We start from the raw sequence: 72089 nt of genomic DNA, 5'->3' as shown, positions 1-72089 counted from the left end.
ATGCATTGCAAATCAAGCTAAATCTTACTTTTTTGCAGGTGCCAAGCATATCCAGACCCACCTTCTCCAGCTTCAAGCCAAGCTCTTCAGTAATAAGCTATTAGGATACAGAAAAGGCATTGTTAACAAGTTGACAAGATATGAAGCAGCAGTAACCTCAAAGAACAGTGAACTTACTGCTCCTCCTGTGAGAACTGCAAGATCTTGAAGACCAGATTTCCTATTTTCACCAAAACCAGGGGCTATAATAGCACATACCTACAGCAAAGCATCAGATATAACAATCAACCCAGAACAATCAAAGATCCAAATTTTTAGGAACTTAAAAACTAAAATCCTAACCTACAGAAAGGCAAAACACACCTTAATTCCAGCACGAAGCTTATTTAGAATAAGAGTTGCAAGTGCATCACTTTCCACATCCTCGGCAACAATCAATAATGGTCTTTGTCTCTGGAGACGGGTAGGTGTCAGATAATGCCAATAGTTTAAAAGTCAAAAGATAAAAGAAAGTGAATGACACCGCTCACCTTCAAAGCCAACTCTAGAACTTTTAACTACAGCATTAATACTTGATATTTTTTTCTCATGGATTAGAATGAGAGGATCCTCAAGTTCCTGTTGGCACAAGACATGCCTTTGTTAAAAGGGTATAAAAACAATTTTCATGAACAAGGCACTTAATAAAATCCTTGAATAAATACTCTGATGTTGTGAATGTGAAGTAGAGGTAAAGAAAGAGCGTACACATTTCTGGTTTGTAATGAAATAAGGAGATATGTAGCTCCTATCAAGCTTCATTCCCTCATAATGAAAAGAAATGACTCCATAATGGATGGCCAAGATGCAATCTAGAACCATGTGGCGGAGAAAAGAATGGGTACAAAAGAAAACTTCAGAAGAAACCTCTTGGGGCATTGAATTATCAAGACTATTAAACAACCCCATCCCTTTTTCCCAGAAAAGAAAAATAAATAACTGTCTTTCCATGTGTAAGGTAAAAGGCATAAAATAAATATCAATAAGATGATCAGATAAAAACTTACTGCAATTGTGATTACTCCCTCTTTGCCAACTGTCTCCATAGCTTTTGCAATCAACTCACCAATTTCCCTCTCCCCATTAGCAGATATTGTCCCAACCTATCAAAACAAATTCAAAATTAGAAATCCAACAACAACTATATAACAAAGCCTTATCGGTGAGGTCAACTACATGGATCACTTGATGCCACTAGACTCAACTGAAAACCCAAAGAGTCCTTATTAGCATTTCCTGCAATATTGGAGAGGAGGCACTAAAAAAGTTTGATTCGCAAACCTGTGCTATTTCTTCAGATTTGCTAATCATCAGTGCTCTGCTCTTCAGGTTGGTCACCACAGCATCAACAGCCATAGTTATACCACGCCTCAGCTCCATTCCAGCAGCAACTGATTTGCATCCTTCAGTAAATATTGCTCGAGTAAGGACTGTTGCACATGTGGTTCCTGTAGAACATTTGAAATGCTCCCTCATTATTCTGTCATCATGACATCATCAACCTAACTGCATAATACCAGCACGCTGAATGCTAGTATATGGTTTTCTAACATCATTGGCACAACTTAAGATGGAAGCCAAACTAATTCAATAATCACAGAACCATGCAACCTAGCATTGTGTAAATAACACAGTAACCAATGGTGAAAATTTAACTATACAGAAATATATTCTTCCGATATATCAGCTTACCATCACCAGCCACATCACTGGTAGCATTTGCAACCTGCTTTACAAGACTGGCACCAACATTCTTAATTTTATCCTTGAATTCAATGCTCTTGGCAACAGTTACTCCATCTTTGGTCACTTTAGGGGCACCAAAACTTTGCTCAATCACCACATTACGGCCCTAAAACATAATAAACTATACATCAACACAAAAATATCGAATGATGGCATTACACACTCAAAACAAACACATTAGTATGGTTCATTCTTCTGTTAAATAGTGATTCTTGTTCCTCAAAAGAGCAAGAATACACTTCATAAGGATCAGGGATCAGCAATGTTACCCTTCCAACTTTACCAACAATAACTTTCCCCATCCATCAGTATCAACAACGAGTGCAAAAGCAACAAACAATCAAGTGAATTACCTTAGGACCCATGGTTACTTTGACAGCATCAGCAAGCTCTTCAATGCCCCTAAGCATCAGAGCTCGAGCCTCCACACCAAATTTGATGTCTTTGGCCGCATAGTTTCTGCTCCAACTGACCTACACAATGCAGAAAAGGAAGCCATCCATGAAACACAATCTCCAAAACATTTTCAAATGTCAACAAACATTATAAAAACAACAGGGTCTGTTGGTTGTCACTAACTTCCATTTAAATCTTTTTAATTTTATTTTTTTCTGTTGTAACCATATTAATAGTAAGGGTATTTTAAATACTGCAACCATATTAATAATAGAGATATTTTAGATTAAAAAAATCTTAAATAAAAGTGATAACAGTAAAGAAAAATGGATTGGTGTTCCACCTGATGGCTGCTATTCCTAGCAATCCTGCAACCAAAAAAACAAGAATTAACATTTAGAAGAACAATGTCATTGTAAGGATCAAAGAGACAATTAATTCCAATTGAAAACAAAAAAAAAGAAAAAAAACATAAAAAAAAGAGTGGGATTGAAGAGTGACCTAGCTTTGGAGGCGAGACTAGAAGCCAAGCGATACATGATGTGAATTGCGGAGAGAGAAGTAACCAATGCAGAGAGAGAAACCCACAAACCAGAGGGTGCGTTTGTGTGAAGGGTTTAAGAAATGAAGAAAGCGCTCTACAACAAGCGCCTTCTTAAGGTTTTAGTGTTTGGCAGCTTGTAATATGGACCAGGTTTCCATTGGAACATGATGATTTAACAGTGTACAATATATTACTAAGCAATTTAGGAATAATATTGTAACATGATGTTATAATACAGCTTTTCCATTTAAGGGCATCTTAGGAATAATATACGGAAAATTTATGAAATTTACGACATCTTTGGAATAACTCAAACAATTTATGAATAACAGGTTATCATTTATGAAAGTTATTTTTAGTTTATTTTAAAATAAAATATTTCAATTTGTTTTAATAAAATTTATCATTAAAAAATGTATAAGAATAACTTGTTAAATACTAATTTAACAAATTAAATATCCAATTCCTTTTTTAGGATGATATGAACTTATTTTTTAACATGATTTTTAATTATTTTTAGTATGTTCAAAATTATGTAGTATAAAGTAAAAAATAAAATTTTATTAGATATAAAAATGATCAATGTCTTAAAATCATAAAAAATATTTAATATGATATATAATATCTTAACATATTTAAAATTATTTTTTAACTCAAAAATATGTTTGTACATTGCACAATTTATTTATTTTTTATTAAATTAATTTATTTTAAAATATAAAATATATAATTTAAATATACAAAATAATAAATATAATAAAAAATTTATTTTTCTAAATAAATTATTATTTAAAATATGTATAATTTAGTATTTCTTAGCATAAAACATAATAGCATACAAATATATTATTTTTAAAATACAAAAATAAAATTTATATTATTTTACAATATCATAAATCATCTATTATTATAAAATTTTAAACAAATAATTATAATAATAAATTATTAAATATAATAAACTTTTTAATATAAATTATAAAATTTAAATAAAAAGCCTTATAATTTTTTATTTATATATTTATTTATATTTGTTGAATTAAACTTATATGATACACTGTTTATTTATAATTATAATTTAAAATTATTAATAAAATTTTATTATATAATTATTCAAACATTATATCATATTTTTTTAAAATAACTTATCAAACTGATATATACAAAAATAAAGTATTTATTCAACTAATGTATGTAATTTTAAAAATTTACTTTGAATATTAATATATACAAAAATATATGTTAATATTTAAAAACCAAAATATATTAAACTTTTTATATATAAATAAAATTACTATACAAAATTATTATAAATAAAAATTAATAATATATATATATATATATATATTGAATTAAAAAGTTTACTTATTGATAAAAAATTAAGAATTTATTTTTTTTAAATGATTAAATTATTTTATATTCTTTGATAACTTAATAGAATTAATACTGATTGAATTACAAATAAATTAATTTTATTTAATAGCTAATTAAATATAATAAAATTATGTTATTTGGATTATAAAATTAAAATAATAAATTTATTAATTGTTTTTATATTTTTTTTTTAATTTCTAAAAATAATTAATACAATTTATTTATTATTTATTATTTTAATCAAAAATTAATAAAAAATGTATCTCTAAACTAATTTAATGATCAAACAATATTTAAAATATTTTATTAAAAGAACAAATATTATTTTAAATAAAATTTAAATATAAATTTAAAATACTATATAAAAAGAAATATATAAATTAAACTAAAAATAAGTAAAAATATATATATTATTATTAGGTTTCTAATTATTTTAGAGATATATAAATATAAATTTAATATAAATACATAAAAATATTATATTATCATTAAAAAAATAGATATGTTCTAACTATAATTTAATAAATTTATTATGGTAATAATTATAATAAATTTTAAAAGATAAATAAATAAATATCAACCTACTTACAAATTTTCTAAATTTCTTTAAATTAATTTAAAAAATTTAATATAACATTAATAAATATTTATTTTATAAATAATTTTTTTATTACTGTTATAATTTTACTAAAAATGATGACAATAAAATTTTTAATATAAATACATAAAAAAATATATGGTAATGTATGCAAATTAAAATATATTATTTTTTATAATGTTACATAAACAAATTTATTTACAAAAAATATCATACATATTAGATTAGTACTGTAAAATTAAAATATATATAATTTTATATTTTCTAAATTAGTTATATCAAATTAGAATGTTTGATAGACTAGAAAATAATTTATAATATAATTAAGAAATTAATTTTAAATAGCATACAATATCTTATTTTAAAATGTAAAACTAAAATTGATATTGTGTCATAATATCATAAACTATTCATCATTATAAAATTTCAAAAATAAATAGTTATAAAAATAAATTATTAAATATAATAATTTTTTTAATATAAATTATAAATTTTAAATAAAAGACTTTATAGTTTTTTACATATGCATATATTTATATTTGTTGAACTAAATATATACATAAGTTGTTTATTTATTTTTCTAATTTTAAATTATTAATAAAATTTTACTATATAATTTTTTTAAAGGATGATATCATATTTTTTTTAAAAATAACTCATCAGACTAATATGTACAAAAATAAAATTGTATTTATTCAACTAATATATGAAGTTTTAAAAATTTTATTTCATATATAAAACTATATGTTAATATCTAAAAATAAAAATATATTAATTTTTTATATATAAATAAAATTATCATACAAAATTATTGTAAATAAAACTTAATAATAATGCAATATATATTCTAAATTTTGAAGTTTACTTGTTGATAAAATAAAACTAAAAATTATATAGAATTGATTTTTTTAAATGATTAAATTATTTTATATTACTTTACAACTTAAGAGAATTAATATTGATTAATATTATCAATAAATTAATTTTATTTAGTAACTAATTAAGTATAATAAAATTTTATTGTTTGAGTCATAAAATTAAAATAATAAATTTATTAATTTTTTTATACATTTGTTTTCAATTTTAAAAATAATTAATATGGTTTATTTATTATTTATTATTTATCTTTGTAAATAAAAATTAATAAAAAAATGTAACTATAGAGTTATTTAATAATATAATAATATTTTAAAAAATTATTAAAAAATAAATATTAATTCAAATAGAATTTAAAATGTTAGATGAAAGAAAATATGTAGATTGAATTAAAGATAAGTAAAAAAAGTATATATATTATTAGGTTTGTAATTATTTTATAATATATAAATATGACTTTAATATAAACACATTAAAATATTGTATTGTCATTAAAAAAAATTGGATGTGTTATAACCATTTTGATGCAGTGTATTTGAGATTTTATAGTTGCTTTCAGATATAATTTTTGTGTAATGTCTTTATATCTATCTCTGTAGTCTAATATTTGATATATCAACTAGTTTTATATAAAAAAATGTATAATTTTAAGAATATAACATAATAAATAATTATATTTATAAAAAATATTTATATTGAATTAATATTTTTATGAATAATACCTATATTTTGATTTATATCCTATAAATTAATTCTAAGTATACAAAATGACTCAATTTTTCTATTACGAAACATGATTTTCTGTGTTTGTAACACAATACTCTTAGAAATTTTTTTAAAAATATTAGAACCTGTATTTCAATCTAAAAATTTTGAATAATCATATAGTGAAAATATAGAATTTTAATAATTAAATACAAAATCATTCCTATTAACTGCACTTACTTATTACTCTATACATTAAAATTTGAAATATATAACTTATAAATTAAAATTATATTTTATTTATACTTATTATCTTTGAATTATATTTAAATAATGTTTATTAGAATTGATAGTTATATTATGTAATAAATAGTAACATAAATATTCATACTATAATTTGTCTTAAATTACCGTTTATTAAAATTAATTATAATATTTTTCATAATTTATGAATTAAAATTATATCTGATTTATACTTATTATGAATTGTATTTAAAGAATATTTATTATAAATAATAGTTATATTATGTTAAAAATGTGAATAACAATATTATTGTGAATGACATAACGCTTAATAAAAAATTATTAAATTTTTAAATGTAAAAAAATTTAAAAATTTTATTATCAAATAAAATTGTACCTAATGAACAAAAATAATTAAATATTAAAATTATATATTTATTTTATAGAATATTAGTTTAATTTGAGTGATATTAATTTAAATTATTTTATTAAATACTACATATACAATCTATATTTTAATCTGTACTTCAAATACTAAAATATGCTTTGAATTAAAAAAATTACATTTACAAAAATATTAGTTTATATTATTGATTGCTAGTGTCCCTCTCAGACAAATTAATAAAAACCGAATTGCATAAAAATTATGTAGTAAGAGGTGTAATCTGAGTCGTCTCCCAACAATGATAATGTTATACGATTATAAAAGTTTTAGAGGGGGTTTGATTTATAGAATAACTAATTAGAATCAAAAGTTAAAAATAATTAAAAACTCTAATCCAAGAATTTAGAATAACTATGACCACTCTATCACCGGATTTCAAGAAGATGCATTAAACAATAAATTAGTGATTAACATTAAATTCGAATGAAACCTCAATTCAAATTAAGCATTCACACGAGAACCTTCATGCATTTGATTAACATACAATTGGATCAAAGTTCAGAAACCTCTAGAACCTAATCGATTTATGTAATTTAATTCACCAATGCCATTAATCTTAGATCTCAAACCTGAAAATCTAATTAACGTTCCTTAAAACTGAATTACATACATCAATCGAATAATACGTAATCAACCAGATGCATAATCATCAATCCAAACAAATAACTTTAATTCAAAAATATAATTAGCAAAAGGAAAAAATAAGGAAGAGATGAAACCAAATTTGTTATTGAATTTATGCCAATGTGAGACCAATCCTCAAGAGTGTCACGTCTCTTTTAATCCTTGAATTAGATGAAAATCTAAGCCTCCATTAATGGAGGAAAACAACAAGTCGTAAAGGTGAGAGGAGCTGAGAGAGAGAGAAGAGAAGAGAAGAGCCAAAAAATTAAATTCAAAATTTAAAATTTCGTTTGTCACTTTGTTCCATTTTTTGGGCTATGAAAACGGCCTCTTTTTGGTTCGTGGCCTAAGTACAATTGTAACCTTGGATGTCAGCTTCAAAACGCCACTAGAATGGGCTTAATTGGATGTCTGTGGACTAAGATATGGCCCAAATACTGCACCTTACTCAAGATCTGCGACTGTAGCGTTCCAACTTTTTTCAGGTTCAGTTTCAGCTTCTTATCATCAGAATTGGTTTCTGACCTCTCATAGGAATTGTGCGCTTTTCTCTTAGCTTTCCTACAAATCAAGAATCATAATGAAAGAAGTTCTACAACTCAAGATATGGTCCAGAAACCAAAACAGTATCAGAATTTGTCAAATACTGAAAAAATTAAATAAAGTCCAAATAAAATTCAAACATCATAAAATGATATAATTCAACCAATTAAGCACAAAAGAGGATTAATGAGCTAGGAATTAGAGAAAATAATGTTATAAAAATCCAATTGATCAATTATATATTGTTAAGTTAAATTTTCAATAAACAGATAAATTTATATATTTAAATTATTTTATTAATTGTATTAAAATAATTTATAGTTTGATATGTATTTTAAATTCTAAAATTTATTTTGAACCAAAAATTTTACACTTATAATATTATTAGTTTATATTATATATTGTTAAGTTAAATTTTTAATAAAAAGATAATTTTATAGGTGAAAATACTATATATAAAATAAAATTAAAATTACATTAAATCAAAAATTGTTAATTTTTTTATCCTTAAATCAACAATTTCAAACATTTGAATTAATAATACAGGACCAACTAATTTAAAAGCTTAAAAATTTGAGTAAAAAATTACAAATAATTTTATATTATAGCAAAGTTCGAAAGAATTTAATAATAGATAATATGAATGAGCAAACATGGTATCTTACTACCAATTCAAATCATCAACACATTCAATGCTTGTGAGCGAAAAAGGCACAATGATAATAGAGAGGGGACTCTGAACATAACATGATTAGATCATGAATGCAAGAGGGTCGCATAATGGACAAAACAAATGGCATAGGTGCTCGTGACCATGAGGTATGTAGCTAAAATTAGATTCCCTATATATCATGATAGAAATTGAGCTACAACATTATCAAGAAATAACTAACATAGATTATTTACTTATATATCCTGTTCAAAAGAAACTCCTATACAAGACAAGAGTGGCTTCAGTCTGCAGTGCACAGCCTTGTCTTTGTCATCGAAATCCATGTAAAAACACGCACTTACCGCAGAAACGTCATCTATGAGCATAGGAACTTTGTTCATGCCCATCCAACATAACAACTTATATATGTCCTCAAACTTCTCCCTGTCATTATATAATGCACAGCTCATTTGGTCGATATTTATGATCCGTAAATGAATCGAATTTGAGCATGGGAAAAGAAAAGTTTTTCTATGTATTGTTTTAATGATCCGTCAAAGTCATTAAAAGGAGAAATGAAAAGGGAGGTGTTCAGTGACAAATGATATTTCGCTGGACGCAAGTGAGAAAGGTACAAAAGCTACATAAAATCAGACATTACATGTGAGTTTGCTTGTGACAATTAGAGAAAGAAACCAACTCTAAATCCAGGTGGTTGAGCTTGATTGAGTTCTTTACATCTTTGACCAAAGCTCCAAGAAGAGTTGTGAAGTTGCTATGGATCGTTACTTGATTTTTATTGGCACACATTGGAAGCAAGGGCCCAATAGAAAGAAAAATTACATAGCATAAGTCCAAACCATTCACAATTCGTAGCCATTAGCCGAATAAAGATGGAGATATCTCATCCATTCCTCAAGCCCAGTTTTATGGGTTAAATTCAAGTGCGGTAATTTAAAAGAAAAAGAAAAGACATGGTAATTTTTTTTCTACCAATATTTTTTAATTTAATATTTTAAAAATAAGAAATTAATATATATTTAATAGCCCAATCTTTGATTTATTTTCGTAATTGACTACGTGAGAAATGAAAACGAAAAAAAGGTAATCTTACTGTTAACTAGGATTACTTATTTTGGTGTCCTGTTCAGTTTGTAGCAGGACGAAGAAACTGAATGGGACGAGGAATCCAAATTACAAACAACAACACTGCAAGATGTTTATTTAACTGGTGAAGTGCATCGTTTCACCATGAGGGTATCACATTCACTGTTGATGTGAAGATTAATAAGGGTTGAAGAAACGATGCACAGATCGCAAACCATGCTGGTGAACACTAATAATTTATAAGTTGTCTATATAGTGGTAAACAAAATATATATCCTTAGGAACACTAACCAAATTTTTAAGACATAAATAATCTATTATTTCGACATATAAATTATTTAGTTGTTACAATTTGGTCATCCCTGTGTTGTGTGAAGGATGTTATTCCTATCTAGTCTGCTAATAGGATAAGAAATGGGTTATTTTATATGTTACTCAGATTTTCAACAACAAATAAATAAGGACTCTTGAGAGCACAATAAAATGACAATTGTCATGAGTGAGTCAAGAGGAAAACCATGATGCACGTGAAATTTTTCTTGTGGTAGCCAGTTTCAAAGCTTCAAAGGTTATTTAGGCTACATAAAAACATCCTTTTCCACTCATCACGACTTCACAAAGTTATTTCAGGAAAAAGCATCTGACTTCTTTTTCTCCGAGAAAGAAAAAGAAAAACATGACGGGAAAGAAAGAAAGCATCAATTCCTTTGGTAAACAATGATGAATAAAGTGATCAAAAGAAGCTTCGTTGGAAGTGAGCCTTCCTTCTGTTCTTCCACTTATTTCTGAATGACCTGCATTGTCCATAAATATTTAGTCCTTCAAATTTTATACACCAAATGTTGATTCCTAACACCAATGAAAAAAGTTTATATTTTTAATAAAAGATATTTTATATCTTTAACAAAATATATAAAATTTGATATAACAAGTGGTTTTTAGTTTTATGTATTTTTCAGAGTTCTGAATCCGTATGTACTCATTAGCATATCTTTTTTTACTAATATTTACAGTTCCCATGTTGTGTTTGGTCGCTGAATCGCTGCCTCGCACTCAGCGTCTGAGACATTGATGGCGCATGCGCCTTACGCATATGCACTATGCAGTGGGGAAAATCAAAGTGAGAAAGCTGAGCAATGAGCATTCTGTTCCCTCCTTCTTCTGCAACTGCTCTTCAAAAGTCGTTATCCAAGTCATCTCTGTTCCCTATGAATTCTTTATCATATCTCGAGATTTGTATTTTTTTTATTATTTCACGTATAAAGCTAAATGTTTAAATATATATAGTATTTAAAAATATGAAAAAAATAATGTTTACAATTAACAAATTTTATAGATATAAAAATAAAAAATATGATTTTGATTAATTATATCCTGAAAATTTTAATTAAAATCACTGTTTAAGTTTTGTGTTCTTCATTCTCTTCTTATAATCCCTAGACGGCTAGACGGAAGCCCTTCTGACTCGACTCTTCTTTCGTACGGAAGGATAAATTTGCACATTACAACGTTTTTACCCCCTTAAGCAGCTATCCTCACTAATATTTTTTTTAAAATTCTTTTCAATCAAAATAATTATTTAAGAGTTTTATTAATCTCAACCTTTAATAATAATAAAATTTTATTAAATAATATATTTATTATATTTTATAATTTCAATATAATAATTATATTTTTTTTTTATAATTTCTATTATTTATAAATACTTAAACTTAACTTTAAAAACTAAAATTAACAAATTTTATTATTTAATATGCATTTAAAGTTATATAATTGATTTTTTAATGCAAAAATGATAAAATATTATAAATGTATTATATTAATAATATTAAATAATATATTAATTTTTTATTAAATATTTTTATACACATTAAAATTAATTTTTATATAATGCACATATTAAAATATGTAAAATGTCAAAATTATTAATGAATGTGTATATATAAATGTTAGAGTTCGCTAACTATTAAATTTAAACACTTATATTTTTAAATAATTTTTATAGAACAAAAGATTAATTAATTTAATTATTTGTCTAAAACTTAATTATAAAATTTTAATGAATATATATTTTAAAATTATAAAAATATTAAAATTTAAATAATATACATATAAATGTGTAAATTATATTAATTTTGATATATAATTATAAAAATAATATAAAATAATTCAAACAGTTATATATATATAAAAGAGATCTTAACGTTAATATCTGAATACAATGTAAGCAATCAGGGCATAACCATCAATAAGTAAGTGGAGATCATGGAAACTCGTGCTCTTAACACTGTTTCATGTTAATATAAAATTATCATTTCTTCGTGAATAACTAGACGGATTTATAAAAAAATTGTGTTCAGAAATTGTTTAATGGTTTAATCTAAAAAAAGTTTGTAATGTTATTACGAGATAATTAGACGATAATATTAAAATAAATATACTAAAAATGATTAGCTTTGATATTTAATTATTTCTTAAAAAAAAAAACTATAGTTCCCACTAACAGTGAATACTAATCATACTAAATATTTTACTTGTTGAATAATTAGGAGCAAAAGACTTATGTTAATAACTTATTTCATTTAAACTACGAATATTATTTTTTTAAAAGTTTTATTTAAGTTGACAACATTCGCAATATAATATAATGAACCCTTCAAATAATGTTTTTATTTATAAATCTGAGCTTAAGAGCTTACTTAAAGGAATTGACTGGAAATGCATTATTTGATTGAAAGTTTTTAGTGATTTAATTTAGAGCATTTTGTTTATAAAAGTAGGATAATAATTTTGAAGAATTTAAAAGGAAACGAGACAAGAGGGAGGGAGGAAGAGGAGGAGGATGATAATAACAATAATAATAATAAATAAAAGTGAGAGGTGGGTGAGGCAAAGAGCTTTGGGCCGCCGATAGATGTCAGGGCTGCACCCACAGCCATACAACATTCTTCTTCATCCCCAAAGGGACCACACAACTAACTCTTAACATTCAATACTTTCACGGATTATTCTCTCTTTCCCAATCTACCCTTTTATTCCCTCTTAAGCTTAACTTACACAACCATACCATACCATACCATACCATAGTAGCTTTTTCCACATCCCACAATGCTGTGTAAACTCATGTCCGGGCCACGGAAGAAGAAGCCTGGCACTGTTCCCGTTTACATTAACGTATATGACCTCACCCCCATTAATGGCTATGCATATTGGCTTGGCCTTGGAGTTTACCATTCAGGGGTTCAAGGTAATCGAAATCTTTCTTTTTCCACATCTTTTTCTTGTTTCATTCATCTAAAACAAACCCACCCAAAAAATGAAACTTTGGGTCGTTGGGTAGGTATTACTGTTAGTTTTAGACACCACCCGATTCTTAAGGGAAACAAAATCATGGTACTTTTAATTCAAATCCCATGTTGTGCCTTGTTTATGACATGTTTTCCCCGGATGAATTAAAAAAACTCTTCTTTATATCAATGGAAGGTTAAAGTTCATCGCTTTACTTGAATAGGAAGGTCAATTTTTTGTAGACCCAGATATTTATTTCTTCATGCTTGATTGAGTTGGATATTCAATAGGTGGAAAACATTGAAATTAACCGCATGATATCGTAGGTAGGTGGAGTAATCAATTTTGCATACTAAAAATAACGAGTCTTCTCCGATGTTTTTCAACAGCGGGATAAAAGGGTGCTCTTAGTTGGGTTGTTTGGTTAATTAAAACGTTAGCGGTGTGTCAATTGTCGTTACTGATTAATATTATATTCACAATTCAGGCATATTCTCATAGTTAGGTGCGCAATGTGTTTCTTCTATTAGGAATTTATTTAACTTAAATTTTGCTTTGCTTGTTGACGATTAAAATATTATTGGTTTCTTAATTTTCATTTTGTCCTAGTTCATGGCATTGAATACGGTTTTGGGGCGCATGAACTTGACACAACGGGAATCTTTGAAGTGCAACCGAAACACTGTCCTGGGTTCACATTCAGAAAATCAATTTTCATTGGAACAACGGATCTGGGACCGAAAGATGTTCGGGCATTCATGGAGAAACTGGCTAAAGAGTACTCTGGCAGCACCTATCATCTCATCTCAAAAAATTGCAACCACTTCTGTAACGATGTTTGTCTCAAATTAACGGGAAAGTCAATCCCTCGATGGGTCAATCGACTGGCTCGACTTGGTAAGAAATATATCAATTTATTTTCTATTCTCATTGTTACTTTACTTTTAATTTTTCATCCTGTTTGTATCCGTTGGATGTAACTATACAAAGTTTGCAATGATTCTTTTTTTGAAATCTAATTGATGGTTAGTAACTAAAATTCACATTACACTGGAAGCATGCTTGCTTTTTCATGGAGAATATACTCCCCTTGCACAAAGTCACAAGAGAAATGCTCTAAGAACATCTACTGATATACTGTATTAGTATTTAAATCATTGGTTGCTTTTGATTAAGCTACAGTTATCTTTTCCCATTTGTTATGTACCAGTTATGTGATTGGTGTTTGTTCCTATATGTTACCGTCAACTCTTAATTAGAATCTTATGTTTACAGTTATTTAGTTAATTCGGTTACCTATCCACTGAACATCAAGTAACTGAATTAACTGAAAACATAAGTTAACGGTAACACTATGGTGCACCTTGTAAACAAGATTTCTGTGTCCTTTCCTAGTAAATAACAACTAGTGAGCATTTCTAATGTTATGTTGTGGTCCTATGAAGGTCTTCTTTGCAACTGTGTTCTTCCCCCTGGCCTAAATGACACAAAGGTTCAACAAGTTACATTGGAAAGGGTTCAGGAAGGAGAAAAGAGGAAAACGAGAAGTCAATCAAGCAGGTTCGGGGCTTCCTCCAATTCTTCATTATCGTCTTCATCTCGAGGTTCAGCCATTAAAAGTAGTAGCCAAAGACATTGCCTTCCTCCGACTTCATCTTTGATTCATAATTCTTCAACCTCAACCTTAACAGTGAAGTAAAGCTTTGGCAGGAGATAGACTCTGAATTATAGGGGTTTAGAATGATGTTAGCAACCTAAGATGAGCAGGGAAGAAAATTGTTTATTGGCTCCATCTTTCTGTTCTGCTGTATATGTTTCATAGTGAGCAATAGCTACTATGGAATGGTTGCTTTGTTTTCTCTATGTTCTTTTTAAAATGCTTTCTATAGTGAATGGAAAGTTCCTTTTTTTCTACATTTTTTGGCTTTGTATTCTTGAATTTTTTATATTTTAACTTGCATGGTTATATAGCATGTTTGGCCCGGTTACCTAGTTTTGAGGATGAAAATGACGTTTTATTCTCAAACCATTGTATTTAGTGAAAATTGCCAACTTACTAATATGCTAGGACCCTGTTTAACTGCTTACATAAACAGCCTTATTGGGTCATTTGGGCTCGAGCATTTGGACTTAATCTAAGCATATGGAATTAGAAAAATAAAATAAAATAAAATGGTTTACCTTTGACTTTAAACAAATTTTAAATTGATTTATTTAGGAAGAGCATGGGTGTATGCATTTTTTTCTTGAATACAGCACCTGATGATATATTCGAGTCAAAGCTTTTTCTCAAAACAATTAATACAAAGTGTATGTCTAGGACTTGAACTTCAAACTATTGATTAAATTAAGACAATCTGGAGTCAGTTTGTTTATTTTACTTGGTAACGTGGGTGGTATGTGTTTGAATGTGTAGATCCAATTTCTTAGTTACCGTGTAGCCGAAAACATTTTGATCACTTGCACTTTAAGCATCTGCAAGGGTTTTGTGCAGTTACTTTATATGTTTCCGTCTATGGTTTTTCCTTTAAAATATTAAAGAGGTCGGTTAGTTGAGGAAACTAGCCCTACGTAACAAATAAATATACAAGCTTTCCCCCTTCTTTGCCGTGTCTAGTTTAACTGGTAGCCGCGTAATGTAAAGGGTAAGCAACATTTTGTATTTTGGATTTCTCTGTGTTTTCCCTTCTTTTTTTATCCCCGTTTGCAGTAGAAGCCTTTTCTTCAAGTTATGCATTACACTCTTAAGTTTTGAAATACTATGTTTTATTATCATTGAGTAAAATTTATCCAAAACTTATATAATAATAAATGAAAGTAATTTTATTTACCGACTTTTACATAATTTTATCAATTAATAAAGGGTGTTAAAACAGCGTGAAACTGAAGAATCGTTTCTCTTCCCAAGTTTAAGACCTTATTTTTCCATCATCCACATTCTTAATGGACTAGGGAGTATGAAATAAATGGTTGGGCTTTCGGGTTCTCAGCAGCCCTTTCTATGTTGACTTTCTTTTATGCGAATAATCACAACACTTTACCGAAAAGAGAGAGAGAGAGAGAGAGCACCAAAATATTCCCATGATTTTAAAAAAAAAATAGCATACCAAATAATTGATGCTGTGGCCTCTTATCTTACTCGTATAAGAAAGGTAAGGATTTAGAAATCAATGTCGTACAAGAATAGTTATGGTGTATTGTTATAGTAAGCAACAGAAAATAATAAGATTGATAATGAAGCCAGCAGAGATGGATGCCTCTTACGATCTCATCTCACATTATTTCAAATAAACTCAAATCCATCTCTTACACGCTCTACAAGAAAATATTAATAACATGTTTGAAATAACTCATTTTAAGGACAATAGTTACTTTTAAAAAATAAAATAAAAACAATATTATTATTTCTTAAAACAAATCTAGACATTACTAAAACTTTCACTTTATTCATTTCGTGCTGCACTAGTTGGCATTTTTTAAAAAACTCTATCCTGATCCATCATTTCATAAATTAAAAATGAATTTGTCTGCAAGATTGATGTAGCTCTTTTAAAGTGAAGGAATATATAGAGTGAAAAAGTTATGACTTATTTATCATTCATTTGAATTTAAATGTTTTATAAATACTTCACTTTAAAGCAGTTAAAATTGTGCAAGATAAGTGTTAAAACCAATCAAAGCTAATTATATCTTGAAAAAGTATACTACATAAATATGTATAAATACTAAATAATTTTAATATATTATGAAATGTTAATGCGCCTTACATTGACTGAAATTTTGGTTATGTTTAAATAATCATCTTCTCTTGAATTATCTAGTAAAAGTTAGGTGGATTAAAAGTAAGATTTGAACTTTATAACCTATTATTTTTCTTGAGAATGCATTAAGGATATTGATTAAAAAATATTAAATATATTTAATTAAATATTTTATTTACTTTAAAAATAAAACATAAATAATTTTATATTTATAATAAATGTTTTAATAAAAATATGCACTTTTATTTATTTTTTAATCAATATGTAACACATTGTTAGAATGGTGCTTAAGAGACCCATCAAAGAGTGTAAGAAGGAAAAAGAAGAAATGAAAATGAGAAAGGAATATTTCAGCTCCCACCAACACACCAACACATAGAAGCATTCTATGAAACTCTATATACCAACCAACAAAAGACAAAACAATCAGTTGATAATTGAGGTTTAAAATACAGTGATCAGGTTTATATATGTAGATAGCAATATTCTATTTGATGAACAAATGCATTATGACAATATATTGTTAACCTTTAGCCTGTAGCTCATAGCGTAACGAATAATCTGGCAATGAAGGGGGCGAAGTCCGGCTAGGGTGTACAAATTTTCGAACGTAAACGTGGCATCATTAATATTGATGATAAGCTCGATGCTAAGTCGTCCTAGTGGACCACAAAAGCTATTGCTATTAATCTTATTTCCCAACGATTAAACTAAACAATTTTTTTTTCCATTCTCTGAGGGATTCTAAGTCTAAGCGCTCTTAAAAATCCAAACAAGCAGTAAAAAAGTCTTAATAGTCGGCTTATATTAAATTTAGCAAACGAGATTGTTTCTTGGTGTACTTTTCAGAATCGATTCCAAGTCATTGCTGCGAAAACAGGGTTACAAAGCAAAGCAGCGGAAAACACCGTGTTTTTGGCTATACGCTTCAAATGAAAAGGCTCTTACTTTGACTTTATATGTGAGTGCATTGCTTATTTCCCAACTTTTAAACCTAGTCCAAGTGAAAAGTATCTTAATTTTTTAAATGCAGAGAGCAAAAGTTGTTACTCTAACTGGCTTCCACAAATTAACAAGTTTACGTTTCAAGTGTTGAACACGTAAAGAAAATTCTTTAAAATGGTTTAGGTTTAAGAAAATTCTATATTTCATTTACGAATTCAATTACAATATTACGAGGCTATAATGTTAAATAACGATATAAGCACATACCTAATTGCAAATGTTTAACCTGCTTCTTTAACCAGAAGTGTTTGTTTTATATGCATAAACTTGCAATTGTTCATGCATTGCACGGATACTTAAAGAGTAAAATATGCAAAATATATAAATTAAAAAATTTAAACGTTAATGACTCTCTAATATTGTTCAATGGCCCAAGTCAAGGAGAATTCAAGCAGTGATATAATTGAATAGAATGAATGTTTTCTTTACAGCTTCATGGAGAGAGAGATTGGAGCTGGTGCTTGAACTAGAGTTTAGTTAATTTTATAACATATAACTATTTTATTTTTAATAAATTAATTATATAAAATCAAAAGTAATATATGGTTTTACTGAAGAGTAGGAAAACTCGTTTAGGAACCATAAATAATGCTTTTCATTATTTATGAACTAATGTCATTCACATTATATCGTTTAAGGATTAAGTTTATTACCCATCTTGTCTATCCACCAAATATATAAAATAGTTTATGAACTAATGTTTTCTTTTCATTATTTATGAAGTAATGTCATTCACATTTTCACTAATCATTATCGAATCCGGAACATATCTAAAAGAATAGTTTCATTATTTGATTATAAAAAAGATTACCTTAAAATTAAAGGCAGGTTTGTATGATCTCGCTTACATATACATAAAACGTTTTCGTCAAAAGAGCTCAAATGTGATTCATTTTAACTTATTAAAGTGGTTTATGATCTAAACTCCTACACGATAAAACTATTAAACAAACACTTGATTGAGCTTTTAATCTAAATATACCCTTGACAGAAGATTAACGAAATGACGCCCATAGGAATATCTCGGTGTCCGTAGACTTGAGAGATTGGTCGACATCTTGATTTGATTGTACAATAACAAAGGCTTAATTAGCCGTAATAATTAGATTACGTAACTAAATGAAATTGATATAAACTGCTAATAAGATTGACCTAGTAAAAAGTATAAGCCTGAAAAAAAATCGCTGGCAGACAGCCATTTGTTTTAATTTCGTGTTCACAAGACTAACAGAAACATCATCAATCATAAAAAAAAGAACGTCACGTGGTCCATACCACGAACGACACGCCAGTTAGGCAACGCAACCGTCCCATTTCTTCTGCAGTTAAAAGTTTTGGTTTTGGCAAGAAAATTGATACAGTACCGTTCAATTGAATTGAATAATTGATTTTGGGTGGACTTGGTCAACCAACTTACGGTTAGTTTCGGTCACACAAGGGGTACCGCTTCCAACTACAAGCTTAGTTGCCATTTACCAATGCAATCAAAAAGAAAAAAGAACCGGTCCTACCTCACATGTCATTTGGTTCAACACTTGGAATGCACACCACCATTACTGTTCCAATCAAACCCCAACTGTGAAAAACCAAAAATGTAACAATAAAATTGCTTTAGCCAAGTCACTAATTAAAGACATACTGAAAGCAATTCGTCCCATCATGCCTTAATCAATTTGATTCTCACAACATGATAGCCAAGCTCAGACAATGAATTACAAGGAATTTACAAAACAAGCAATAAGTTCCAATCCAGATATGATGTAGAAAGACACAAAAACTACTTAGATCTATTATCAAGTTGGAATCTACTTATAGATTCTCATGTGCTTTAAAAACTCTAAGATAGATTTATTTACCTCTATGTTCACGAAACAAATGGGTTAGTGGGAAACAAATATGAAACACCTAAATTCTAACCAGTCAGCGTAACTAGTTAATGACATAACAGAAGAAAACGAATCCAAAAAACTCCAAACCGAGGAAAACCAAGCACTGGCATCACCCTTCACTTCAGCGTTTCCAAGCATAAACAAGCAGAGAGAACCCAACCGGAACAACCAACTCATTCTCCTCAACGCTCGACCATTCCAAAACGGAGGAGCTTCCACCGAACGATCCTGCTGAGGAAGCCAACGACACCGACGAAGACGACCAACTCTTACCCATTTTGCCCCAATCATAAACCCCCAAATTCCACAAATTCACCAAGTTATTCCTCTCTCCAATCCCTTCCTCGTCCTCCTCTTCCTCGAACTTGAACATGAAAATGGCGTGTCCATCGTTGTTGTCCTTCTCGAATAACCAATTATAGAGGTCCCAGGAGATTTGAACGTTGACCCCATCCACTTGCACTCTCTCATTGCCCCTGAATTTCCACTTCAAGCGCTTAATCTGCAAGACGCTTTCTCCATCAACGCTGAAACAGAGCCTGGAATGGTCCCTGTAGGAACAATCTATCTGAATCTCTCTAGTTCTGCCGCCGAATCTGGCTCTGGTGGTGTAAACCTTGTCGGCGAACACATGTTCCCTTTTGAGGAGGAGGAATTGGGCCTTTTTGGGGTCGTGGGCTTTGGACTTGGAATAAGCTTCCTTGGCGGAATCGCCGACGAGAAGGGTCATTTCGTTGTCGACGACGAGGGCGACGTAGAAGGAGGAGTGGGGTTCGGGTCCAGAGGCGAATTTGGCTTTGGAGAGGTTCCAGAAGAGAAGGGTGTTAGGGGAGAGTTTCTTGGAGCCGTGTTTCTTCCAGAAGATGAAGGGTTTGATGTGGAGGTGGAAAGAGGGAGAAGAGAGGGAAGGGAAAGGAGGGGAATCGAATGGGTGGTGATGGAGGTGAACGTGCAAGGAACGACCCATTAGGGAGCGTGACCACGTCAGGGAAACGAGGCCTATGTCCGTGTGGTAGAGATAGGTCGTGAGGTTCGGGTGGGTCGAGTGCGGTGGCGGCGGAGGAGGAGGAGGGTGGGCATCGGATGTTGGGGAGGGGCGGAAGCAAGAAGGGAAGGGGGATGACATTTTTGTAATATTGTGTTTGGGTTTGGGGGTTTGGTTAATTTTAAGGTTGGTTTTTGGGGTTTGGGAAATGTGAGGGGTTTGTTCGGAGTGTGAATTGTAATTTGGAGGTTTTTAGTTTTGGAAAGAATGGAAAGGAACGATGGTTTTATGGATGGGAGAAAGGAAAGGAAGACAGAAAGGAAGACCCTGTCTCTGACCCTCTGTATAGTTGCACTTTGCATAGTTTCATGTATTAAAAGGAGTTTCCACCAGCCAAGTCCTTTTCTCTTCCTACATTACAGATTGGACCGCCAAAATTAATCCATCACTGTCACTTTTCCACTCTTCTGTTCAAATAGTTTCCCATTTTTGCAACTATCAAATTACAATTACAACTCTTGAGCTGTTCATCATATGTCAATTAATCAATCAATTAACCAATTCAATTTTTATTATAAATTACTAAATCAAAATCTATTCATGGCATTCAATTTTATTTCTTAATTTTTCATTTATTAATTAATATCTTAAGAATAATTGCTAACGTGTTTTTTTTAAATTAAAAATATTTTAATTACTCGTTGCTAATTATTAACGCGTTTTTATATTTTATAAATTAAGTAATGTGATTATTTTAATTACATTAAATGGTCAAATTGAATTCGTCCCTAGCTCGTACTCCTGAATTGTGATAAGCTTTGGAGGGACAACCCCAAATCTTACTGGCTACTGATTGGACTCTTTGTTTTTGTTTTTCTATTTTCTAATTACCGTTGTTGCCTGTGATGATCGAATGTGTTATTTGATATAGTACTGGATTATGTGTTTATTCCTCAATCGTTGCAATTAAGTGGTAGGATTCTTCAATTGCTCATTTTGAGAACCCCACTCATAGTGTATGTCGAGCATGTACGAACTTCATTGTTATACTCTCCTAAAAACTAAAAGTTAATATGAATTACATTTGAATGCAGCGTTATTTATCATCGAGCTAATATAAAGAGGTAAAAAAATATCCTGTCAAAATTTGAAGCACAGTAAAAAATACTTTTATGTATTAATAGTGATAGACTTGGTACAATATTCTGAATGATCATAACAGTGATAGCTCAAACTAAAGCTTACTTTAGATAAAAATTATATCTTAAAATCTTTTTTACTTGTTCTTTTATTTTCAACTATTTTATCGGTTGGTTTTACTGATCACATTTTTAATGTTTATTAAATAATTCAATGATAAAATATGCCAAAATATTGTTAGGAAATAGCTTGATAAAGTGATCGACACGTTCACGACGACGTGCCCAGTATTCGAATGGTCAATCCCCGGAAATGCCGAGCAGTAGTCACAAAATTTAAAATTGAATAATCTTAATTATATATTCCATTTTTAAGTTGCAAGAGGTAAAATGAAGAAAGAGAAAGAAACTAAAGAATATAAAGAAAAATATGCTAAGATAGAAAAAATGAAGAAGAAATACTATGTAGTGGTAATTGACAATGAATAAGATAAAAGTATTATAATATCTGTTCTCATGTTTATATTTAAAAAAAAAGAAGTTGTACTTATTTTTATATTCTCATGATTAAGAAATTTGGGCGCTTATTTTGGTATCTTTACATCTTAAATAGTTTTTCTATTCTTTAAATAAATTAATAGTTTTTAAACATGTGTACTATATTTATTATTCAATTTTTTATTTTTTAATTCAAAATAAGAATTTCAAAATTTTCAATTTTATCAAGAAATGTCTCGAATTTTATTACATAAAATCTAAAAAAAAAGTAAGCTTAAACGTGTAAAATTTCTCTTATAATCAATTTAATCTTGTAAAAAATTATAAAATTATTTCACCGTTAGCTATCACTATCGAATTTTTGTACTTAAAAATACAGTAGTCTATGAACATTTTCCGTCCTCTCAAATTATGGATATTTTTATGATCTATATTTTAATATATTATTTAATTTTTAATATTAATAGAATAAATATTCAAATATTAATTACACTAATTAATTTATAAGTATCATAGTTACTTAATATAATACTATAAAATATTTTAAATTATCATAAATTTTTAAAATTCAAGGTAGTTTTAACGTGTAAAATTCCTCTTAAAATCATTTTAATATAGTAAGATAGTACAAAATTATTTCACTGTTCGATATGACTATCGAATCCTTATATATAAAAATAAAGTAATTTAGGAGTACATTTTCTATCGTCTCAAATCATGGATTTTTTTTAATTTATATCTTAATGTATTGTTTGATTTTTCAAGTATTAACTGTATTAATTAGTTTTAAATTATTAATTTATTTAATACCGTGCTTTCAAATTTCTTAATTTTTCAAATTGTGATGATTTTTTAAAATTTAAATTATTTAATTTTAAGTAACATCGTTTTCTTTTTATGTTATAAGTACCTTTATATATAAAAATAAAGTAGTTTAAATAGTTTTTTCACTCAAATTTGGAGTATTATTATAGTCTACCTTTTAATATTTTAACCATAAATCGTCAATTATTCAATCATTAATTGCATTAATTAGTTTAAAAATATCTTAATGACTCAATGTTGTGCTTCAATATTTCTGAATCTTTTAAATTATTATAATATTTATAAAATTATAATTTTTATAATTATTTTTTTTCTTCTTATTTTATAAGTGTATTTATGTATAAAAGTAGTATAGATAATCATATACACATGATTGTATTTTACTGATTTCATTAACAATGTGTTGTAGAATTTACCACGATTTTAATCAACGTCCTTGTATCTTTTGTGTAATTAAAATTTTAAACTCATCTTCATTATTTATAGTTTATTTATTTAAAATATATTATCAATATCTTTTTACAAATCAATAACATATAAATATCATTATATGAAATAAAAATATTCGTTGAAAATATATAAATAAGCTTGTAATTTTTTTTAAATTAAAATGGGTATTATATGTTTATTTGCTATGTATACTTATTAAGAGAGAATAAGAAATAAACAATATATTATGATAAAAAGCGATAAATAAATAAGAACGATAAAAATATTACGCAGATGTCATTATTAATTAGAAAGTCACTACACAATAGTTTACCGAACTCAACAAGTACCAGCCTCACCCCCACATTAACGTTATCAAATAGAAAAAAACTTGTAAATTACACAATTATAACTAGTATAAGAGTTGCGAGTTAAATAAACCAATATGTAAATTATCATCTAAATGCTCAATCTTAATACTCTTTTCATTTCACATTATTCCAATATTTGGTGTTGACTTTTGCAAACAAGTCATGTCTAAGTTTTATATTTTATGGGAGAAGTGGTTGGTTTTCTAGTTAAAAGTTTTGGTCTTTAAGGTTGAAACTTCTTCTTTTTTTTACTTGTCTTGTTTTCAATTGATATGAAACTTTATTTTTTAACACTCTCTTTCAATTTCAATTAAACCAATTTAATTTATTTGTAACTTGCCTTCAGATTTCAGCCTAAACTTGTACCCTTTTTTTGAGCTTCGGAGGCTTATAGGTCTTCAACATTTATTTGTTTGTCTCTCTCAATGAATTCTTGTCTCTCTTTTTTTAGACGTCAAGTGTCACTAAATCTTTGTTATTGAGCCTCTCTCTCTCCTTTCAATATTTTGTTACTTCTTTTTTTATTAAGCTTTGAATTTTGGGTCAAAATCTTTTTCTTGGAGAACAAATGGGTTGTGAAGCTCTATCAACTCTAATATTATACTAACTTTTACATATGATCTTGATAGGATCTAATGCATTAGTACTAGTATAATCGCACTAGGTTTGGAAGAGTACGCATTTCACTTTTTATCATATACAATTTGGACAACTACAATTTGGTGTGTGTGGACTCATAAGAATGTAATTATATTATAAAATGAAAGTGCAAATTCAAATTGAGTTTCACAGAAAATCAAAAGGAAATCATAGAGGGACATTATATGCCCATTTGCCATAATTACTGGTGCCTGAAGTCGAAGGAGATTGTGAAGCTGTTATTCCCAAGTTAATGAAATATGATAGGAAGTGAGATATAAAGTCATTAGGTTGTTATCATTTTGGTCAAGTACAGGTTTTTTGTTTCTTGTTCTTCTTGTTTTTTTTTTATGTGGTTTTTAATTATAAAGGCCACATAATTTCACACTAGGTCCTTGTAAACATTTATTCTCTCCCTATATTTAGCTTAATTATGTTTTTAATTTGTGAGATTGGATATGTCTTATCCCCTCCCTTTAGCTAAGTCAAGTTCAACCTTAAGGGATTGGATATAAGTGAACCTAAGCAAAAGTAAATATGTGTATACTGCGTGTAAAGTTCTTCTTATGAAATACTATTTGTGCTCTTGTGAGTAATATAAAGTATTTTGATGATAAAAAAACAAAGGAGCCTAATATAAGTCTTTACATATATATCAATCTTCTAACTAGGGATTTTAGCTTAAGAATGTAACTTTGTCCAAAATGTCATGATTAAGCTTGTACACCTCTTGTTTACATGCCTTTTACTTTTCTTATTTCCAATTAATATTAATTAAACTTTGTTTTTAGCATTTTAGCGTGATTTATAAAGCAAATCTACTTGAATTGCATATTTCAGAGTCTTGATTAAAATCCATTAGAGGAATAACATGGATTAAATTTGCTTAAATCTAATCTAAATCTATTTTAAATCTAATTATGTAGATTGAATTTTAAACTAATCCATATTTTACTTTTTTAAAAATGGATTAAAACTGGTTTTAAAATTTAGATTTAGTTTAAAACTGATTTTAATAATATAAATATATACTTTTATTTTATTTAATATAAATTAACATTATAAAATATTATTACAAATTAATATTTCAAAAATATCATTATAAGATATAAAATTTATTAATATACAAATATATATATATATATATATATATATATATATACTTTCTTAAACATACCAAGATTTATAAATATATACTTTTATTTTATTTAATATAAATTAACATTATATAATATTGTTTGGGAAAAGGAAATTTTTTCTAAATTATAAAGATCTTATCAAACTAAAGATCTTAGGCTCTCACATTGACAAATCAAATATTTGAAAAATTATTTAAGTCTTAAATTCATCTTGAAGATTCTACTCTTCGAAGAGTTTTAGAAGTATTTAGAAAATAATTTTTTTTCCATAATGAAGAAACTATATTTTGAGGGGTTTTAGAGAGTCAGAGAAGAAGCCTCATTCTTTATTGAAAAGTAAGTTTGAACCAAAAAAGTGTTATAAGGTTTTTGAGGAAAAAAAACCTTTATTTCTGTAAAAAATGTCACATTTTAAATTATTTTAGATATTTTTGTCACACTCCAGATTTTTTTCAAAACTACTCGAAAGACAAGAGAGTAGTAGAAGATTATTCTAAATCCACAAGACTGAAGGTCTTTTCGAGGAGTTTCTGAAAATTTTCTAGTTCCTGGACTAAGAATAGCTAAAACTAGTTAAAAAAATAAGACTAACAAAAAGATTATTCTAAGTTCACAAGACTGAATGTCTTTTGAGGATTTTTTGAGGGTTTTAAAGCTCCTGACACACAGAATTGCTCGAAAAATAAGAAGTGGTCAAAAAATATTCTAAGTCCACAAACTTAGTTGAACTCTAAATTTTCTCTAGAATTGCTTAAAAATAAGAATGAGTAGATGAAATATTTTAAGTCTACAAGAACGAAAAGAGCTCTCAAATTTTGCAGAATTAGTCAAAAAATAGAAATCAATGAGTAAATTATTCTAAGTCCATAATGCTAAATGAGCTTCTTACATTTATCTTGGAACTGCTCAAAAAATAAAAAAACAAAAAGAAAAAATTCTAAGTCCATAAAAGTCATACAAGACACAAAAGTTATTACAATGCTCAGAAGCGGTTATCAGCAGTTACCTCCAAACGAAAGTTCAACAACATGAAGAAGGATTATGGGTAATAACAATTATGAAAGAAACTATAATTGACAACATGATTAGAGCTAGTCGTAGATAATGGGCAGCAATTGAAGGCAGTTACTGAAAAGTGTCCTAAAAAAAAGGAGAACGATTGTGGTTTCCCTTGCCTATAAATACATCAAAGCTTCACTTTCTAGGGGATGGCTTTTTGCACCAAGACACCGCGCTTAAAAATCTCTACACGTTGAAACCCTGCATCACGCTAGACACTAGCTCCTCGGAAACACACGGTTGCCGTTGTTCGTTGTTGCTAAGAAGCCGTGTTTATTTTCTTACACATTTACCGTTCTGCATTTTACTTTTCTAGTTTGTTTTACGTCTTTTGTTCATGCAATTTGGTTCTTATTGATATACTGTCAGCATTTACGTTCAGTTTAATACGTGTTTGTATTCTATAATTTTACTATTCCTGCTATAAATCGTTTATTTTACGACGTCAATTTTAGGGTTACATTAACAATACACTTAAAAAAACTTAAGAGAACCTAAATTCAGTCTCCAAATTGCTCTTGGATTATTTGTTTACAAATTAACATTTTTCACCGTAAACAAATATTACAAATTAATATTTTGAAAATATTATTATAAGATATAAAATTTATTAATATATATATATAAGTAATACAAACAGAGAAAAGGAAAAAACATTATATTCTAGAAGCAGCAATTTAACAAAACGAAGATCGTAACTTTACCAAACTAATTCGCAGAACGGCACTTGAGTGAACTACCACTGAAGCATGAAAATCGGTTTTATTAAATCAAATCTAACATTTATCTTAACCAGAAAAAAAATGGGCTGAATGTCTAATTTATAAAAAAAATTAAATTTAAATTATTTTGGTTATAGACTGGATCATTAAATTTGGATTTTTTACACACTCTTACCTATTAGTAATCAAGAAAGGAGGAAAACATAAAAACGTTTGAAGGAGAACGTATCAAAATGCGGGACAAAGAAAAGAAAAGAGAAGAAACCATAATAAAGTTCTGATATAATTTGTTTTCCAATCTATTGCTCAGTTCATAAAATTTGTTAGCATGTTCTTTTCGCCTTACTCTAACTATTTAAAGCACCTTAATTTTTTTTCCCTCTAAAACTACAATTGATCATTTTTCCACGTGTTTCGACTTAAAAATTTTCAAATCTTGAAGGGCTTGTGCACTGGTGATTCGGTTTGATATAGGATGATGATTCACACTCCCATGTGGTTGGCTATGGTTCTATTCATTGCCTTTTTGCGGTTTGGTTTGATTCCTTTGAATCTTTGATTAATTGCTTGCATGATGAAATTAAAAGAAAACATGGCTTTTGGGACTAGTGTTAATGATAATGCATGGTAAACAATCATTGTGGGTTCACTTTACTTTATTTTATTTTATTTTATTGCAAAGGAAGAAAAGAAACTCAATTTAAAATTTAACTATTCCTTTATAATTTGAACCATTCTTTGCTTCACCAATCTTTGAACCAATATATGCAATGTGTAGTCATCACAGCTAGACGTGAAATCGGATGTATAAGAAATAACGGCCAAAGATAACAGTTTTGATAATAATAATAATAATTTAGAATTGTTATCGTCCCTCCAAATATAACAATTCTTCTCTATCTTTGATTGCATCCTTTTAATAAAAACTAGAAAGATATAGGTTGAAACAATTATCTTTATAACTTTTTACCATTATTAAAAGCTTTTTCATTCTCTCTAACACACAACGACCTAGATTGACCCAATTTAATAAAAAATTTAACAAATTCAATTTCATTTATTCTAAATCTATAGACATTTAGGAATGTTTATTAAATTATTTAAAAAAATAAAAATACTATTAGGTGAATGTTTATTAAATTATTTTTATCATTATTATCTTATTAGAGTTCTTCTTTTGCCCTTTTTCTATGTTTAGAAATTTCTAACATTATCTCACTATCGTTAAATATTATTTTTATAATCTAAAATTATCAAAATTATAATAAAAAATATTTTATCCAATTTAATTTAACAAAGTGTAGTGCTGTTTACACAAGCTAGTGGAGCGAGCGATAATTGTGTATCTGTCACACACTCTCGTTATTCAGTGTGACGGGGTTCCAAATCAACAAACAAGGGTGGCCCCATTTTGCTTGATTAATATCGTTAATCAGCAATGGATTCAATCCCAGTGTCTATAAATTCCCACATCACTAACGAAATGTGAAAGGGGTGGGAATAAACTTATCCGGGTGGTGGAACATCTTTTAATTTGAATGACCCACGTTAGAGACAAAGCATTCTTTATTGGCTACATCATGCTTTATAGGTTGTCTTCAAAGCCAGCTGGTTCATTTCTTCATCACAACTTTAGGTTTAATACAATCCGCTCCTATCATAACTACGTTGAAGTCAAGTATGATTGAAAATATTTTACATCATAAAAATATAAACAACAATTTAATAGTTTTAAGATTTTTATTTTATGATGAATTTGGTTTCTTTAACGTTGTTAAATTCAGTTCATCTGTATTCTTTCATGTTCATTATTGACATTAACATATGGAGGTTTCGTACCTACATAATTTTATTCACCTTCAAGAGAAGCAAGTCTTGTCCAAGTAATTAATGGGTCAGCAACAGGTAATATTATATGAATATCAGCGTTAGGGCGAATATGATCGAGCTCAATGCAGTGCGATGGCTAGTAATAGGTAGATCGAAGGAAATAACTAATATAGTAATTGTTTGGAGGAAATTTTTAAGGTGAAAGGTCAAAGTGGGAGAGTCCAAATGTATAGCTTGTGAATATCCTTATTTTTTCTAGTGAAGGACAATGTCCCATTCTAAAAGAAGAAATTTCACCCTACTTAAAATGTATTTATAGAATAATTACATTTATTTTACTTTAAAATATCAAATGAAGGTCGCTTATTAATTAATTAGTTGTAAAATCTCACCTTATTTAACTCAACTAACCTCCGGTAGTTTGTAAATATTGTTATTTTAAGTTTGTTTTATAATTATTTCTTACTTTATTTTTAATTAAAAAACTCAAAGTTATCTTTATTATATACACTTCTAGAAATGTCAGCAACGAAATTTGTTCACATTATACACTTTTAATGTGAATTGTGAACATAATTAGTTGAGACGAATTTTGTGACTTTAAGGCGAAGGAAATTATATAGTTAATAAGAGAAAATGTCGCTGTTCTTTTCTTGTAATAACTATTTTCATATTTAAAATATTTTAATCAGCTTATATGCTGCCATTGTTCTAAACAATAAAAGAATTACACACTTATTTTCATGCTAAAATATTTACTCCACATTAACAAGGCTTAAAACTAATAGCAAATAATCGAGTCTCTAAGATTCAATTCTTCATTGTATGTATAAAAAAATGTTAAGAAAAGTTATATTCATTTTAATACTTTCTTCATATGTATAAAACGAGTATCTTTGATGTGAACATAAAAAAAATTGGCTCCACTTCATTATATTTATACACCACACTCTATTTCACTAATCCAAAATAACATTGATGAAGATTCTGATAATTCACATGCACAATTCGTCTCTGCCAAATTTGATGCGTGCAACGGTAATGCAATGCAAGTTGTATATGTAGATAAATGGACATAGTGGCTGAATTTTCATCAATTATAAAAAACAAAAGGCCAGTTTGTTCTCAACATCCAAACTCGAAACTTATTACCAAACATGGAGTAAAAAATCATGCGCGTTCCTATGCACCAAATCCTCCCCGAGCAACAAAAACAGCCAAGGACTAAGGTATTGGACCGCATAAACCTATGTATGACTCATTTGTCAATTGTTAGCTTTTATTGTATATTCTCTCTATTTCGCAGAGTCAATTAATGTCAATATAGACCATTCTCTTATGATCTTTTTCATTTAAATTGAAAGTGGGAATTTATTTTCTTCGTTAGAAAACTAACAGAAACATTTCTCTTTTAAAGCTTATAAGATGCCTAAATAAAAGACGGCAATGAGGAAGATACATAAGCGAATAAACTTAATCCGAGGAAACGACCCAAAAAATAAAATAAAATAAAAGCGGGGCTCAGCTTTAAACTACAACTGAGGAGGAAAAGACAATTAGCTGCCAATTAGAAAAATTAACTTAGAAGAATCCTTAAAAATCAAACATATATATACGCTTTTGCTAAAGCTTTGTTTCATTTTAAAGATCACGAACTATGTATTATTTTAATTAGATTTTTGGACTCAAAAAACTAGTTTAAAATTTGAAATTGATAGATTCCTTTTTCGTACATTCAGTTAAAAATAATTTTGTTAAATAGTAAATAAAATTAACTGTTAACATATATAAAATTAAAAGTAATATTATTATTGTCATTATTTTTAAAAAATAATTTTATATAATTAGTAGAGATGGCATCAGGTGAATTTGTCCCCTTAAACTCCGTTAAAAATGAATAAGTTTATGTCATTCTATTTTAAAAATAGAGTAAAATACCAGCTAAACTCATTTAAGAGTGGGATAACAAATTAGATTAAACTACTAAAAATAAATTATAAGAAAATTTAATAAAAAAATATATAAAAAATATATTAAATTAACAAATTTATGTTAATAAAATTTAATTAATAAGTATAACTTGTACTTTTTGAAGCCTTATAAACCAACTTGTCTTACCATGGACAAACTAAAATTGAATAAGTTAGGTAGCTGTAAAAAATCGAATCCAATCCATCACTTTTAATGGGTTGAATGAGTCAACCTTGTAAAAACACACTTTTTTTTAATCTTTATATATAAGTATGAGTCGACTTACATATATACTACCAAATTGAATATGTAAAAACTTTATCTTTGCCTCAAACTTTGTTAATAAAATAAGTAAAACATTTTTACGAGTTAGATTACTTGTTAAATTTTTTGAATTATTTCGATTAATTGGTAGAATTAGTTCTATATATATGTGTGTGTTAAATACATATAGTTTGAATTTTTTAATGAGTCCATGTAATTATAATGATTCATTGTGTTAAAAAAAATATCATATATATATATATATATATATATATATATATTCTTTATAAATGTTTATTGAATTAAAATTCAATAGTAAGTGTGTGTTAAAATAATAATAGAGTCAAGTAACCTAAAGCATTGTCATGAGTAAAAATTAGGGTTGCCATTATTGTATAAAGTAAAGATTATCTATTTACTCTTAATACACTTTGACTGCATACTTTTTCATAAGGGTTAACTTGCAAGAGTGTAGGAGAATGAAAGAAAGATCTAATTTCTAAAACATACTTTATATGCTTGCATAGATTCACTAACCGTTTTGAAAAAATATTTTAATAAGATATGGAACGATGACTTTGACCTAAGAAAACATCGTGACTCACGACTGTGTCTTGTTTACGCTCCATTACAGCAACGAGAAAAGCCATGATAGGGAAGCCAATATATTCAGCAATTAATATCTTCGATCATGCGATTATGCAAAATTGTCGTGCCGTATGCTTGTTTCGTACAGCCCTCATTTAATTTAATCGAGTCTATGAGCAGTGAGCTTGCTGGGGGTATTCATTTGTTCAATCTAAAAACCCACCATTTGCTTGCTACATTCCCTCGTCAATAATCTATTTACTGCAACGAATCAGTACAGACTTGATCAAACCCACTTCTTTTGCGGTCTAACTCCACTTCTATGTAATTACTTACAGAGTTCTAATATAGATATAGTTTAATTTTTGTTCTGTGACAGTATAGGGCTGCTATTATTAGTATGAGCAAAATTTATGTACATTCTAACATGTCATAATAATTGTATTTGATGTTAACCTTTAAAAGTGATATTTATTAAAAAGGTGGTTTTAACAAAGAGATATTATTGAAAGAGAGTACGGGGAATAATTCAATCCACAATACAAAGTCTCCTACGCATTTAAAACAATAAATTTTCATACATTTGAAGTCACAATTAGATGAAAAGACGTTAATTGCTCGAATCCATGTTTGAAGTCACAAGTCTACTTTTGCATGGTGCAACCAACTACTAATTTCTGTAAATAAATTGCTTAATGCGTGTTTCTTTAGATAACTCTATCTCTTATAAGTTAATCAATTATTTTATTTGACTGAAACTAAAAACTAAAAGTATATGGTTTGAGATTATAAAAAGTTACTAATTTAAAAGTTCTGGTTTAATAAGCTAATAATAACAGCGTATGATTTGTAAGAAAAGAATCGTGCCATTATTTTTAGCTTTTAAAATTATAACTGCTCTATATTCTTTCGTAATTAATATCATTATTTTCAATATATTTTATTTCTTATTTTTTTAGCAAGGACACAATCGTTTAATCATTTGAGCGAATATAATATGGCCTTCAAATTTGAAAAGTTTAACATGTTCATGTTGGGGAAACCTTGGAGATAGTCTTCGCACGTACTTGGTATGCAGAAATAGAAGACCAACAGTCAAAGTAAACGCATGAGGAGTTCTGTTGTTATTTTGGAAAGCGATTATTAAAGAAAAAATTCATTTGTGGATTTTAAAAATTTAATAAATTATAATATTTAATATTATTATATGATTTTTCATATGTTAAATCTTATAATTTTTAATAAATATTTATTATGCATTCTTTTAAGCATGTTAAAAATTTTGATTAGAGAAATTGTATAGAAGGTTGATTACTTTATTTGAGCTGAATAATTGACCACGCGGGTCAAACTATCCAACAGGTCTACACGCTGCCTAATCAATATGAAGTTTTATTTTTCTTTTGGGTCAACCTAATCAAGACGAAGTTAAATGTGTGATATTTATATTATTACCACATGCATATAAGAAGACAACTTTCTGGCACCTAGTTGTGGAGTGACTCAATTTTTTTGGTTTAAACAAAACCAAGGATAAAACACCAATTTAATCATTTTTTCTGTTCGTTTCTTTAATATTTAAAGTATTAAATATTTTAAATTTTATAAAAAGTATTGATTGATGTTTAGCTTTTATTTGTTCTAATTTAAGTTCATACTTTAGTAATTACTAATTAATTTAGTTTTCAACATTAGTATACATCAATTACAGCTAATTACTGTCTCTTGTGAGGACTGTCCGATTTAAGACCATGATTTTGGGTTTTCTTTTTGTGAAAATAATAATAAAAAATCTACCAAAAACTTTAAAAATAGAGAGGAAGGTCATACTTTTTGCCATGTATATTAAAAATGATAAAACTATTTTTAATTATTTATGCTTATATATATACATATATAAATGACTTTTAAGTCTGTTTTTAACAACTAATGTAAATGTATTCTTCATCTTTTACTTGATATAATTAATATATTAATTTATTTCTTTTACTATTTAAACTGTTAACAAAAAATAAACTCGTTGAATATACTTACATTTTTTATCTTCTGAAATTTTATTGTTTGTAATATCAAGAATTCTACTAGTACATTTAGAGAAATAAGGATTGAAGATGAGAATAAAAAAAAAAAAAAAAAAGAATAATAAAGTGACGAATAGGGATAGATAACACTCCCCGCCTTCACTCCAATCACTCTAGCTTTACTAAAGTGACTTATAATGGATTGTGTCTTTATTCTTGTGATCCACATCTTATGGGCTGCTTTGTTTTGGATAAGACTATAAACCCTAGACTGAAAACCTGGCCCAACCTAATCCAGACCTTTTAATTTGGTCCAAGACAAGAGATTTACAGTTCCTGACAAAAAAAAAAAACGAAAAGGCTTAGAGTTGAAAATGCTGTCGTAAAATACAAAGTTCAAATCTATTTTAGATTCTACACACGCTCACAATGTGTTTTAAAAATGGGAAAAGAAATGGAAAAGACGCATTTCTACACAATAATTGTGTATTCATTGATGAAACAAAACTTAAATATAGTATTCTAAATTCAATCTTTTCTATTTTAAATAAAATTAAAATTTCATCATAATAAAGATTGATATTAAAAAATAAAATTAAATTTTAAAATTAAATTCTAATTTTAATTAAAAATAACATAAAAACACCTTAAGATACACTAAAAAAAATTTTAAAATAAAAACAAACATACTCTAAATAATTAATGAAATTCTTTCGCCCAACAAATTAAGGCCCGCAGGTGAGTGAGTTGGGCTTTCTTTGAAATGGCCTAACAGTATCTTGTGCGTTGAATGTAATGGGCCAATGTTTAAGTGAATTAGCTTTGGGTCTAGAAAATTTTGACTGCCACGTGCAATTCATTTTACTAGTTGACTGAAAAAAAGGTGCAATTGTATTGACGAAAACATCTAAGACGAGTAAGGGTAGTTGATGACCAAAAACAAAACAAAAGAAAGAGTAATGATAGTTGCACGTATATTTTCCTTGTATATTCGTATACATTTCATTTGTAAATCATTAGATAACATGTGTCTTATCATAACATCTTTCTTTTAAAACACACACTTATTTTTTTATTTATTTTGGTCAAGACACACTAATGAGAAATTATGATTTTAGCTATCGATAGGTATAATTAATGGGCTGTTTCTCAATGATAATTGCCCATACCTTTTACTCAAATACTCATTAACAAGAAGCCACTAAATAACACTTATCTTTCTAAATATATAATTAGAAATAGAGCAGTCTCTATTGTCATTATTTTTTAATATATATGTGTGTGTGTGGAATTATATAAAAACATACTTAAAAAAGTTATTTAAATAACAGTAACAATAAATATTTTAGAGTGATACACCTTAAAATATAAAAATAACACTTTAATAATGACTGTTTCAAAAACAACATTTAACTATGTCTGGGTGGTTAATTTCTATTGCTATTGCTTTTTATGAGGAATCTGAATAGTATAGTAATCTTTAACACGTTATATACAATTTATTTATTTTTTAAATTAAAATAAAATATATGATTTAAGTTGTCACATTTTCAAATCTTTTCTTCACTCCCTCTTGTCAAAGTCGTGCTTTTCAATGTCAAAATCATTTTTAATAGTTTAATTATTAGTTTGACAATTTTCAAAAACGTGAAATCTCACGATACACACTATCGCTGTGAGAGCACAAGTTTCATTGACAAAATTACATTGTAAAGAAAGGTTAAAATATAAATTGGCATTATAGAAATGTGATCAATAACGTTTATCCATAGTTTAATAGTCATAAGTTTTTAAAAGAGAGCAACTAGGAAGCATAAAGGTAGAATTGTTTTGTCTGTTGGGAGAGCTAAGCAGCAAGCATACAAAAATAGAGGGATTTGAAAATCAATGAGGTTTAAGTATGAGTAAATTTTGAAATAAAGTCTTTATAAGAGAAAATAAATAATTTAAAAAATAATAAAATTTATCTTTTAAAGTTAAATTTTTTTTATCTTGTTTAAAAAAATTATTTATGAGATTTTTTAAAAAAAACGGAGAATCATAAATTATTTCTAATTTATGAAATAAGTTTTATTATGTTCTATACTTAAATTTTTTTTCTTTGAGAACTTGTCTATAAATTTACTCAAATGCTCCAGTCCAATATACTTTGTTAGGAAATATGCTTGCAAATTTATGACAACAGTTTAGTACTCTTTATATTTATTTATTTTCCATTATAGTACCAACAAAAATTATGTATATGAGGTGGACCCAAGTGACCTTGTCTGTTTGCTGAGGTTAAGAGAAGGAGCATGTGGATCACAAAGTGTGCACATGCACTTGACCATGTGAAGGGAAAGGGAAGGACAAGTATCGGAAATTTGAGACATGTCCTGTATTTGTAAGCCTAATACCAAATGTCTTGGTATATACATTGATGTTGATCATGGTGTGTTTCTTGTCATTGTGTGCTGCAAACTAAAATATCATCTTCCACTCAACTAAATAAAAAAAAAGGCTTGTTATGCTCCAAAACTGCTCGTTGAAAGTGTTTTGGCTTTTCAGCAGAGTAGGCCACCAACCTTTTTTTTTCTTTCTTTCTCTTCCAGCAAAATCTTTATCCCTTTTGGATTTATGCATGCTCACCTGATCCAAGGTACCTAAAAAACAAATAATAGACCCTTTACCAAATCAAACTAATCTTGTAAATTTGGGGAGGGAAGAAAAGGTTGGGTACAAGGTCATGTATGATTGTTCCTCACATAGCATTTCTACCAAAGATTCTATATATACACCATGATTGGATGCAGCATGATTGGTTTTGACTGCTTTTTATTCTTCGGTAGATTTCATCTTTGACTCCTTCACCGGTTTACCTATCTTTCCTTTTTCAAGTACTTTGTTTCCAACTTTGTGGAATGCCTTCAAATGAAAATTTGTACCGTGACATCGTTTCCAACTATAAGGAATCCTTATGAAGAACTCTTTTTTTTTTCTTATGTTGTTGTTATTAACTACGAGCCTAGAATAAAATTCTAATTAGGTTTCCACCACCAAGAAAAAAATGATTAGGTCCACTAGTGGGAAAGGCAATATGAAGAGCCTAGCTTTAACTTTCAAAATGTAGATTAAACGGTTGCCGTTAGCATTGTAAATTGGGAGGTACATGAAATTAGCTAAAAGGAAGATACCATATTTTTTATTCATAATGAGTATGCTTCATGTGAACAAACATCCATAATTCCCTCAAACTTTGAGATTGAATCTGGGACTTTTTTCATTGTTGTCTAGTCTTCTTGCCATGAGTTCAGGCCAAAATACCTGCCCAACACGGTGATGAATTCTATATAGTCATGAAATCAAGATCACTCTTTAGAACTAGTCTAAAAAAATATTTTCCACTGTTTCTGACGTGAGAAATTCACTTCAGTTATAAAATATACACTTAAAAATAGCAGTAATGATGACAACTCAAAGTGCCATCATGCGTCCAATTCAAGCATGGACTCATCCACCGTCTAAGTAACTAAACTAATCAGCAGGAATTCCTATATAATAGATGCCATAAAGCATTTTATCCTTTGGTTCATTCTCTGTTCATCTCAGATAGGGAAAGTAAATTTGACCCCAGTTTAGTAATTGTTGGACTTGCATATGTACGCTAAAATGAGGAATGTGGAGGGTCAGGTAAACCTTAAAGTGCTACTCCATGTCACAAGATTCAAACTGTTAATAATGGGAAACTCACTAAGATGATATGATTTAACTAACTTTACTGACTCAAAAGTGAAACAAAATAATGAGACTAAAACAACTTTATTATTTGATGGATGTGGGGAACAAAATCAATTCCAAAGCAGGTGAACAATCATGAAGTTTCACTGATAGAGATGGGACACCGAAACACACAAACCCCCCACAAATTCTTGAACCTTGTGAGGCCAGAATACAAGAATACCCTGAAATAAATCTAAAATTTAAACTAATAGCTAGAAACAGACTATATTTCTAACTGTTATACTTGAATATATATCAAATATTGGAAGTATGGAAATAAAATAAATCTAGAAACCATCAGTCACAGTTTTGTAATCCCAGTAGGTCAAGTTGAGCATGTGATTTTGTTCATTTTATCCGGTGCAAAATAAAATCTTACCAGTCACCAAGAAAAAGGAAAATTTAAAAATCATGTCAATTGGCCAGCTGATACTCAATTTTGGATAGAATATAATAATAATCACCTTATAATTTTGCTGTTGTTGGTTGCTCTAGACCACACAACAGCTTCGTGAGCAATTACATTAAAGCTTAATTATTGTGAGTTTTGAGTTGCACTTGTGACAGCTCTAGAATTGTCTAATAATTGTGTTCAACTGAACTGAATAAAATCTGAAGTTAATGAATCTTTAGCTGACATGAAGTTATCAAAGATGATTTGGGTGGTATATAATAAATTTCACACAGCTGAAAGTTGATTAAGTTTGCAGTAGATGTGGCATGAAAACGACATATTCCCTGTTGAAATACATGGATGTAAAAATCCATACCTATCGAACGATTTTTCACAAACTGAAAACAATGCCTCCTTTTCAGGATTACTAAACTGATTCAGTGATTTTGAAACCACTATCGTTTTCCTGTTTGTGTTTAATCACCATCAAAGTTTCTTGACACACAATCCCTTCAACTGAAGCAGCACAGCAACAGAAACAGGAACTAGGATCGCTTTTTTGACACACAAAAGTTTTAAACAGGGCTTTGTTTCTGTTTTAATTTTTAAAAATTATATTTTAAAACAATTTTAAAAAACTGTTATTTAAAAAATGAAAATAAAACTTATGTTAACAAACAAATTTATTTTATTTTTACATTAAAAAAAACTGTTTTTGAAAACAAAAAACAAACATAATACACTTCTAAGTTTCGGTGTAGATGCTTTTTCTCAGCAAAATATAAGAAATAAAAACTCTTTTTAAAATTTAAATCTCTCCATGAAACATAGTAAAATTAGTATCTAATTGTTAATTGACATGTGACCATGATGAATTAAAAAGAATGATTAATATTGATATGCTAAATTCCGCAGGGACCACGAAATTTTTCAAGAAGATGCTATGAGTTTCTAAAAATATTGTGGGTTGATGCATTAGTGGGGAGGAAAAATATGAAAGGAAGTGTGAGCCAGAGAGGTAAGATTTGGAGAAAAGATGAAAATTGAAAGGTTTTTTGAGATACAAATGGGCCCTTAAACAAATCATTAGAACATCCACTCAATCTTATTCAGTGTCCATTCTCTCTAAAAGCAACAATGGCCAACAAAGTAAAAAGATGTTCTATTTTTTATTTTTTTTTCCATATTCCATCCAACACCGCAACACTAATCATATATTTCCCGCAGCATGTCAAAACCATGTTGTTTCACGAACATACCCATGGAGAACAATTGAATATCCTGTGTCATGATTCTCAACGTTGTTTCCTTGGCTGGATCGGGGGTTTGTTCACTCAAAGGGAGAGAAATGATTAAATTAAGTGGGTATATGTTACTCTCACTCTTTGTTTAATAATTTAATATAATTTTTTTTATTAATTAAGTTATTAAATTATAACTATATATTATCTAAATTATTTATATTAAATTTTTTCATAATCGAATATTTATAAAATTTTTATTAAAAAGTCTTTGTTTTTATAAATTTTAAAAGTATATATTAAGTTAATTTTGATGTATATAAATAAAATATTAAATAATTTTTAATCAATCTCAAATTTTGCATATATGATTTATGTTATCAGAATTTTTAATCTAATAGATGATTTTATAATAAATATTATGTTTAGATAAATTTGTAGACACATCTTAATAAAAAAAATTAGGATAAAAAATAAATCAACTTCTTCTATAGAAATTATTAAAATAATTTACCGCTTATTCAATTAAAATTATTAAACAAGAATGAATATAACTTAGGATTTTATGTTGATATAATTTAATCTCTCGTATATATATATATATATATATATATATATATATATATATATAATTTACACATTGAGTCACTTGTTAGATTACCCCTGGCAATTGGGTTAGAATCCCCTGTAACGAAGTGTCTCCACGATTGGCAGTTACTTCAATAGTGCAGAGTGAAAAATAGGACTGCAGGGTGATTGGTTCCCAGAACATAATATGTGAAAGGGGTTATCTTTATTTAGATTGCAGTAGCGACGAGGGACAAGTTATTTTGTTTCAGTATAATCAAATTCAAAGGATTTTGTTTTTTCAAATACTTGTGTCAGAATTAAGAGCAAGGTTCTACAATCTTTGAAATAAAGGGTTCTAGCCAGTTATATTAAAAACCGTGCCCTTTTGACAAACCTGCCTTACATTTCAGACAAGACAGGAAGGAATTGTTTGTTTTAAAGTTAAAAATTAATTCTCAAACCTTTTAATAAAAGAAGCGTGATTTAAATTAATTTGTGTATTACTTTTCATTATATTTAAAGACTCAATTAATTTCATCAAAATTTATTCAACTCAACTTGCTACTAACTCTGCAACTAGAACTGCAAATTGCAGATGTCATTATCTTAATTTAAGAACAAAGAGCCGGGAAACACGCATAATTTCACAGACTACAACATGATTGGCTGTACATAGAACATTGTCCAATGGGTCACTTAGAACATATCTAGGACCTAGAGAAGAGCTAAAACACTTAAATTGTTGTAGAGAATTAGTTAAATTAGCAGAATAAGAATGTGAAGCAGCAAAATGTTCAAAGTCAAAGACTAAAAAGTGTCTCATGAATCAAAGAGCCTGTGGTGGAATGACAGAATAGAGCTCAATGGACCCATAATGAAGAAGCTCCTCTATCATTTGCTCTATGTGATCTTCTTCAAGAGGCTTGAACTGCTGAGAACTTTCCACCTTAACCTTCTTGAAAACCCAATTCCCCTCTGATTCTTGCTCCTCTTGTTGTCTCTTCTGTGGCAACATTGTGTCAGTTTCGCTGCTTTTCATGGCAAAGTTGCTAGTGGAGATGACATTGGGTGAATCCACTCTCTGAGGCTCTGGCAGTGATGGCCTTGTCATTTGCAACGAAGCCATGTAACACCTATGCAGTTTAGCAGTTAAAGTTGCTGAGAGAAGCTTTGAAGATGATGACTGAGACGCATTGGGGTTGTAAGGGAAGTTTGTTCTTGCTCTTGTACCACACATTAACCTCGCTGCTTCATCGTATGCTCTAGCAGCATCCTCAGCAGTTTCAAAAGTACCTAGCCATATCCTAGTTTTCCTGCACACACAAAAAAGGAAACGTTTATTTCATTTTGATTTTGGCAAATGTTAATAAATGTTGTTAAGGAACTACTTAAGAATTTAAAAATAAAACAGTGCTATTAAAAAATTATTATTAACACAATTTTAATAAGAAAATTATATAATGATGCATTGATTGATATGTATCTTGTAATGCAATGCTGTTTAGGAAGACGTGATATGTTTTGTTCATATAATGAATATGCTTCTAAAGGGGCACTTACAATATAGGGTGTCTAATTTCAGAGACCCAAGAGCCCCAATGCCTTTGTCGGACACCTCGGTATCGCTGTTGTGGTCTGGCCATGTTAGGGAAAAGAACTTATTCTTTTCAGAAAGTGTTAGAGAAAATGTTGTGATGGAGAGTTGTGGTACCAACTAGAGGGAGGAGGAGGAGGAAGAGAGGGTGGGTTTTTGTAGTTGAGCTTGTTCTGTATGTGACACTTTTTCTAAACAATCTGGCACCAATTTAAGCATAAGGGGTCCCACAGAGGGATTTTTGAGGTCTTACCTTCTTTTTCTTTACCTATCAGCTATAACTTGGCTGTATTGCAATTTGCAAGCCATGATTATTGATTTAAGTGTTTCAAGAAACAGTTCACATGTCTTTCAATCTATGATGGGTACTATTCTTTCAAAATATATGTATATAGTGTACAGAGATATATTTGTTAATGTTAATTTTTGTTTCTTTGCAACCCTTTTTGACGCCAAGAAAAATCTAATATTCAAAGACTTCGCAGATTCTGCTCATGTGAAAACTGATTGGTAGGGAGCAATTTGTGGATAATGACTAGTTTGTAGTCCTCTCTTGCGCGAAGTTTGAACTACTAGATCTTTGAACATATCATTCCCTAATATATAGAAAGCACAAATGGCCTTAATGAAAATTTCTTTTTAAGCAATTGGAGCCTCTATGTAACTTTTTAACGGATAATATCATATTTTAGACCTTGGTCTCGACCATTTGGCGACCAAGATAAGGACCATTTGTTGCAACTGTTTACCATTGCATTTTCTGCATCTATATGTTAGTATCACTGTATAGTGAATATTTTATAATCGGGTCAATCCCAAAGTTGGGACACATCGGTTTAAGATAATAGATTCTTGGACATTCATAATTACCCTTACATATCAAATCATTTGATCAATTCTCCTTCATTATTATGACCATAGCTCTAACACATGAGAGCAACAAAAACCCTCTCCTCTTTTCTTTATTATCTGTGGGGAGATGAAGGCATCAAAATGACAATGTACTAGTCATGGAAACGAAGTATCGGTACTTGGGACAATTTATAAACAATATGTAGCATTTTACTCAACAAAACAGTGAATTTTTACTAGTGGTATATGTCATGGAGCTTTTGTTAACTATCAAGCAATTAAAGTTTGATAGTTTCGTTTTGAATTGATTTGAAGTGCTTAGGATGCTTGAAAGGGAACCAGAAGCATGTGGGGCTATCTAATTGATATGAGTGAGGATATCAAAAGCAGTATTTCACGATTTTGGTTGTTAACGGCCCATGTTCTTAGCTACTATTCCCCCACGTGCCCATAGTTCATTCACCATGCTACATGGTAAGCTGAATAAATTAGAAAATCATACAAGATATATTTTTTAATGCTTCTCTAAACAAAAATAAAACATTAAAAGTCCAAAAAGATAATTCAAACAGGGAAAAAATTACTAGGTAAATGAAGCAAACACACCACTCTCCTTTCTTCCTGCTGAAAATGAAGCGGTTACTTGTGAATTGTGAGTGGGAATTATTGCATGGTTATTTTTGTCTTATGGGGTACAGAGAAAACCCCTTTTGAATTGTTTTACAATTGAATATGTTCGTGTCATTTAATGAACTAAAGAGGTAATTTTGGTCACACCCATCCCATCTGTGACCAGTTCCATGTGCTAAACTACTAACGGCAAAAACACCTTATTTGAATGGGAAAATGATGGGGTCCATTCTGCAGAGGGTGGTGTTCTCCTGTCTGTGTGCCACGTGTAACAACAATTAAGATGATGGTCAATGTTTCGCTATTATTATTTTCTTCATGAAGAATCACTAGTATTGAAGAATCTTTCTAGCTCAGTTTTAAGTTGGCTTACAAAGCCATCCAAGGATTAAAAGGTAAAACTATTATACTTTCGAGTTTTCAGTACAGTTGTGCTTTTTGTTTCTTTCTAAGCTTAAGGAAAAGAAAAGCAATAACAGTCAGTAACAAGGAAAAGAAAAAAAGGACAGGAAAAAAGAATAGAAGGGGGACAAAAGAACAAGTAGCATGTATGTCAAGGATTGAAAGATTAGGAGCTTTATAAATAACCCTATCTATGTCTCTTATCTTTAATTTTTTTTTAACTGTTATTTTTTAAGGGAAGCTCTATTTTGGTTTCCAGCTAACATCAAATTGATTTGCACAAAAGGTCAAGAAAGTGATATATATAAAACTGGCTAGGACCCACCCCATTCATACGCGTGAAATGGGTCCCAAAACATAACATGGGTGATGAGAGCAAAAGCGATGTTTATCTATTTAATTAATTTGTATTACAAGTATTTTTATCCATGGTGGTTTGATCAATAGCCTAAACCTCCCATGGTTTGTTGCCTTCACCATAATCCTGACATGCATCATGCTCGTGTTATTTGTGGACTCTTTCTTTCCTCACAAAACCACACTGCTTCACATGCCAACAAGAACAATCCATTGAATTTAACTATAAAATAACAAGGTCAGCTGCGTGGCTTGAAGATAAGTACATAACATGGGAATTTCTCAATCAATCTAGTAATAAATTGAACACCTATGTCTTTTTCTGTGTTTATTCCTAACTTGAATACATGCACATATACCATATTCTTGTGTGTCGATTGTTTTTCCTAAGGTCCTATTACTAAATGAATAAATGCCATGATGGAGAATGTTTACTTGTAACCCGCAGCTGATTTCTTTTTCCCTTGTTCCACTCAAAGTATCTCTACTACAACTATGGGTTATGATATTAATCCGGAATCCCCTTATAAGAAAATTCTACAAGTGTCATTTCTAGATGGAGCCTTTACCATTAACCGGGAGTGCAATTTGCTGCACAGTGCACTTAGCGTCTTGTATGTGAAAAATTCTTTTCTTGTACCTAAAGCAATATCAAGTTTCCATTTCTGACCAATGATATGCATCCGTAGAATGTAGATGAGGTTGACAACTAGTTAATACCTAATTACCTACGGAAACAATTTTCATTTATGACATGAACAGGTAGAGATGAAATTTGCAAATGGCCATGTTCAGCTGACCATATAGTTTGTTTCTTATTCACTATTTAATGGTCAAAGAGAAATTTCCACGAGTTTACGTTGCTCCTGCATAAACATATATGCTTTGCAATCTTTAGCCTTGACGCGGTTTCGTGGCAAAGCAAGTAAATTATAAACAGTGTTCCTTTGTGGAAAAAATTAATTTTAAATAGCTGAATATGTACATAAATTATTTTAAACATATATTTTATTAAAAAATATAAAAATAATTTTCCGATTTTAAAACAAATTAAAAAGTTGGAAAGTAAATAACCCCTTAATAGATGATGTGACCCACTCCCTACCCGCCCGCAGTCCATGCGCGCCATTTTGGCTGTCTTTACTCTTTTCAATTTGTGAACTATACATGAAAGGGTCCCATGCAACTTCCATGTGCATGTTCCTATTTTTCCTCCACCAGTAACGTGTATTTGTTCATATAATATAATGCTAGCTCTACCAAACATTTCATTATATAATCATATTATAGAGTTCAACAGCTCCAATATGTATCATACAAAATTTGTTTCAAATCTTTTTCTTTATTGTGGCTTATTACGATGAAAATAGCTTCAATTAAGAAATTCTCTTGTATATTGTTCATGATTTTGTATTCTATCACAAGGTAGCGTTTAACCTAACTTTTTTAGACTTTAATAGCTGTTTTAAAAATAGAAAAAATAAATTTTAAAATTAAAGATGGTTGATATTTTATAATTTTTTAAATTTTAAAAATATTTTTAATTTAAATTTCCTCGAATAATGCGTTCTTAAATTTTGGGACTAGAAATAAAAAAATGATAAGTAGATATTAAATACTCGCGAATAGTATATTCTTTTAGGTATCTTTTCTCTATCAATTTTTTTTTATGAAAAAAATATCGATCCCTTTCAATAAGTCTAAAATAAATTAGGTCAAACACTAGTTAAGTATGGTGACAATGTGCTATAAGAAAATACGTCAAAATAAAATTAATGAAACGTACGTTAATAAATCTTACTGTTATCTTTATATCATTTATTCTTATAACATTATATAAATATATTTTTAGTCGTTATAAGTATGATTAAATTTAATTTAAATCTTAAATTTGTTTAATTAGCTTTGATATTTATAAATTTTACATTAAAAAAACCCTATCACTACTTAATATTTAGTAATGACATGATAATCATCTAGACATATCATAATAATATTTATAAAAACAAACAAATTAATTGCCTCTAATAAAAACTAACACAAGAGAAATCCAATCAATTGCTGATTAGTTTAATAAACTCATTGTTGAAATTTTGTTTGCTTAGTAATAACTTGTTTTATCGTGTTGCATGTAGTTATTTATCCACCCGATTGCAAGGAACTTATGCTAGAGATGTAGTTTTTGTCCCCACATAAGTTAGTCAATATGAAGCACATGCTTAGGGTACTGAACAAAACTGCAAAACGCCAAAATTTGGGGGCAAGCAAACCTCAACCAAACCATTGTGTTGGTTTGTACATTAAATAATATTTCAGTATTTACTATTGGGTTTCTAACTTCTTCAACCTGTCAAAAGCACTATAAAGTTGAGAGATAATTACAAGATTAAGCAGCAATTTTCGTAGCATGTAAAAGGAAATTAATCAACAAGGCTTTGAATTGCCTATGGAAACGGTCTATTCAAATATCCTAAGTAGATTTGGGCAACAGAAACCACGAGATAGTTTCAACTTACCTATTATTAGACAGCTTCTAATAAAATGGCTTTACGTAACGGGAAATTTTTGAAATTAGGAGTAGTAGCGATAATTGAGGAATTCCTAAGACTAAGAAAAGTCCTGTGTAAATTTCCTATTGTCATGTGACTTGATGTGCGTGTGAAGACGAGTCTTTGAAGCCAGCTTTAATTGCTAGCCAATTGAGTGTGGATGTTGATTAATGATTACTAGTATTATTGAAATTGAATGACAACCAAGAAGAGAATCAGACAAGCTTTCTTATTAGATTTGGATTGTACCTGTCACTGTATTTGTATAGAGTTCGCAGCCATTGCGTGCGACGCTGTTTCAGTGAAGAGGTAGAAAAATATATTTAATTTATGTTAAATTTTGAAAACAAATTGTAGATTAAAAAGTTAGGATATGTAAATTAATGTTGCTATCTGTGCCTTATTATACTTAATGATATATGATTAATTTAAATTTTAAAAGGAAAAAAAAGTTAACAGTGACATGCGTAAGTTTTAAGAAAAGTAACAAACAAAATAAGTCATTTTCAAGAAAATAAATTATAAGTTGATATATAAGGATATTTTCAACTCTTTTGTTTTATTAATTCAAATTTCAATTTTTAAAACAATATTAATGATTATACAATTCAAAAAATAATATTGTAAATACTTAAATTATAATACTTTAGGAAAAAATTTTAAAATGTTTTTTCGAGTTGTAATATGTTAAATAAAATGATTTTAAACAAGTGTATTTGATGTAGAAAAAGACATTTATTTAAATCAATGAAAAGGAGTCGTCAGGACAATACCTAATCAATCGCAAGAGTGAACACTTCAATTTAACCTATATTTCAAGAGTAAAAACTTTAATTTAATCTATAAGCGTGAATTTTTTTTAATGGGCAATTTGTAAGTGTGGATAAACAACGTACCATTTGTTACAATTGTACATTTGGATTGTGGTTCTCATAACTTTTCTTCGTATCAATTTATACATTTTGATTCTTACGATGATGATGCATCTATGTAGTTTTTGATTAAAAATATTAAAGTGAATTGAATCATACTAATATTATTAAGTACATTAATTGATGAATATTTTTTTACATGTGTCAAACAACACACACATTAAGAATTTATGTATGGTAAATATTTATTAAAAATCATATAATATTTCAAATTTAATATATTTATAACATTAAATGTTATAATTTTAAAATGATTATTTTATTGTTATTTTTTATGTGATATTTAACCTATAGTAAAAATAATAATCAATTAATACGTATTTGTTTCAATTTAATGCATTGATGATTTTTAAATATTTAGTGCGTTAAATTAAATGCATTTCATTGGGTAGAAAGTATTTATTTGACAACATAGGAGACGACTCTTGTTTCTTTCTTTTAAATTTACAGTAAACCACTCAACTTTGATAAATTTTTGCATGATTCGATATCATAGTAATTCTGACCAATTAATGCTTAACATGTGTTCAACTTGATGAGGGATCAAGCATTGATTAGTTAGAATCACTATGATATTAGACTATATAAATTTTTTTCCTCAACTCCATTAAAAGTGTAAGACACTATAACTATTTAAAAATAAACATAAGAAAACATTGTTTTCAAAACAATTTTATGGTATATTTGTTTCCAAAACTCCATTCTCTCGATTTCTAAGACCTTAGAGTGTGATATTTCAGTGGAGAAAATGTTCAATTTTAGCCAATGAAAATACTTAACAACCGTACTATTAATTCCTTGCCTCTTATTTCTTCTTGTTTCCTTGTCTCTTTTTAAAAAAGTGATAATTATTAAATTATTTGATAAATATCAACTAATATTAAAGAATTAAAATAAGGTATTTTATTTAAAATATTACTAACATATATTAGTTTTTTTAATATAGTTTTAACACAATTAAAAAAAATATTTAACTAGTATCATAAAGTTAACAAGACCCAAATTATTTTTATAGCGGCCTGCGTAAATCATCATAGCAGTTGCAAGTCCAAAAAATGGTTGTATGCCGACTTTTTTTTTTTCAACGAAGGAATATTCATCTTTTTGAAAAGCAGTACACGAAGCCCAAAATCCAGAGCTAAATAAAACAACAGAGGCCCAACTGAAATTTCTTAAGCAATGCTGAATACAAACAAAGCATACTTCGGTTGGGTCTGTTTAAGGAGTTCTTGTAGCGTTGGACTGATCCGAATGGCTTTTGTTAGCTCCAAGCCTCTGACCCCACCCCACGACCCACTACACTCAACCGACCAATTTTTATTTTTATTTTTATTTTTTGGTTTTCATAATAAACAAAATACAATTTAGACAACAAAAAAAAAGACTACAATTTCTATCTTCCTTTTCAACATTTGATGAAATCATAAGCATTATTTCGTTCAATTTTTAATATTTTTTATTGAAAAATCCGTGAAATTTGTAATATTTCGTGCAATCATAAGCATTACAAAATAATTTTTGTAATTTGTTTTGATAAATAGTTTTTTTTTCCTTTAAATTTATCCGTGAAGACTCTTACGAAATAAAATTATCCATTGACACTGCTGATTCTCCCTATATGGAATTTTTTTAATTATTTTTGTACATAAATAAATTTTAATTAAAAAAATGAATCATAATAGGTAGGGCGATATATTTATATATAAACTTTACCTCTTTTTTTAAATTTTAAATATAAATTTGCAAAAAAAGAAAGAAAGAAAATATAGAAAATAGAACGTATAAAAGAAGGGCGAGATAGTGACGAGTGAGTAGGGTTTCGTAAGTAGGGTTTTCGTTTATCGGTGTTTGTTGGGCGCAGTCGAGCATATTGTAGACGAAGCGAAAATGGTACTTACTACTTATCAGTCGAAACCACGATCTTTAATCTCTAAATCGCAATCACTATGATAAAGTTTGTGTTGTTGTTTCGGCATTTGATTTTTTGATTTGGTTGATTTGTTGTATTTTTCAGCCGTCGCACAAAACCTTCAGAATCAAGAAGAAGTTGGCGAAGAAGATGAGGCAGAACAGGCCCATCCCCTACTGGATCCGCATGAGGACCGATAACACTATCAGGTACCTTTTTTTCAGTCGCCGATTAACGATTCCGTCAATTTCACTTCTCTTGCTAACGGTTCTGTTCCCCTTTCAGGTACAACGCCAAGCGCCGTCACTGGCGTCGCACCAAGCTTGGATTCTGAGGTGCTTGCTTTGCCTCGTTTCGGTTTATTCAATTAATTAGGATTTTGGTTTTTTTGAGGCCTAAACGGTGTTTTGAAGTTGTGGTGTTTTTGCATTTATTCGGAGACTATTGTGTAAGGAACTTATTGTAGTTCATACTAATCATGTTCTCTTTGTTTTTAAAGTAATTTGGATTCTTCGCATTCTGCATTATTATTGATTATCTTTTTGTTGCTCTTAATGTTCTTTAACTGATAGGTCACCTTTCTGCTATTATCGTAATATATAGGAGAGATTGTAGTTTTGATTCAACCTTTTATGGGTCGGTTAGTTTGTGAATCGTGATATTTTTTGTCACATATTAATATAGTTTGCTTTCTATTGTTGAAAATTTGAATTTTTTTTGTCTTGGCGATGAATGGCGTCTGTTTTGTCGGCAAACTTGGTTTATCAGAGCAATGCAAAACACTAACAAATTCTGTAGGGTTTTTGTTACAATTGCTATTCTATCGATCCATATTTCATAGAATGACTAGTTTGCGCCTGCGCCTGCTTTCGTCTTGCTGTAAAATGGATTTTGGCTGCCGAGGCTTTTAGCACCTCCTCCTTAGGGCAATACTTTGCGCACGTTTGGGTGTGAACATTTTTACTCGTACTTGAGATTGATACTGTTACATTTCTCTAATTGGATGTTGGCATTTTTACAACTTGCAAAGCTGTTAACCGGTGTTAGAAATCTGGGGTATACAAAGGTTGTTGGTTTTGTTTTATTTACAAGAACTTGAATTTGAGTTCTACTTCTGTCCTTACCCATGGCTTAATAAACATGGGTGATGGGGCGAATTTAGAGAATATTTCAGTCCAGCTTGGGACTCAATTTAGGCTGAAAGGCGTTTACTGCTGGGTGGTTAGTTGAGCTTGCCAGGGTCTCGCTGGAAGTTCCTAGGAACACTTATGCTCATTGAGAAAGTTACTAAAGTTTGGTGCTTTGGCAATAAGAATTCATGTTCATCATGCCTAATTGCTCGTTTCAAGTGCTTTTTCTGCCGATTGAAACATTGAAAGATCAAATTAATATTTGTTTGTTTCAATTGGTACTTGATTGTTGCTTTAATTAAATCATATTTCGATTATGATCAAATCATTTATCTCTGCACAAATCTGTTACCCGTGTCAAGTTATATGATTGAAGAGAACGTAATTAGAACATAGAATAATCTGAAAATGGGATTAAAAAAGGTCAAACTTGAAGTACAATTTTTTAAGGTGATTTTTGTGTAAGTTATTGATCAGCATTAAAGTTTAGTCAAAATAAACCGCAACAATTAAAAAAAGAAGAGGAGGGAATTGGTGAATCTCTCGTTTATCTATCTTATCTGTGGACTAGTTACCTTGTTCGAAATCCCCCAATGCGATTCCCTAATTCGTCTGTCGTCAGCCGAAACTTGGGCTCAGACAGAAAGAACAGAATAAGCCAACCATAGTTTTCTATGACTTCGGATTTGGCATCGCAAAATATATATGATTGGATACGACACGGACTCGAGAAGATGGACCCCAAAAGCTTATTGGTAAAATCTTTGCATCATGTGCTGAATTTCATACACCCAAAACAGGGAATGTAAGACAATTATACTTAACTGCTATATAAACTCAGCCCCCTATACACAATTCAAACCCACCCCCAACAAAAGTAAATCAATTTCTTCTTTACATTTTGTTATTAACAATCTAATGATCTTCTGCCCCGCTCATGCCAAACATCTTTCCGAATAAACCTGTCCATGTAGAAACATTGAGGTTGACACGGGTCTCTGTTTAATTTCGAGATTTGGCATCATCATGACCATAAATTACGTCCTTGATTCACAGTGTTTAGTATGTATCAAATTGCTAGCTACTATCCACGACGGGAATTCACAGGTTGATGAGCACGAGAGGCATCATGCTGTGTCGCTTGTGAAACTCTTAGTGTTCCTCCAAGCTCAATGGGAACAAGAGGAATAAGTGAGTGAAGAACATCTGTGATCAGTGGGCGATAACTCGGCTCTGGTTGCACGCACAACACAGCTACAGCGGCAACCTACAAAATACAAATAATTTGCATTTACTTAGTTCCAAAAAGCACCTAGTACTATCATTGCCAACAACTGGGAAATATATATGTTTTGAGTTTTGACTTGCAGGATCTCAAACCTGGTATAATTGCTTGAGATCCATTGTATCCTTTATCACTGGATCCACAATGTATGGAAGCTTGGACCTGTCTGTGAGCTGTGGCATGGCCTGCAATCATAAATACTCGTGTTACCTTCCACACTTATGGAGTTATGGATGCAAGTGAAACCCAATTGGATTTTTTGACTTGATGGGATTAAAATAGCCCATACCCATGTGACAATAGATTGGCATTGAGCTGGTGTCAGTTTTTCCACTGGCTTCCTTCCTAATAAGAGTTCCAGCAGCACAACCCCAAAAGCATACACATCACTTTTATCACTCACTTTACCTGTAAAATATTGAATTGCAAGTAAATGATTATTGGAGAATTGATCCATATCATCCCCATCTCTAGAACTAATATCTACTTCAAATAAAATGAACTCCTCTCAAAAAACATGTTAGAGTCATTCCCAAATCATCTCAAGTTTTCGAGTGAGTTATTGAAATTTGAGTAAAACCTTCGAAGAATCAACAATATCCAATTCGCTGGCGGAGAAAAAAATATAAAAATAAAGATACATTCTCTTTTATTTAATTAAAGAGCAAATGAAGGGAAAAAATTACTTTAAAAACAAATTTTCACTTTTTTTTTTCTCCTCTCATTTTCCCTCTCCCTTAATTTTTTCTTGCCAACCAACCAAGGGTTAGTTCCCATCTCCCCGATACTAATTTTTTTTTATGGTAAGAGACTGTAACATTTTACTCATAACATAGTCATTTTTTATGTGTAAAGGGGGTACTTATAACAGACGTAACATAGTCAACTTTTTTGTGTAAAGGGGATACTTCAAATAGACGTAACATAGTCAATTTAAAATAATGTATCAATGACAAGTCGTGTCAACTGGGCAGGTATATGACTATATATATACCCAAGATGAGAATTGAGAACAAGATGCACATGTCACGTGTTTCAAACCCACCCTCAACTCATGACGTCAATGAAATCATCAGAGCTAAAGAAACAATTTCTTGGATCTAATTAGTTGAAAGCTTAGCAATACATTAAACATATAGCAACCTGTCAAACCAATGCATAATGGCGTAAAATGATAACAAGTTTAGTTGGCATACCATCTAAAAGATACTCCGGTGCTACGTATCCCAAGGTACCTGATAGCTTAATGTTCTTCTTGCTTTGGGACCCATCAGTTATGGCAAGACCAAAATCAGACAGCTGAATCCACCGCCAATTAGTAGCTTTGGTGAATACAATAAATGACGATAACATTTTATAATAGAAAAGGGAAAATTTTTTATAGTAATTCCAAGATGGTTTTCTTACCTTGGCATTAAAGTTTGCATCTAAAAGAATATTAGAAGATTTCATATCTCTATGGATCACAGCAGGGTAACAATGCTCGTGTAGATATTCTAATCCTCTGGTCAACATACCAGAAAGCGTGTTAACATAATTGCTATTCAGATAGATAACAAAATTTATTGAGGAAGTTCACCTTGCTGTGTCTAGAGCAATCTTCATCCTCATATGCCAAGTCAATGCAGAGCCATGTGATGGTCCTTCAACACAAAATTTTGGAAAAGAATGAGAATAAAATAGTTTTGTAATTGAGAGAATAAGTGTCTTCTACGATGTAAATAAAGCACGTGATGCTATATTTTACCATGTAACTGAGCTTCCAAGGATCCATTTTGCATCAACTCATACACAATAAACTTAGTGTCGCCATCAATGCTACAACCCAGTATCGAAATTATATTTGGATGCTGAATTTTACTTAACAAATCCACCTCGTTCTGCAAATTCACCTGACTAATTAGTACAAGGTAGAAAAAAGAGAATATGAAAACAGAAAAGCAGCAAGCAAATGAATAATTCATTACATCAAATTCTCTCACAGCATTTTGAGTTTCACAGTGTATTTTCTTGACCGCGACATCTAAGTTATGGTCCAACCGAGCCTTGTAAACACGTCCGAAACCACCCTCACCCAAGATGTTAGTTTCCTGAAAATTATTGGTCGTTTTCTCTATTTGATTATAATCAATTATTGGAACGGACCCTTTCATACCAACAACCTTGATGGAACTTAATTTACTCCAAAACGGCACTAAAGAGAGACCCTTCTCTGCATCTTGGCATTCAAAAGCATAACAAAAAAAAAAAGGTCTCAGATATTACCAAAGAAACAATCTGATGAAGAAATCTGAGAAATGGGACAGTGCAAAATAGACAAATACCCGAACTTTGAACATTTTGCTTCCTATTGAATTTTGAATATTTGGTATGATAAATCCAGAAGCATAACAAACTCAAAATGACTGCACCAAATACACTGCCGACAACAACTAGAGCTATTATTACCACTTTCTTGTGCGAATCTTTTTGGTGAAGATCCTCCTGTACCTGAATACCTGATAACATGAAAAGAAAGAAATAATCATAGCTAAACCATTAACTCAGATTAAGTAAATGTGTATGATCCAATTGAAATGATGAGAAGTAAAAAAGAATTTGATGAATAAACATCATTAGGATTAAGTTCTGCTGGATAATTTTGAATTCAAATTTGAAACTGATGAAGCTCAAAGCCATATGAAGAAACGGGTAGCAATTGAAACAGTGAATGGAACAGAGACAAAGGTGGGTAGAACAGGGTAGAGAGAGATGAATAAGTACCTGGAGAGAGAGCAGGCGTGGGGGTAGCGAGTGAAGATGAAGGAACTAGAGGGTCTGCAACGACATGAAACCAAATGCGTTCGTGAAGAAAAAGAAACAGCATGAGAAGCATAAGAAGCTTCATTTTCGTTGCTTCTTTCATGTCTCTAAGAATACATGGAGATAAAGATATGCGGAGGAGAAGGAGGCTTGTGCGGGGGCACCTGAAAAGGAACACACGCACAAGCAGGTGCAGAGAGAGAGAGACAGAGAGAGAGAGAGTACGTGTTATGAATTGTGAAGCCCTGTATCGAAGTTAATGGATGTTTCGGATATTCAAGGTTTAAACTGCTTTTTGGGTCTTCAAAAAAAAAAAAAAAACTTTTTCTTTGTTATCTTTTGAATCTTATTTTCTAATTCTTTTGTTTTTTCTTTCTTTGACATCGCTTTCTCTGAAGAAAAAAGGAAACAACAGTGGACAGAGGAAATTTATTAATGTTATAATGTTAAGATGAAGCGGCAAGCACACGACAAACATGTGCACTTGTTCTTGTCAACTGCTGCAACCAAACATCAACGTTTTCTTTTATTTTCTCTTTATGTTTTGTGATTTTTCTTTCTCAATCTTAGAAGTTTGATGCACCGCCACTCCATAAGCGAAAAAGAAAAGGAAAAGCGTAGCAGTGGTTGGTTGCATCATATCCCATTCCCAAATAATGATCAACAAACAGCTTAGCTTTTAAAATCACAGAATAACTTATTATTTTGGTGGTCGACACCGTTTGGACATTCTATTTGATGCCTTTCTAATCATCATTGCATGCATGCACCTTTTTATATAAATATATAAAAGGATATATTCAAGTAAATAAATTAAATGAATCAAAAATATTGAAAATTAAAAGAATATAATTGTTGTGTTAAAAAATTAAAAGAAACCCAATTTTATGCTTATTTTAAATAATATATTTCATTTCTAATTTTTGTTTGAAAAAAGAAACTGTTTATATAATTAAAAAATTACCCAACATATTAAAACACAAAACTTAATTTATATAATAATTGATTATTAAAAAAAATAATTAGTTCGTTCAAACATGCTACTTGTCTATATTGACTAATTGGACTGTCTTTCTTATAAAATGAGTGTTGTTTTCTAGTATTACGTGGTAATAAAAAATAACAAATCCTTTTAAAAGATAGAAAATTTAATGATTTGTTTTTTTCAATTGTGTAGAAAATATTCTCAATATTTAATTTCTTAAAAAGTGATTGAATTTTGCAGTTACTGAGGTATGATACTAAAAAAAATGTGTAGAAAGAATAATAAATTTGGAATAATAATAATCTTTTTTCTTGTTAATATAAAGGAAATATAATTAAAAATTATTAAAATATAACTTATTTTTAAAAATGGAAAAAGAACAAAAAAATTAGGAATACCGCATAGCTTGTTTTGCAAAAGCGACTAACTAAATTTTGGTAATTTAAAAGAGAATATAAATTAGATAAACTTCTTATATCTTATCTTTATTCAAATGATTACTCATAAAATTTAAACATTCGATAAATCCTTTTATTTAAAATTATCAATTATCTAAGCTTTGTCTATATAAAACTATCACAAAAATTAGTAAAGAGTCTTAGATTTAACATAATAAAAGAATGAAAGTGCTTCAATTCATAAATTGCTTAGATTAAATTTGAACTGCTTCAGCGTTGAATAGAAAGAATTTTCCAACGTGATAAACAACCCCGTCGACCACGCTCGTGATTACCTCTTAGTCTCAACTTGTTTATCATTGAAAGTCATTCCTTACAAAGTCAACTTTGTAAAATGTCTACTGAATGAGAATGAACGACAAATTTTAATAATGCAAAAAAAAAGTAATGTTTTATGGTATAATATTATTGTATATTGTTGTTTAAAAAATATCAATTATCGCCACTATGTTCTTTAAAATATAATTCTTTTATGTTAATAAATTATTACCTAAAAATATGATTTGTTGGGTCCAATATATTTCGGAATGCTTGATGCCTTTATTTTCGGGTGAATGAAATTTTCCATATCAAAACATTTAAATTATCACGACAATGATTAGTTGAAGTAGAAATGAAGTGACGATCTTAGATAAATTTACTGAGAATATTAAAAGTTTAAATTTTAAAATTTTGGAATATTTAATTAAAAATTCAAAACATATTCCGTTTCTTTTACAAGTTAAATAATCACCTAATGCTGTGAACATGATGAAAAATCTCATTATAAAAGGATTGTGTTTCTTCTTATATCCTTTTGCTCTGAAAATAAGGTAAACAGATTATGTTTTTCTCTCTGAAATATATTCAGCCTCACTGACTGATATATAATTGCAAATGCATGTAACACGAGGTGGAGTCAATAGCTTCATCGCTTGATAGCTGCATATTTTTATTGGTAAACAGATTATTTGTTTAACATTTTCTAAGATTATTTAAGGTGTAATTATGTAAATGATTTGATTTAGCACTTATTAAAAAAACCGCGTCATGTATAAGAAAACTTATATCATAAAGTAATTAATATTTAATGAATTTATTTTGATAAAAGTTATTAAAAATTAATTTAAAATGAACTATTCAAAATTATAATGTATTTGATAAGTCTAGTCAAATGTTTTTAATTGTTAATTTAAGTGTTTATGATCAAATAATTTTTTTTATTATTATTATTGAAACTCTTACAAATGATCATTAACCAGATTTGAAAAACTATTGTCGTTTGGAAAAATGGGATGGTATTTGTTCTCTGCTAAATTATAAATTCAAAATGAAAACTTTTAGAGAATAGAACAAAGGTAAAGAAGAAAGTTTGCAAAGCAAGATTTTAACATGAAAACCTCTTCCACTGTAAGAATGAGAAATAAGCACAATGATCTTTTAAATGTTCAAGATCCGTTATATAAAAAATAATTTTTATTTGTAAATTATCTTTTTTATTATATATATATATATATATATATATATATATTAACAAGCAGATTTACAGCTAAAAAATTAGTAATAAGAAAAATTATCTTCTGAATGTCTAAAGAAACGTCAGAAGAGTTTTTTTTTCCTTTCTTTCTTAAAAAGACTGAGAATATTTTTCTTACAATTAGAAGGTTTACATCAAAAGAATTAAAGGCGTGTTTAAATATAAGAAAAACAGAATTAAGGTTTGTTTTCCCAATATCGTGAGACATGCCAATGGAAGTTTTTCAAAGAAAAAAAAGGTTAATGAGTTAACATACGTTATAATAGAAATATAAACAGACACTAAATTATTAATTAAGCAGGAATCTTCCTTCTTCATATAGGAATTTATGATGTACAGTTAAAATTTTAAAGAGATTCAGTATAATGTTAATAATGCACTTTTTTAATACACTTTTAATTAATAAATAACATTTATGAAAAATTATAAAAATAAAGATAAAAATATTAAACTAAAAGTATAAAAATGAGACATACATTGTTTTTATAATTCTTAATAAATATATTAAAAAGAATGGGTTAAATATATTATTAGCATTCCTCTTATATCTTATTATCTATTATTTTAATAATTGTCCTGTTAATTTATAAAGTAAGCATTAAATAAATAGTACATGCATTTATTTATTATTTAAAAATAAAAAATCATCTTTATGTTTTCAATATTTAATAATTAAAATAATATATAAAAATATAAAGTTAAATTATATATAATTATATTCTTTTAATATTCAGACTCCAACCACCCACAAAATGTATGGCCCATCCGAACACACGCTTTCTTGAAAATTGACACTTAACTTCTTGAATCAAAATATTGAACGATACGAGTACGGTTTTTATGATAAATTGCTAAGTATTATTGGATTAAATTTAAAATTAATAATAGATTAAGATGTTTCGGTACAAAATAATTTTCAGTTTAGCATACAATAATTTATTTACAACATCACTTTTAATGGTAAAATAATTCAGAAGTTGCCTATATATAATTAAAGATTATATAATTACTATTAAATACTTGTGGGTCTACATTAATTTCGTGGTTGAAATAAATCAATAATGCATAAAATTAATTTGTTGATGAACTAATATGATATATATATATATATATATATATATATATATATATATATATATAATATCATTTGATTATAATGTACTTAAAGAATAGAGTAAAAATTTTAAAAAATATTACATTACAAATATCAAAATATTATAATAATTTTTAATAAATTATTAATTATTATTATTAATTACTTGAACTCAACTTTAAAAATTAAAAAGGCACATGTTTTGTTATTTCAAAAAGGGATTGAGTGGGGGGTTTGGGAGAGAAAAACCATTTCATTTGGCTGGAAGCTGGTAACTATTTATACTCACGTGCGTCTATTTGTAGTACCCAATCTCATAGATAATCTATATCTGGGGTTCACATGCATCATCGTCTTGTATGCAACTTTTATATTAGTTAACTGTTATGTATAATTGTCTATCTCACAACATGTATTATGTAATTAACAATGTTTCAACCATTTACCATTGACGCACAAGAGGTAGTATGTATGAACCATCTTCCGAACTTGAAGTAACCACAAAATCTTGAGCAAAATGCCACATCAGGTAATTACCAATTAATAAAAAAAGATAATTGGTAAAAGAATATAGCTATTATATACCATAAGTGATATTATATTTTATATAAGTTAATTTTAAAAAATTTAATATTATACAATTCGACCTAAAGAAAGAGGGAAAAAAATTATATTCTGTAAAGTTCCCAAAAATTCTAAAAGACAAACATGATTCAAAGTCACAAGAAACGGCTATGAATCTAATCTTAGGGTGGGTATTCATTATATGTGCATTGATTTTATTCTTAGCATTTATCTCTTTTGTACTTTTAGAAAAATGCTATTCGTAGTTTTAAAGCAGTGCTACGCGTAACCTGTGTTTTTCAATTTGCTTATGGATACCTACCGGACTTAAAAGTTATTTCTATCTTTATTCAAATTTATTGCTAATTAAACTCAACTAATAAATTCATTTGGATTAATTTTTTTACAATTTCACCTAATAATGTGAAAAATTCAATCCATGCTTCCTCGCATCATTTAAGAAATAAAAAACGAATGAAAATAAAATTGACAGAAAAGTAAGAAATTAAATAGTGATATAATGGGGGGAAAAAAGTATTATAAAAATACTATTACTTTTAACCAAAAAAAACAAGACTTTACATGTTAAGTAGCAAATAGGTTTGAAGTTTGATAATAAAACACTGTCCAACTATTTTATACAACTTATTTACACAATTTTTTTCCGAAATTCTAAACAAAATGAAATATTGTTCTGATCAATGAACGTCGTCTTAAATTTGACATTGAGAAGTAATTTTTTCCAGGGTTTGGTAAAATGCATCAAAATTTTATTACGTTTGGATAAAAGGTTTAAGGTAGCTAATATGAAAATATGACGGTGATGGGAAAGGCCAACGGTAGCTACTACGTCATAATCGAAGATAGGGTACAATGTTGACCAAGAGAGAAAAACAACTTATGTTACTTTTTTTTATTATTATTTTATTTTCTTCTTATCTTTCCTTTCTCCTCTTAAACCGACTTTTTTTCATATACTCTCAAATATAAAATCGCCTTCCAACATGAAAGGAAATATGTCAGTAATATTCTGACACATTTTTACGATACCATTTTATTATTATGCAGGGTTATGTGAATTTTATTAAATAAAAATGACCCTTATTGAAGAAATAAGCCTCGCGTTATTTAACGATACTCGTATAAATATATCAACAAATAAATGTTCATATCAATTTATGTTTGATAAGATTCCTCTATATAAAACATAACACCATTAACTTTAATAATACCAAACATTTTAAACAAAAATGAAAATATTAAACGGAGTTTTTGTAAGCAAAATACTTTAGTGTTATCGATTACATTTTTTTTAAATTAAGATATATTTATGTACTATGCCGACTATGGACGTGTTTCATAAAATTACCAAATAAAGTAGTTATTAAATTTAAAAACTCGTACACTACATAAAATTATATTTTTAATATTGTTATAAAAAAAACTATAAGATTCCAAAATAATTTTATTTTAATTAAATTAACTAAATAAGTTGGAAGTTAGATTAAGAAACTCCCCAAACATACTATATAAAACCTTTTTAATATTTTTTTGGCATGATATAAACTTTAATTTGTTATTTTTGCATGTCTTCATCAGTTGCTACAGATGAAAATAGGACTATGCCTGTCATCTTCAAAAGAAAGATTAAATCTGAAGAAATGGAGTTTAAGATATTAGAGTAAGGAAATGAGGTTCAAAACTTCAAATGTTAGGAAAACGATGTATTAGAAAAACTTGTCATTTTTCAGTTTTTTGTTTTAGTCGATGTAGTCCTATTATAGTTAGACACGTTTGGGGATGCAACAGATACCCATATTGTCCCACTTTAATTACTCGTAAGCCCAATCATTAAGAGTTAGGCCCAGTGGTAACCATAAAGGATCAGTCACAATCCCAATGGGTCGCTTTCTTTTTTCAACCGTAGAAAATACGCAATACGCGATGTGATTTTACAAATTCTTATTAATTATTTAAAAAGACTAATGTATTAAAAATAATAATAAATTATGATAAAAATTAATAAAAAAAATCATGGCCCTAAATACTATTATTACCTAAAATTTTGAAATAGATTCTCACATGTTGTCTTTTTTTTTTTTTTTTATCCTCCGAAATTGCAAAATAAGAGGGGTTCTTTTCTAAGAATAAGCAACTCGTAAATTAAAATGACAATTTCTAAAACAGCACAGAAGATATAACTAGTGGTTGATGATAAAAAAAAACAGTAAATTTATCAATGAGAAATCCAATATAGTAACTAATGTATTGCTGTTGGAAAAATAATTTTTACACTTTTTTAATAAAAAATTATAATTAGGATGATTTTAACAAATATTTTAATTCATCTAATGATTTAAAATTTATTTTTATTTATCATTAAAATAAAACAGCAGTAACCTTGACAGTTATCAGCAGTAGTTTGTTTTCTGAGAACTTTCTTTTCTTTTGGTCAAAGTTATTAGCAGTGGGAAAGCATTAGGTTTATGGCCCAAACTAAGCCAATCGAGTCCACGAACATATCATTAAAAAAATTCAAAACTTTGAACGTTTGTTTCAAAAATGATTTTTTATTTTCTATCCAAAGTTTTTGTTTTTTATTTATGGGTAGCAGCGTAGAGCCCGGTTTAGGAAATAGACAAAATCTTCATGGGATATACTTTTTGCACTTTTTTTTTCGCATTTTTATTTTAAAAATTTTATTTTTTTCCTTAAAATATCATTTATGATAATAAAAATACCTCTTACATAAGTTTTTGAAAGTAACTTTTATAATTTTATAAAATAAAAAATTTAAATTATTTTTAAAATAATTAAATATTTACAATTATTTTCAAAATAATAAATTAAAATTTTCGTACGTTTAATTATGATGCATTGTTAATATAAAATTTTTCACACTGTTAATAAATCAAAATACTTCGTAAATTTGATTTTAATATTATTTACGATAGAAATCAATGTATTGTTGAACCAAAGTATAAAATATGTTTATATTATTAGTGTATTTAAATTAAATTTATTTGTTATATACGATTTCTTTATTAAAAGATTGTAAACATTTTTTAATCTAAAAAGAAAACTAGTATTAGACATTAGAGTGTTGTTATTATTCTTATATTTCATCACGATAATACCTGTTGACTATAGTTAAACATTTAAGTAGTTATTAATGTTAAAATTCATCTAATAATACTTAATTATAATTTATTAATACATTATAAGAATCCGAGATAGAACATAACAAAATTAAAATATTTTATCAAACATATTTTTATCAATTTTTTATAATTTTAATATAATAAATATATATTTTTAATAAAATTTATTATTTTCAAATATTTATTGTAAAATTAAAATTAAAAAATTCATAATTTACATATTGGATAAATTATGGTAAAATCCACATTGAAGTTTTGAAAGGAATATATCAGAAACAAATATATTCTTCAATAGGTACAATGAAATAAGAGAAGCAAAACATACTGCACAAGCAAGGCCAGCCTTGCAAGGTTGCTTGGGGCCCAATCCAAGGAGCGGTAAAAGAGACTCACCGCCGGCCTTAAAGGAATGTCGGTTCACCATTCCTCCGTCTCACGTTCCACGGTGATACCGCGTCATCCTTTCATCACGTGCCACGTGTACCACGTCTTATTATACCAGCCAGAAATTAAATACTGGACAATTATAAATTCTATATTCTAAATAAATATCATCCATCAGATTATCCTATCAAGGTATAAGAAAAATTTATTAATTATAAATAAAACGAATTTATCTTTAATAAACTTTAATTAATCATCAAGTGTTAAAAAACACATTATTAACATTTTTTATATTTTGAATCCCTTTCAGAAAAAAAAAAAAAAACACATGTTTATCCATTTTCTAATTTTACAACCTTAACTCGGAGTGGAGAGGCTTAAGGACGAATCAGTCCACACGCGCCATTCAACTACGATGCACACAAGAAAATGAGGAATTCCATTAGCGGCCAAGCCGCCGCACACTACAACGTGTACACGCATGATATCTATCACGTGAGTAATAAGAGCAAAAAAATTTCTTGTATCATTATAATTTTTTATTAAAAATTATAAAGTATCACAAAATATAATGCGTTAATAAAAAATTTATTATTTATTAATTTTTTTATTAGAACTCAAAATGTGCAATGATTTACCCCAAACGAAGAATGATGTTGTGAAGCAATCACTATGCTGTGGCGGTAACGCTCTACGGTGCGAGTGAGAGTATTATAAATACCTAAGCCCTCTCCCCTTCCCCACACTCGTTGAAATTTCAACTCCTCTTAACCTTATCTTCCATACGCCGGGGTTCAATTAACTCCTCTCCTTCCTGTTCCATTTCCAATACCATGTGCGTTGCCCTTCTTCATCCTCAAGATTGCTTCACGGACAAAACTTCTCACCAAACAACAATAACCTCTGGCGCTCTCAGAATGAAAATTTCCAAACCCAACCCTAAGCCTCTTCGAAGCAATCGCAAGAAGCTAACCCATCCAAACCCGCAAAACCGTTCTGATCAGGCCCGGCCCACTTCCACCTCTCCCGTGAAACCGCAAGACAGTAACAAGCTAGTCATGGGTCAGGTCAAAATACTGAAACGCGGCGAACAGTTCCCCCAAGCGACGCCGAATCGGCGCCCAAAGACGGCAACCGTCGAGAAGGAGTTAAGTTCAACTTCGACTCTGACGGACAAACCGGACGGACCGTACGCTGGATATTCCATGTCGGTGATTTCTCCCTCACCAAACTCCGTTCCGTTACCCCTTTTCATCACTAGGAATTTTGCGGCTCTAAGTGACGCCACCAGCGAGATCCGCAAGATTTTACGGATCGAATTTCCCTAACCCTGGTAGTGAATGGGCGAGGATTTGAACGGAGGTTGTTAGTGATTTGGGTGTTGTAGCGCTCGATCTTCTCTTACTTTTCAGCGGGAAGGTGGAGTGCGAATCTCTAATTGTTTAGCACTTTGTTCATATTAGCGTACATACATACTCTCACTGGGATTAGTCTTCGTAGTTTTATATTACTTTTAAAATGTACTAATTTAGGTGTATCGTTGATTTATAAAATAGGCTTCTGTATATCTGTGTAATGCTTTCTAAGTATTTAGGATATAGAAGCATACGGTTATGTAATTTTTCCTGTTTCAGTTTATTGAATTATGTCTTTGTCTGATTATTTGCCTTCTTCCATTCATGTCATTCATTTATTTAGATGTTTAAATTCAGTTTTGAGAGGTTAACGAAACTTTCGTTTTTAATTCACTATTTGCTTTTAAGCATGGAAATGTATCCACATAAAAAAATTGGAAAACCAAGTTGAAATTGTGGTTTGTGTTTGGCAGTGTCTGATTCTAATAGAAGAATATGCACAAGTTTGAATCATAGTAGTCAATCCCGGATAGCAGTGTCAAAAACGCTATATAGCGGTAGCGGGATGACCGCTATTCTGAAGTTTTAATGCACACATATACATGCTGAAAAATATAAAATTAATATACAAATTTGGAACAAAACAAAAAAGGAAAACACAAATTAGAGAAGAAAATAAATAACAAAAAGCAAAGGGTGCAAGAACAGCCATTGTTTCTACTTGAAGCTTTGAAATTTGAAACAGAACAAAGTAGAGGAATTAAAACAGAGAAAGAAATAGAAAAACAGAGAGAAAAGAGAAGAAATGAGGAGAGAGGTGAGAGGAGAGGTGAGGAGAGAGTTGAAAGTTGAGTTGAGGGGCTAGGGTCTGCGAGAGGGAGGGAGAAGATTCAGAAATTGGATGCATGTTATTGTTGGGAATGGGATTTAATCCATATTCTGAAATTGACAATTGTTTTTAGTTTTCCAATTGTAAAGATAAGTGTGATCTCTCTTTTTTTTTCTCTCTGTTGCACCCACTCTTTCTCTACACACACATATAAAACAGGAAACTGAAAGTAGAACACTCCTTGTTCTTGATAAGTAGTAAAGTAGAGCACTCCTTGTTCTTGATAAGTAGTAAAATAGAGCGTTAGATTTCAATACTTGTAATGAGAAATTGCTTGGGTTATTAGAAGGATATGTATGATATTTCCAGCTGACCTTTGTTAATTTTAGAATATCTGTTTATCCTTCCAGTGGTGCATACTAGAAGGCTCAAAGTCAATCAAATTGCTCTGAAAATCATCATAATCCTAACACCAACATCCTTAAATCCCTCACGTTTAACCAAGCTTGAGGACCTATGGACTGTCCTGGCATAATTTTTAATAACATGGCACAAACTCCATTCCAATCAAGTCCAGCTCCAAATCCGACAACACCTGACTCTCACACTTTAAATCCATAAACTACTCTGCATTCTGCAATGTTTCCTCACCTGATTAGCCATACCAAATAGCTACAACGTATAATGAGCAGCTTAAATACATTATGAATAGACAAATACCCCCCTACAAGTACTATACGCTGAATGGGGGCAAGTCAATATTGCTCTTATAAATAAAATTACGAAATCACTAATGATGTGACAAGAGATGAAAAAAACACAATGTTTTTGGTTAAAATATTAGTGTAGTACAACAAGTATAGTCCTCTCTAATACTACTCATAACATAGTAAGGCTCCCAAAGCATTAAGAACATTCTACAATTTACGGGTATCTGTTGCTACTTTTGTCCATTGGTCTGTGCTCTGACTAGTTTTGGTACTCTAAATTGCCTTTTCTTACAACAGGTTGCTTTCCTTTGCACCCCTCTACCTCAGTGATTGATGACGATGACCTCCTCCATTCATGGGAGATAAGTCTTGAACTAATTTACAGGAACAGTAATGTCTATGCTGATTGTCTAACTAGAAAGGTCACTGTTCTCCATGGGTTTCCATTTAGTCACTTGTCCTCATTATCTATCTTTAATTTTGCATCTGACTTTAGCTGGAAGTTTTGCGTTGTTTTGTTTTGGTTGGCATCGCGTAAACTATTGTGTTTTGCGATTTTAGGTGTGAAAATTTGAAATCATAAAATGGAAACAAAAAGTTAACACTAACGTTTTGTAGTATAGATTGAAGTGGCTGATATCATGACTGCCTTGTTTATTGCAGTTGCAGGCCTGCTTGTCTCCAAAAAGTCCTGTCATATAGAGCCAACAATTAATGGTAACACTTGAGTTGGGTTATGAATGTAAGAGGCAGGCAGATCTTATGTTTTGTCTAGTGTATACCTCATCCAAACTATTATTTAACCATAAGCCTTTCAGGCCTTAGAGTCCGCATTTTCCCTCTAGTCATAAAGAGAATGACCAAGAGAATTTGTTAGATTGTTGGATCGTTTGTATCCGTATAGTACTGATGGATGATCTGATTCACACTGCTGTTACAGCTGCTTAGTGTTGGATTTCTTAAACCTGCATCCTGTTCTTCTTTTCAGTGTGATACAATATTTCAAGATATGAGATATTCTTCATGGAAATCTGCTGTGGCTTCAGCTGCAGGACAAGAGTGTCTGAGAATGGTTCTATCATATTGTATGGTTAATTCTGAATAAAAGGAATAATCTCTTTCAGGAAAGCATCCAAGCTTGTGCTAAACGTTGACTGAATTTCAGTCTTCGCTTGCAAAGAACATCCTTTAATCTGGTTGAGTAGACAAAATTGTCTTTTCATCTGACATAAGTCAAGCCTGTTTTTAGGCGACTCTGCATGCTGATTATGGTTTGCAACTATTTATATGACAATAAAAACCAACAAAATTGAAGGATCAATAGATGTTTGGCTTTTTTTCATCGTTGCATTTCGGAGTCATTGTGCCATAAGTTTGACTGTACCATAATTAAAAAGGTGTAAAATTATCTTATACTTCAAAAATACTGTTAACATTAATTAGTGTCTTGAATATCAAATAATATTTTTTATTTATGCAATATAGAATAAAAAAGTTATAAATCGTAAAATTTTTATTTATAATTATAAAAATTAATGTATTGATATTATTAAATTATATATTTTTTTATAAATTATCACATTTTTTTATTATGTAATGTAATATGAATTAAAATAAATAAATGTGTCTACTAAGGAAAGTAGTAACACAATTCCTTTTTTTAATCTCTAAAATGCTTTAAAGTTGTGATATGAGCTAAAAAAATGTATTTAATATCTTGTTTTTATTAAAATTACTATAAATCTTTTATTATATTTATTTTTAATTTTATTTGTGCAATACATGAATAGAGAGATAAGATAAAAAAAAAATAGATTATGTGATAATAATTATTTTAAAGGTAAAATTAAAAAAAATACACCTATCTTACATGTCCACTTTATTCTGGGATGTATTATTATATATTCTAAGATGTATAATTATATATTATGTCTTTATCAATTTTTTATTTATTACAATTCTTATAATAATACATCTCAAAATAAAGTGGACATGTAAGATAGGTGTATTCTTTATGACTATTATTTTGAAAAAAAAAATTGATTGAAGAAATTATTTTTCAGAGATAAAAGTAGTACAATAAATAAAGGTATAAAAAATGAATAATTAATACATTTAAAAATGAGTCTTTATTTTTATTATTTCAAAAAATAATATTAATAATTGTTTCTTATGAATAGAATAAAAAGAAACATATTTCAATTTGATATTTTAAAATAAAAATAATAAATTGTCATAATTTAATATATTGTTTATTTATTTTTATAATAATAAATAATTTTATTAATTTTAAAAATGTGTTAATTCTTTATTTTTTTTCTTAAAATATCTCTTCCTCAATAATCCTTAACGAATAAGGACACCAGATTTCTTAATTCAGCACGAACGCGATGCATACCGTCAAGTCGTTTTGACCTTCGACAAAGGACTGGCGGCAAGTTAATCCCTATAAACGAAGAATGGAAAGTAATAACTGAAGAATAATGATATTTTTGTTTTTCAATGACAAACTACTCATCCTCACGTAGAAAACGAATGAAAAGGCTTCAACACACTGTAGATGAAGCTACGTATGACTCAAAATGGAATGGCAAAGCAAGGCCACACGCAGGAAAGAATAATAATATATTAAATTAACGATAGTTTAAATCTTTTAGCACCATATCATGTTCAGCTTGAATAAGACTCAGATGGCTGGCTTCTCGTTTGTTGATGAAGATTTTTTCACTGTTTTTAAGAAAAATAAGAAAGGATTGGAGAATTTTCAGGAATATAAACGACTTTTCTCTCTTGAGAAATCACCATTTGTCGACATCTTTTATGTTTAACAGTGTGTGTAAACATTTTACAAATCCTTCTTGTAAACATTGTAACCAAGTTTTATTTTCACTGAACAATAAAGAGTTTAAGAATTAGTGATCTTTTTCTCCCTAATTGGTGTTTGATTACTCACTGTATCCGTACACCGTATAATTATTTAGCTGTTTTTCTATAATTACGCCGAAAATTAAATACAATTTAAAGGTTCGTGTTATCAAATTATATTAATCGTGAAAAAAAAATATCTGTTTACAATTAATCATTAAATTTTATAAGCTGATATTCATTTAGTTTCTTAAGGACCCAACAACAAATTTGCATATTGTTTTTTAACTGAATACGAATGAATAGAAAACTGACCCTAAAACGATTTAATTAATATCCCATTTAAATGTTTGAATATATTGATTTTTTTTATTTTGTGATGAATAAATTTCAACTATTTAAATAAATATATTTTAAAATAATTTTTTTAACAATTAGTTGCTAAAGACATAATGTGATAAGTTGTGAGTCTTTTAGACATAGTAGAATGATTTTATTAATTATTTTTAAAAGTAATAATTATTAATGAATTAATAAATACATTCTTATTAAAATCAATGTACTAATATAATATTATTAAAAAATTTGCTGGCTTACGAGAGATTTATAAAAGTGCATACAAAGCGATAAGGATGGAAAATAGAATGAAATAAAATAAAATCTGGTGTGATGAATTAAATTTCTGCACTCAAACTATAATTTAAAACTTAATTAAGTTACTTATTTTGATAATTTTTTCTCACACTTTTAATTAAAAATATGCAAATATGAATTTATAGTTGATATACACTTGTACATATATTTACTGTTTAATAATTTAAATTTAATTTTAGTAAATATTAATAAACATTCTTAAAGAATTATTTAATGAATAAGACCATGTTTTTATCACAAAAAAAAAAACAATAATTAAAAAAATTAACTCAACATATTAAATTAACTAACATTCTTAAACAGATGCCCCCAAATTAACTTAACACGATAAACTATTCTTCCGTTCTTTTATCCATCTATTATACAATTGTTTTATTTGTATAATTAAAAAAACATATTAATTACTATATTTTTAATTATTCCCACATTTATAACTTATCTTAAATATTTATACGTATCATAAGTAAAAAGTGGTCAAAATAAAAAGTTAACAAAATTTTCAACATAAATAAAAATATTAATTATTTATGAAAAATGAATAGGAAAAACTTAAAAAATTATTAATATTAATAAATGTTATAAATTTTAACTTTTTATTTAATCTCTCTCATTTTTTTAGATACTATTATAATTGGGGTTGGCTTTCAAAATTTGCGGTGCGAATACCAAATCCCAATGGCTTAGATGAGAGGGAGTGAGGGAAGCGTGAATTCGCCGAAAGGAAGCCTTGTCTCACACTCTTCCTTCCTAATCATTCACCCGTGTCCTCTTCTTCTCTCTCACCCCCTTTTGCCAAACTCTTGTAATCTTTTATTTTCAATTAACCTTACATCTTAAATGATATTAAATATATATTTTATTAAAATTTTTTTAATATAGAAATAAGAATATACAATAAATAATTACATATTATTATTATAAATTTTACTAAAAATATATTTTGATACATTAATATCATCATTAAATATTATTTTTTAATACAAAATTATTTATTAATTTTGACATATATCTTTTTTATAGTGTTATTAAATATTGCGATCTATAGGATGGGAGCCTGTGAACTAGAACCCTGATAATAATTAAAAAAATTCATTAATTTTTAATTTAAGGAATTTATTTATTTATTTATATTAATTTTTTGTTAATTTCATGTATACATTTACTGTCTTTTCATGTTTTTAAATTTTGAAAGTACGTTAATTTTCAATAAATTGAAAAAAAATAGTTTATTGTGCATATTAGTATTAGACGGGAAAAACGAATATTCATATCATATTTATTAATTATTTTTTATTTGATTGTCAAAAATATCATCTTACAATCTTTCACGTATAAGGTCTAGTTTTTTTCCTTTAATGTTTTTCACATTATAAAAGAAAAATCAAAGTTCATGTATTAACAAAAATTCAAGATTTAAAATCTTAAAAATATGAAAAGTAAAAAACATCTGCATGAGATAAAAATAAATAAATTTTAAAAATGCAAAAAAAATCATTTGACAAATTTAGAAAAATCTTGTATATTAAACTAAAAATTGGTACACGTAAATAAATAAAAATAATAAAATTAAAATTTATATCATATTTCACATTAGCACAAATACTAATCATAACTTCATTGGCTGTTTTCATGAAATTCATCATTTTTGTTTAATTTTAAAGTAGACAATCAAAATTTCTTATTGATTAAAAGTGTGTTTAAAAGTATACTTTAATTGAGTATTTATTAAATAGTTTTTTATTATAAGATAATCTATGGTATAAAATTGACGATAAAATTACTTAAAACACGTTAACATAACTTACAGGAGTTATATATATATATATATATATGTATCATAAATTTTCTACGAGTTCTTTTTAATGTCTCACAAAAACAGTTTATTCACGTTAAGGAATATAATATAAAATAATTGTTTTAGTCTGTCTAAATTAGATACAGATTTTTTTTTTCAAATAAATTATTTCTACTCGAAGCCAGATAAAATGTGCATTTGAGATAATAAAATATATTTGCAAGTCAATTTTATGTCTTATTTAACTAGCGTAGTTTTAACCTGGTTGAATGAGTATCAAACATGAAATGGCTTGTATATTTAAAACATGATTATGGAGTTTTTTAAATATAAAAACATATCACATAAAAAGGATTTTTTTATGTAAGAATGAAAAAAAAATCAACTATTAAATCTTACAACTAATATTTGAAATTTAAAATCACACAAACATTTAAAAAGTTAGTGACCATTTTAAATTGATTATATAATTTTAATATGTTTATAATCCTAACTATTTATGTATAATTACATAACTCAAATGTATTTTTCCTAAAAAATGTAGTTGAATTATGATTCTCAATTTATCTAAAAATAACTATCTTATTAGAAGTTTCCATTTTCTAAAATAATATATTTATTTACTTTCTTCGAGTAATTATAATATTTTTTTTTCTGAATTTTCACTTTAACGCTTGCTTTTTCTCGGGTTAACATTGGAATTTGAATATAAAAAACTATTTGTTCTTTAAAGTAAAAAATAAAGAATGAATAGCTTAATTTAAAGTAAGTTAAACTTACTTTAATAATAAAAAATGAGGTTATTTTGTTTTATTTTAGATTTGATATATATCAGGATAAGAAATCAGATACATAATATTATATTTTATTTGCAGCACACCGCTCAGATCATAAAATTTATATTTTAAAAAAATTATCATATATTATTAATTAATAAAATATTATAAATAAAATTAATTTTGAAATATTATTTTATGATCTTGCAAGACGAGCTTTAAAATT

General features: G+C 28.8%; 6 protein-coding genes and 1 pseudogene across 9 annotated transcripts; 3 read left to right on the top strand and 4 right to left on the bottom strand.

Moving 5' to 3' along the window:
* Window positions 1-2724, bottom strand: part of LOC113866224 — a 4032-nt pseudogene extending 1308 nt beyond the window's left edge.
* Window positions 2725-12690: 9966 nt separating this feature from the next.
* LOC113864814 (deSI-like protein At4g17486) lies at window positions 12691-15294 on the top strand. 2 transcript variants are annotated; one of them, XM_027498954.1, is made up of 4 exons: window positions 12727-13136; window positions 13787-14074; window positions 14623-14767; window positions 14798-15107. In XM_027498954.1, the coding sequence occupies exons 1-4, from the start codon at window positions 12998-13000 to the stop codon at window positions 14874-14876; spliced, it is 651 nt and encodes a 216-aa protein (XP_027354755.1). In that variant the 5' UTR covers window positions 12727-12997; the 3' UTR covers window positions 14877-15107. The 2 variants fall into 2 exon arrangements, with proteins under 2 accessions (XP_027354754.1, XP_027354755.1); XM_027498953.1 differs by having other exon boundaries at window positions 12691-13136; window positions 14623-15294.
* Window positions 15295-19122: 3828 nt separating this feature from the next.
* Window positions 19123-21159, bottom strand: LOC113865758. Its single transcript, XM_027500496.1, has one exon. The coding sequence runs from the start codon at window positions 20956-20958 to the stop codon at window positions 19954-19956; it is 1005 nt and encodes a 334-aa protein (XP_027356297.1). The 5' UTR covers window positions 20959-21159; the 3' UTR covers window positions 19123-19953.
* Window positions 21160-41102: 19943 nt separating this feature from the next.
* On the bottom strand, window positions 41103-41957 carry LOC113865929 (protein PPLZ02-like). The gene is made up of 2 exons (XM_027500743.1): window positions 41837-41957; window positions 41103-41589 (listed from the first exon to the last, which is right to left on the bottom strand). The coding sequence occupies exons 1-2, from the start codon at window positions 41917-41919 to the stop codon at window positions 41103-41105; spliced, it is 570 nt and encodes a 189-aa protein (XP_027356544.1). The 5' UTR covers window positions 41920-41957.
* A 7406-nt stretch (window positions 41958-49363) lies between these two features.
* On the top strand, window positions 49364-50016 carry LOC113865743 (60S ribosomal protein L39). Its single transcript, XM_027500473.1, has 3 exons — window positions 49364-49482; window positions 49607-49710; window positions 49787-50016. Exons 1-3 carry the CDS (start codon window positions 49480-49482, stop codon window positions 49833-49835), a joined length of 156 nt encoding a protein of 51 aa, XP_027356274.1. The 5' UTR covers window positions 49364-49479; the 3' UTR covers window positions 49836-50016.
* Window positions 50017-51371: 1355 nt separating this feature from the next.
* Window positions 51372-55011, bottom strand: LOC113864934 (probable receptor-like protein kinase At1g80640). Of its 3 annotated transcripts, none has more exons than XM_027499183.1 (10): window positions 54680-55011; window positions 54241-54414; window positions 53884-54134; window positions 53664-53796; window positions 53496-53559; window positions 53324-53420; window positions 53113-53215; window positions 52206-52324; window positions 52012-52101; window positions 51372-51898 (listed from the first exon to the last, which is right to left on the bottom strand). In XM_027499183.1, exons 1-10 carry the CDS (start codon window positions 54819-54821, stop codon window positions 51716-51718), a joined length of 1356 nt encoding a protein of 451 aa, XP_027354984.1. In that variant the 5' UTR covers window positions 54822-55011; the 3' UTR covers window positions 51372-51715. The 3 variants fall into 3 exon arrangements, with proteins under 3 accessions (XP_027354984.1, XP_027354986.1, XP_027354985.1); XM_027499185.1 differs by having other exon boundaries at window positions 51479-51898; window positions 53899-54134; XM_027499184.1 differs by having other exon boundaries at window positions 51479-51898; window positions 53884-54128.
* An 8701-nt stretch (window positions 55012-63712) lies between these two features.
* LOC113866223 lies at window positions 63713-64207 on the top strand. Its single transcript, XM_027501105.1, has one exon. It carries the CDS (start codon window positions 63713-63715, stop codon window positions 64205-64207), a length of 495 nt encoding a protein of 164 aa, XP_027356906.1.
* The last annotated feature ends 7882 nt before the right edge of the window (window positions 64208-72089 follow it).

The sequence above is a fragment of the Abrus precatorius genome, unplaced genomic scaffold (assembly GCF_003935025.1).
Source record: "Abrus precatorius isolate BTA unplaced genomic scaffold, Abrus_2018 Scaffold4, whole genome shotgun sequence".
NCBI lineage: Eukaryota > Viridiplantae > Streptophyta > Magnoliopsida > Fabales > Fabaceae > Abrus > Abrus precatorius.
The sequence above is the reverse complement of the archived record's forward strand: the minus strand, read 5'-3'. Positions and strand labels throughout refer to the sequence as shown.

Bases quoted from the DNA above. Each gene is read 5' to 3' on its own strand.
- LOC113864814 (XM_027498953.1), top strand. From the start codon at position 12,998: ATGCTGTGTAAACTCATGTCCGGGCCACGGAAGAAGAAGCCTGGCACT. The intron at 13,137-13,786 runs GTAATCGAAATC...ATTTTGTCCTAG, and splicing joins TTACCATTCAGGGGTTCAAG to TTCATGGCATTGAATACGGT. The intron at 14,075-14,622 runs GTAAGAAATATA...GGTCCTATGAAG, and splicing joins CAATCGACTGGCTCGACTTG to GTCTTCTTTGCAACTGTGTT.
- LOC113865758 (XM_027500496.1), bottom strand. From the start codon at position 20,958: ATGTCATCCCCCTTCCCTTCTTGCTTCCGCCCCTCCCCAACATCCGAT.
- LOC113865929 (XM_027500743.1), bottom strand. From the start codon at position 41,919: ATGGCCAGACCACAACAGCGATACCGAGGTGTCCGACAAAGGCATTGG. The intron at 41,590-41,836 runs GTAAGTGCCCCT...TTGTGTGTGCAG, and splicing joins GAAATTAGACACCCTATATT to GAAAACTAGGATATGGCTAG.
- LOC113865743 (XM_027500473.1), top strand. The intron at 49,711-49,786 runs GTACCTTTTTTT...TTCCCCTTTCAG, and splicing joins AGGACCGATAACACTATCAG to GTACAACGCCAAGCGCCGTC.
- LOC113864934 (XM_027499183.1), bottom strand. From the start codon at position 54,821: ATGAAAGAAGCAACGAAAATGAAGCTTCTTATGCTTCTCATGCTGTTT. The intron at 53,797-53,883 runs GTAATGAATTAT...GTGAATTTGCAG, and splicing joins ATGCTGTGAGAGAATTTGAT to AACGAGGTGGATTTGTTAAG. The intron at 53,421-53,495 runs GTGAACTTCCTC...TATGTTGACCAG, and splicing joins ATTGCTCTAGACACAGCAAG to AGGATTAGAATATCTACACG.
- LOC113866223 (XM_027501105.1), top strand. From the start codon at position 63,713: ATGTGCGTTGCCCTTCTTCATCCTCAAGATTGCTTCACGGACAAAACT.